At 37.9% G+C, this 72,089-nt stretch overlaps 1 protein-coding gene and 2 pseudogenes across 2 annotated transcripts; 1 reads left to right on the top strand and 2 right to left on the bottom strand.

Annotated features, from left to right (window-relative positions):
• Positions 1 to 10,013: 10,013 nt before the first annotated feature.
• Positions 10,014 to 10,790, bottom strand: LOC101280886 (gamma-aminobutyric acid receptor-associated protein-like; annotated as a pseudogene). Its single transcript, XR_183464.2, has one exon. The product of XR_183464.2 is annotated as a gamma-aminobutyric acid receptor-associated protein-like (transcript).
• A 29,593-nt stretch (positions 10,791 to 40,383) lies between these two features.
• On the bottom strand, positions 40,384 to 42,287 carry LOC101283204 (sentrin-specific protease 5-like; annotated as a pseudogene).
• Positions 42,288 to 47,281: 4,994 nt separating this feature from the next.
• MRPS30 (mitochondrial ribosomal protein S30) lies at positions 47,282 to 54,653 on the top strand. Its single transcript, XM_004265944.3, has 5 exons — positions 47,282 to 47,893; positions 49,274 to 49,419; positions 50,146 to 50,251; positions 51,452 to 51,628; positions 53,606 to 54,653. The coding sequence occupies exons 1-5, from the start codon at positions 47,302 to 47,304 to the stop codon at positions 53,893 to 53,895; spliced, it is 1,311 nt and encodes a 436-aa protein (XP_004265992.1). The 5' UTR covers positions 47,282 to 47,301; the 3' UTR covers positions 53,896 to 54,653.
• The last annotated feature ends 17,436 nt before the right edge of the window (positions 54,654 to 72,089 follow it).

Here is a 72,089-nt window from a genome sequence, read left to right as displayed (position 1 = left end):
AAGAGGTTTCTAGTGTAAAATGGCATATGGTTTGCAGCCCATGATCCAGCTGGTCTCAACTGTGCCCAAAAATATCCGTGAAGGCAGAGGAAAATCACAAGTCAGAACACTGTAAATCAGAATTGATAATAAGACCATTACCAGTATCTATAAAGAATGTTCATTAACAGAGCTAAGAAAATTGTATTAAAAATTGTAATAGGTATTCCAACCTCATTTGCCCAATTAAAAGTAGATAAAATTTTCCCTCTTTGCTATTTTTCCTGATTCAGAAATAAATCTTCATCGACCTGGAAACTAGGGAACTATCTATTATATGCGTACCACATTTTGAGATTCTTCTTCCCTCTCCATAACCCAATGACTATTACTACCATGACTCTCTCTCTTTGTATGTCTATTTGGAGACTATAAAAAATAGAAAGAAAGGGCTTCCCTGGTGGCGCAGTGGTTGAGAGTCCGCCTGCCGATGCAGGGGACACGGGTTCGTGCCCCGGTCCGGGAAGATCCCACATGCCGCGGGGCGGCTGGGCCCGTGAGCCATGGCCGCTGAGCCAGCGTGTCTCGGAGCCTGTGCTCCGCAACGGGAGAGGCCACATAGTGAGAGTCCCGCGTACCGCAAAATAAATAAATAAATAAATAGAAAACAACTAGTCAGGAGTGTGTGTGTGTATGTGTTTGTGTTGGGGAGAGGTTGTCTAGTGAGGTTGTACAACATCCTAGAAGGTATAATCTTTACAAACAAAGTTATTATATAAAAAATATTAATGAGAAAGAACTCAGTGAATACTGTTAAGTTTTGAAAGCATCATTTATTCAGAGTGCTGCAAAATTCGGCATTGAAGTACAGGCAATCCTATCTCAGATCAGCAACACCTCACTGGCACTTAGTCGATAGATATTGGGCTAAGAATTATGTGCATCAGCCTGCTTTCTGCTTGTAGTCCTGGGAAAGAATTCTGCCAGTGTGTAAGTGTATAGAGAAGCAATGGCAGTCCAATCAGTGGAATTTGGGACATCCAAGAGAAGATGGTGAAAAGTATATATTTTTTCAGCCTAGCATTCACTGGGGTTACTATGTCACATCAATGAGACACAGTCCCATATAAATGTTGGTAACTATTGGCAACATTCTAACTCCCTAACACTGAGGTTGAAATATTCCACACCTGGAATCCTGCACCGCTCTCACTAGGCTACTGAGAGTGACCTGAGTATGTAAATAAGTCAGGAGTTTCACATTATTATTTTAAAATGTCTGATTGCCACAATAGGTAATTGCTAATTCATTCTTTTCATCTTTACTTGAAGTAATGGCGAATGTCAGGGTGAGATTTTGGAAGCAGAGTGGACATGCATAAGCATAAGCATAAGGTCTGCTTGCCTTGTCCATGAATAATACCATTGATCTCACTGTGTGGTTTTTAAGCGGGTTGTGAAAGCAATTTTAACATAGGAATTTCAAAACTGAGCTGTTAACAGCAGCCTCAACGAATTAAGGGTTAACTTTGGTGATTCATATGCATGACAACACACATCTGAATGTATATGCTTTAGTATGTTTGCTAAAACTCCAGACACACTTAAAATTCTTCTTAATATTTCATAGCCATTCCTTGAAAAAAGCTTTTGCAACACAGACACTGCTCTGCATCAGCTCACATTTTTTCTGGTCCCTCGAGACTTTCTGCCCAGATACCTTCTTGCTGCTCAGCTCTATTGATTTGGGTCTGAGCACCGAGCCTTGGTTGCCCAGTCTCCTTGTTGACCTTGCCCTACAGTATCTGCCACACTTTGTCTCTTAGTGGAACTTTTTGGATGAGACTTTGGACCCATATATTAGCCTATTTTCCTATTTTATCAACTGTACTCCCCCCTACGCCCACCTGCTCTGTGACTGCTCAAGCCCTGGCATGATCGTTTTCACCCTCAATTCAAATGAGGATGTTGCCCGAATTTACAAATTTAGTTGGGATGTTATGTAGGCAAAGCCACAAAGACAAAACAAATTGATAAAAATCATACCCTTTGCAGTTTGAATTTTGTGTCCATTGCTTGATGTCCACAGGGAGAAATCTGATGTCAGTGGGAACCGAGGCCAGAAAGTGAAGACAGCACTGAGCCTTCTTTTGGGACAGAGAAAAAATGTAAACAGATGTAATTAAAACATTGCAAAATCTGTTAGATGTGTGAGCAGACGCTGGGTTATAAGAGTAATTATTATCAGGTTCTCCTATTGCCTGAAATATTCAAAGCTAATTTATTTGGGAGTACTTAAGATGGTTTTAAGAAAACTTTCTACTGCTGTATATTCTGGGAAATGTTGTGCATTTCTTCACTGCATATTGAGAAGATTTTCAACGGCCGTGTTGCTGCCTACGTCTGAGTTTAAGTTCTCACACTTTAAATCTTCACAACTGGAGAAGTTTAGGTTTAGAAAACCTGTTTATTAACTGCTTTCCCACCAACTTCATTGCACATTGTCTATCACTCTCTTTGTGGCTTTTATCTTTCCCCAACGATGTACGCGGCTCAGGTAAAGAGTAGATATGAAAACATATAAGTGGGCTCTGGAACTTTCTTGATTTTTCAAATTATCTTAAAAGAAAATTACTAGGCCTAAGTTCACACTGAGTTTCAGAGCTTGTGTACGGTTAATTTACTGTTCTATCTGTCTTGCTGCTGACCTGATGTTTTTGTTTGTTTAATGTGAGTGGTCTTTCTAATCCCATTAAGTGGAAACAAAGTTTACAAATGTAAATCCATTTTACTTTGATTTAGTACTTTTGCAAGACCAGGCTTCACAAATCAAGGCATGAACTTTGACAGCAGGAGTAGTTTCAAAAGGTGTTTTTGCCCCACCTTTGAGAGAAGAGGACTAAGACCTTTTCTAAGGGATTCCTTTTTTTCTCTTCTAAAGATAAACACTGGGAGTGTGGGAGGTTGAGAGGATCAGGGACTTGGCAGACACTTTTTGTCCAGAACTAACTGGTGAACCTAAAAGCCTGAGGTCCTGCAGGTGGAATACAATCTGTGGGATTACTCCTGTTGTTGTTCTATTGTTAAATCAATCCCCATTCTTTGAAGGGAAAAATTAGCTGAGAATCTCTGTGAGGCCCTGAGGATGAAATTTTGGACTATGAGTCAGAAGACCTGGGCAAGCCATAATCACTTTGACCCTCACTTCTCACAGGCACCAGATAATAGCAATGATGGCTACCATTTACTGAACAATTAGAATGTGTTAGCTCCTTTTCATTTCTATTTCTAGTTTCCACAGTAGCCCACACGAGTTTCTGGAAGAATTAATTTAGTGAAACGTACATGAAAATTCCTGCCACACTATCTAATGTTCTTGTGAAAAATCAAATGGAAAACTTTATATAGAAACCATCTGAAAATTGAAGTTATTATTCCCACTGGAAAGGACTCTTGGCTACCCCTCTTGATATCAATTTCATAGCTATTTTTTCATAATTCAGTTACTGTCAGAGGAAAAAGAAATTGTATAAAGATTGTAAGTCTTGATAAGCAATAAGTCAAACTAAGAACCTATAGATATCTATATTTTCCCCTGAGTAACAACTTGGAAAAAGTCAGTGTAATACTTTGATGGATATTATTAACAAGAAATTATGGAATTAAGATACTTAAAGTCTAGTGAGAAAAATTTTACATTTGTTTCTGAGACTCAATAAATACATCACTATTTATAAAAATGAAAACAAAAATGACCTAATTGACATGATCATTAAAGAGTAACACTCAATGAGTGGGTGATAAATTGTTTTCTAAAGGTATGTTTATGCTCTTGTTCAAGAAAAGTTTATGCACCAGAATTATAGTGCTTCTTTTTATATATACCTTGAAAGTAATGATAATTTGGCTCATTGTTTAAACAATGAAAAAAATTATCATACACACACATACACATGAGAAAAAGAAAGAAGAAAGAGAAAGCAGAGATAAACTTTTGTCCTCAAACCTGGACATGCAGGAAATATTTTAATTAAAATTTTCTACAACTTCATTTCTGACCCTGAGACCCCATTTTATATCTACCTATATGTATCTAAAAAATTCAATTGTCATCATTCTTGGGTGTCTCCCCTATTTCGACAGGTTTTTTTCCAGAGTGAAGGCCTTGGGGGACATTTATTGGCATTCTGTCATCTATTCCCTTGTTTGCAAAACCACTTCAGATCTGTTACTTCTATACCAGGCTTAAGAGAGGAAATGTTTTCTGACTTGCCCATGCACTCATTTTCCTTTCATATCTGAAATCTTTTTGCTTTCCTGGTGAGGCCAGAAAACACCATCCTTCTTTCTTTCCTCCTCCACAAGTTCAGGGGATCTCTATTCTTGAGGGACGTTTTCCTATCCTTTATGGACACTTTCATCCATATATTTCTCCAAAACACATTGTCTTAATCTGCAGATCTTCCTTTATATGCTTTAAATTCACTTAGGACATAGATTTTCAGAAAACAGAAGCCAGAAATATCCACAGTTTATTTCTGCTTTCTGTTCCTGCTACCATCCCTTTTGTTGTTCAAAACTTGACACTCTCCTTAAATTGAGCAAGGGAGAGAGAGAAAATGATAATGTTGTATAGTATGTATAATTTTAATATAGTATGTATAATTTAGTATCTCTGTGGTAGGATGACATAATAGTCCCCAAATATATCCCAATCCTGTTCCCCAGAATCTGTGAATGTTACCTTATACAGGAAAAAGCATTTTGCAGATGTGATTAAGTTAAGGATCTTGAGTTTGGGGACTGTTTGTTACGCAGCAGTGTGTAACCAAGATAGAAGTTAATATCTAAAAAGGTAGATACTGATGTAAGAATAACCTAAATAATGGGCAGTGGCTTTGGGAGTGGTTAGTAAGGACACTGTTGGTGGGGGCTTGAAGTGCAGGGAGAAGAGTGCTATTGCAAGCTGGAGGGATTTGTGTTATATATTTGGTGGAGCAATTGGTGAGACTGTCACTAGCTATAAGCTGGAAGATGTGAAAAGGACCTAATAAATCTGTGGTCTGGATAAGGTGATTTTCAGGCAGAATGTTAAAAGTATAATGTACATTTTTAAGCTGTCTTTGATAAAGTATTTCAAAAGAGAGATGTACTAAGTAAGGAAGGAAATGTTCAACTTTTGAGCAGAATTTAGAAGAATTATTTACACAACAGGATTTACTGGGTTGGAAAATAAAACTGTTTTTCACTCTCAGGATTTCCAGTTGGCAAAAGGTTTTCAAAGTTGGGAAAGGCCTCAGTGCAAATATCAAGTACAGAGTGCTGACAGTAAAATGTGACTTCAGGGTAATAATCAAGTCAAGTCAAGCTATAAGATCCCTTTTTGAGGCTTGAGGAATATTTACGATGGTGCTTCATAGTCCTCTTAGCTATACAAAAGACATATAAGAATCTTAAGGTTATGCCTCTTATAGTCTCTATGTCAAACAAAAGCACTCTTAGGACTTAAGGAAAAAAGAATAGATACATGAATATGTATAACTGAATCACTTTGCTGTACACCTGAAACTAACCCAGCATTGTTAATCAACTATACTCCAATATAAAATAAACATTAAAAAAAAAGACTTAAGGGAATCATTCTATAGCACTCAGGGTAGACAGAGTCTTTTTCTAAGAGATTTATTATGGCTTTTGTCTAATGGACTGGATTATAATTTGATAATCTGGAAACCCATGAAGCTTTTAAAGGAATTATATCAGTTTGGACTGAAAGAGACAGAGACATTCAAAGAAAAAAAAAATCTCTGAGCTCTTTTTCTTTTCTATAGGTCAGAAATATTGGCTGAGAAAACTATTCACATGCTAACGCTGGCCTTTCTTATGGAAAATGAAGGATGTCTCAAAAGGCAGAGCCAGTACCCCAGAGGGTGGAACAAATAGCTGCAGAAAACCACTCCCAGAGAGCAGAACTTGGTCCTAATGAACATAATTCCTTTGTTTCCAGAACAATGAAAAGGGCTGGATTTCAGAATTTCTATGGATCAGTGACTGCTATGTGCCTCTCATCACCTCAGCCCTCATTTTTGAGTAAGATATTCTACTGTGGTTCATTTGTCCCTGTCTTACTCTCAATATAGAATATGGGTGATAGATAGATTTAGTTCACAGATCTTCATTAAGGGAGAGCTGCACCCGAAAACTCTCATACATTACTGGAACCTGATTTCAGTTATGAGATTCTGGACACTAAGCCTTGAGCATAATGCCATTAAGGAATGAGGTTTAAGAGGTATTACAGGAGAGGGAAGTTAAGTATATTTTACAAGTGGGAAAGACATGAACATCACTGGAAACCAGAGGGTGAACTGTGATAGACTATTACCTTTTTTTAATTGAGACATAACTGACATATAGAATTATATTAGTTTCAGGTGTACAACATAATGATTTGATATTTGTATATATTGTGAAATGATCACCACAATAAGTGTGGTTAACATCCATCACCACACATAGTTATAATTTTTTTCTTGTGATGAACACTTTTAAGATTTACTCTCTTAGCAAGTTTCAAATATACAATACAGTATTATTAACTATAGTCACCATGCTGTACATTATACCCCCCCCAGGACTTATTTATTTTATAACTGGAAGTATGTACCTTTTGACCATCTTTACCCATTTCCCCCACCCTCCAATCCTGCCTTTGGCAACCACTAACCTGTTCTCTGTATCTATGAGTTAGTTCCGTTTTTTTGTTCATTGGTTTGTTTTAGATTTCACATATAAGTGTGATGTTATTTGTAGTCCTCTGCCTGACTTATTTAACTTAGCATAATGCCTTCAAGATCCACCCATGTTGTCACAAATGGCAGGATTTCCTTACTTTGTATGGCTGGATAATATTGCACTATATATATATATATATATATATATATATATATATATATATATATATATATATAGTATATATCACATCTTCTTTTACCCTATTCATTTTTCAGTGGAACTTAGTTGTTTTCCTGTCTTGGCTATTGTGAACACTGCTGCAGTGAGCATGGGGGTGCATATATTTTTTTGAGTTGGTGTTTTTGTTTCCTTCAAATTAATATCCAGAGTGGAGTTGCTGGATCATATAGTAGTTCTTTTAAAATTTTTTTTGAGAAACATCCATAGTGTTTTCCATAAGGTCTGTACCAGTTTACATTCCCACCAACAGTGCACAAGGGTTTTCTCTTCCCCACATTCCCTGGTATACATTCTTAAGTGTTCCTTATCAAGAACTGTGAAAAATATGAGACAAATTAGCCTGCCACCATATCACGGATGCTGGTAGAGGCAGACGAGTCCTGGATTAGAGCTAAAAGATAGGTTATTACTCTCAACAATAGTTTGTGGCCAGAGGATTATCATTTTTGTGCTAGTTGCACACATCTGAATTCTCACAAGATAACAGAGATCCATATTACACTTGCACATACAGCAGATTGTGTTACAAGAGAATGACTCCAAGCTAATGGAACCCAAATCTTTTATCATGGGCAGTAAACCTGCTTGCTGTTGCTCTGGAGGAAGACAGTAATTTCATTATACTGGCCTTTTGCTCAGAAGAAGACATATCTGTCTTCCAAGGCTATTCATTATACAGCTGTCTGTGAAAAGGTAGTTCAATACAAAGGCAGCTAGTTAGTGCCTCTGCTCAAAAGAAGTGCAGAAATGCAAGAGACCCATGGGGAATTGTCTTTCAGAAAATACTTCCAGTTATTAGCAGAGATTTCTGTTTGTTTCACAACTGGATATATTCCTTTTCATTGTAAAGATTTAATGTCAGTTCAGTTCAAGGATTGTGTCCTTCCCTGATGCACTGCAGGCTCAAATCTGGCCTCCTCCACTCTTGGAGTAAGGGGGCAGGTTCTGGCTCAAAGAAATCTCATCTTTTTCCCTTCTATGCACTCACTCCCCACTTTTGGGGGCAAGGTGGATAAATAGGGGACTTAGGTATCAGTGAGAGAGGGATGCGTCTGGCTTCACTCTGGTATTGATTGGTCTCATTTTCTCCTAGTATTTTCTGTTGACATGATGTTTGAAGACATATGGGCATATTTTCCTCAGCTTGCTCCAGACTCCGTTCCCTCTTCAAAGGATAGCCCCGACTCCCTTTGACAAGTCAAAGGTATAAAATCACCAATCTTTCTCTGGTATGAACATCTGTTCACTTGACGTCTATGACCTCTTGAGCAGCAATGCAGCTCATGCCCACCACTAACCTTCATGCACCTTTACATGTAGCATCAAGAACACTTGCTATCCTCTCTCGAACCCTTAAAGAACTGCAGAGAACTGGGTCAGGAGTAAGGTTGCCCCATCTTCTTCCAGGCATATTTCACCATGGCCCCTTGAAGACCATAATGATATCAAGCTTTTCAACTCTCCTCAAATCCATCAACTCAAATTCAACATCGATCAAGTTGTTTCTTTCACTAATACCTTTATTCTTTGTCTTCAGTGTGAAAAAGGATCATCTATGACATTTGTTAAAATTCAGATTTCCAGCTCCCAAGCATAGAGATTTTGTTTCAAGAGTTTGAATGTTTAACAAGCTTTTCACATGATTCTGATCATGATTTTGATACATTGGTCCCTCTGTTTCCCATCTCTTATCAGAATAAGTAGTATTCTTCAAAACAGTGCAAATACTGTGGAAACAGTGTAATATATTGGAAAAAGCATTGGCTTTGCAGTCAGCTAGATGTGCATTCAGATCCTGGTTCTGTTAGTTATTAAAACTTTCTTCTTTTTGAAAGGAAATAGATCTTTGGTGACATCTAAGAGAAATTAATTGGTGCATGTGCCATAAAATAGATAAGCAGGAATGTCTAGTTTTCTGTAAAGGGTGAGATAGTATTTTCAGCTTTTCAGTAGATATTTCAGTAGGCAATATGATCTCTGTCACAGCTACTCAACTCTGCTGCTGTAGCATAAAAACAGCCATAGAGGGGCTTCCCTGGTGGCGCAGTGGTTGAGAGTCCGCCTGCCGATGCAGGGGACACGGGTTCGTGCCCCGGTCCGGTGAGGTCCCGCGTGCCACGGAACGTCTGGGCCCATGAGCCGTGGCCACTGGGCCTGCGTGTCCGGAGCCTGTGCTCTGCAACGGGAGAGGCCACCACAGTGAGAGGCCCGCGTACCACAAAAAAAACCCAAAAAAACCAGCCATAGACAAGAAGTGAGCAAATGAGAGGGGCTGTGTTCCAATGAAACTTTATTGACAAAGTCAGAGGCCGGCCAGTGTTGGTTGTGGTTTATTGTCCCCTCTATAGAACATGAAAGTGATAAAATCAAACTTGTGAATGTGTAAATTATGAACCATAATTTGGTGATCAATTTTATAATTGTAAATCAGTTTTCCAGAAAGAAAGAAAATTTAAAAAGTACTTGATTCTGGGGTCACATTATGGAGGAATTAACCACCACTGGGCCAGATTTTGCATCTCTAATTGTTATTAATTGGAAGACCTTCTTTATGATGGAGTGTCACCTGTCTTTAAGGGGAGATTTGTAGTAGAGTGGATTATTTGTCCATTCTTTAGTTTAGTCACATAATTAATTTATAAATCCATACTCTTTGGCATGTAACTTTCTTTGCTTGCCTATAGTTGGTAGAGCAGACTTACTCAGTTTTTTTTTTTTTTTTAATGTCAATCTTTGGTCAGTGGGGTATTAGCAACTGTGACACAAAGAGAAATTTGTAAAGCTGTAGCATAATTGGCCCTGTACTTTAGAACACACACACACGATGAGGACACACTTAGGCTAGCCTTCTGGTTCCATGAGGAGGCTATCAAACATGTGAGGCAGAACCGCCCTACTGAACCTAGCTGCCTTCATAAGCATGAGTGAGTCCAGTTATGACCAGTAGAACCATCGAAACAAGCCCAGCTTAGACAACCTTCAACAACATGCAGCTAAGTGAGAATAAGTGGTTCAGTGTTTCAAGCCAGTTTCATTTCAATAATTTGAATTTTTTTTTTTTGGTGCTTTCCTCTTTATTGATGTGCCTTCTACCTTCCTCCCACAGTTTCAGTCCCTTCCATTTACCCCCCAAAAAGAAGGTAGTGAAACGGGATTGTTGGGGTTCTGAGCCCCTTGGGCAGTTAGAAAGGGAACAGAAAGCAAAACAATCACTGGATGTGACAGAGATTGACAATCAAGAAGTCTAAAGCAGAATGGGAAAGGTGGTAGAGAAAGGGGAAGAAAGGAGAAAGGAAAGGTACTAGAGGACAATCCCCCAGTAATCCTCTTGTTAAGAGGGGTTGGAGGAGAGTCTCAAACATTATGAAGTGCAGGTCCTGAGGAAGAGAGTCGGTGTTTGAGCCTCAAGGAGGAGTAGGTCAAGGAAGGGGGCCCCCTCTCTCTTTGTAGAATGGGACCACCTCACCTTAGGGGCAGCAACTTCACAGGCCGTAGACACTTTCATCACTGTAGGCAATGTACAGAAAGAAGTCTTCTTCATGGTGTTCCTGGTAGGGCTGACCCATAGTGGCACTGGTGGGTGGAATGACATTGTTGACAAAGAAAAACAAGGCATCCTCAGCTCAGAGATGAATTTGCTTCCCGATCAAGAAGTAGAACTGACCAACTGTATGATCAGAAGGCACCAGGTATATCTTTTTGTCCAGGTCTCCTATCCGAACTTTGGGAGCCTTTTCTACTATCACCGGGACCCAGTCCGGGTATTTCTTTCAGATTTTCTAGCCCTCAGAGCCACGCTTCTCTAACGGATACTCCTCTTTATACATGAAGTTCATCCTCCCAGTTCCTGGGCTGGACCGGGCTGGGCTGAGAGAACCCGGGGTGGGGGCTGGGAAGAGAGGGCAGGTGGTGGCGACCTCAATAATTCGAATTTTTTTGTTTGTTTTTCGAAGTGGTCTTTCTCCAGATAGGATTTAATTTTCTTTAGGTAGACGAGTATAAACACATCACCTTGTTCCATGAGAGACTGGGTTTTGGGGCTGTTAAGGCTGATCTATTTCAGGTTTGTTCTTTAATTTTAATTAATTAATTTATTTATTTAAAAAATTTTTTTCACACATACACACTGTATTTTATTTTTACAAGAGATAAACTGACACCAAGCATTGTAAATGGATGACCACAACAATAATTTGAATTTTTCACAAATTTTTATATGATTCTGATATGTTATATATTGGGTCCTCTATTTTTCCTCATTGAGTTTTGGGATGGTTTTTAACACAACATTATTTTGATCAGAATTAACTGATAAAGGGGTAATGTCATATGTATTTCACAGACATAGACAGACAGTCAGACAGACACAGACACTCCAATACAGGTCTACTGGCTTAGAATTTGCCTGAAAATTTTCTTTTATTTCTTTGATATTGTTTTTCCAGTCTCCATTGCTGGTTTCAGAAAATGATGCTAGAGCCATAGGCAAGAACCAAATGAAATGGTATGTGCCAATTTATAATTTAGTAGCCGTAAGAAGCCACTAAAGGATTCTAAGCAAAGGTATCTCATGTTTATATTGTGCTTTAAATTTTTAATATTATCAATCAGATATACGGAAGTGCAATTTTATTTTCCATAAAATAATTATTTTTGATTTTAGCCCCAAATCTGCTAATAGAGAGAAAAATAAAAATAACTTACAAACTCAACCCTGCCAAGCAACCTAGTTTCTTCCACTTTAGAACTTAGTCTCTTCCAGGTTAGCTAGGTAAATCAAAGGCTCTCCACCTACTCTATTTTATCTACTCCCACGTCACCCTTCTTTTTCACCTCTCTTTGGTGGCTATCTGAGCATTTAAAAAAAACTTGTAAGAGTGGGATAAGAGGGGCCTCTGTTCCATGAGCTGCCCTCTCGATTCTTTCTGGTCTCCCTTATTGATGTACCCATTCCCTTCTGTCTGTAGCATCGGCTACTATGGCCCATTGTCATCCCACAGTTTCCAGTCAAAAGGGGACTAAATACTTTCCCAGTACGAACTACGTGTGTCTTCAGATCTCCAGACCACTTATTAGCACTTTAAAATGCAAACAGGAGCTTGTGAACCTATTCCATTTACATTCACACCATGGGGAACTGGAGTCAAAGGTTATCTTGGGTCCATTCTCTCTGATTAAATACACCGCGTGCTGGAGGTGCTCTTTGAGGTGGTGTCTTTCCAAAGTTCAAACATAAAGGGAAATACAAACTTCTGCTTTCAGCTAGGTTTGAAAATTATTAAGAATGCAGAATCTAGGATAATGCTTCTCAAATTTCAATATGCATATGAATCACCAAGCAATCTCTTTAAGATGCAGATTCTTATATAGTAGGTCTGGACTGGAGCCGTCCAAATCTGTATATGAACAAGCTTCCAGGTAATTCCAGCGTTGCCAGTCCATGAACTGCACTGTGAGAAATGGAATCACATTAAGTTCCAGAGCATTTGGAAACTGATTGGAAGGCAGAGTTAATGTCAAGGAAAATCTTTGAGATAGCTTACCATCCTTTAAACTGGCCTTGCCAACTGTTTAGAGTGTTATAACTTTCTTCCCCAGCAATTCCAAAACACTGCAAATTTATGTTTGGTATAACCTTCATCACCATGTATTGAAATTATTTTCTGTCCCCCTCAACTCTCTGAAACAACTCTCTGTGCCTAATTCTTTTGGCACTGCTTTTGCCCGATCCAGTGGAACACCGAATATTCTCAAGAAATGTATGATGAATGGCCTGTGTTCTCAGTTTAGGTGTGCAAAATATGCCAATATCTTTACCAAACCTCTGAGTGTTATAAGTAAAAAAAAATCTACATCAGCTTGTTCCTTTCATTTGTAATGTAGAGGAACAGCCTAGCCAATTGAACTTTCTGGTTGCTGGATTTTAAAACAATATAAAAGAAACATATACATAATATGCAAGACTGAAAAGACTATTGTTATTTCACCATCCTCCTCTCCACTCTCATCCTATACCCCTTGCCTCAGAATATTCATTGGCTAAGTGCTGAAGAGCAAAAACTAAAATATTATCATCTATGATTGAATTTTGTTACAGCACATATTTATGAGAATGTAATTCATCTCAAAAGTCTACATAATTACTGTTTCTCTTAAATAATTTTAAAAAGTATAATATAATGGAAAAATTTGGAATCTACACTGGTCCTAGAAATACAGCCTTTTTCTAAATATAAAATTAATTATTACATTCTAAGCTTTCTGTGCAGCATTCAAACAACCAGTTGGTGAGGTACAAGTCAAATGAGAGAAGAGGAACTGGTCCAACTATCAAAAATGCATTTCTAAGGTAAAATTTGCAACGGAACATGTTTAGATCAGGGTTTTAATCTATCAATCATTATTATCATTAAACTATTATTTTCCAACTTTATATAAGCTCCCTTTGGCTCCCTGAATGCTACAGTTGATTTTAAGCTCTAATCCAAAGTGAAATGTAGCATTCTTTTTGCTTTATGTAGAAACATCAGTGACTTTCAAATTATCCAAGAAAAGACAAATTACCAATAATCAAACTTGTTTGAATAATTTTTAAGTGATTCCAGGCAATATATATTTACTAATGTATAGAACATGGGAAGTTTTAGCTTCAAATTATGAACTTGCAAAAAGTTTGTAAAGGACTGAATATAAAGGGAGAGTTATAGAAAATATTTGGTCACCTTAATTATAGGTTTAAATGCCACAAATGCTATAATAATACTTTTTACTTTTTTTAGTTTATAAGCAACCAAACCACTTTATAAACATTAAGCCAAATATCTCTTTAAAGTAAGACTTCTTTTTTTCTCCCTGAGTATCATTTATAGACTGATAAAAATGAAGTGAAAAATAAATGTTTTCCTGTAGACAGGAAAAGTACCCTCCATGCTAGAGCAGTTCTGAAAATGGTAACCACAATTCCTCCCAATTTTTTGCTTTTTCCTCCCTATAACTGTTAATTATAATAAAGCATATTGAAAAGTTTTTCTTGAATGATAGCTCTGGTCTGCTATTATGTTTTTATTAATATTTTTACTTTATTTCATTTATTATTATGAGGATGAAACAATTTGGGGATTTCTTTTTCCACTACTCAATGTTTTTTTCAGCAACAGATTGTTTTCTCTTATTTGACAATATTCTGAAAACCACCTACTCATTCATGTTTGATGTGGTCAGACCTCTGTGGTGAACTAAAGACCATCATTACTGTTTGTTTAGTGTTTACATTTTGTTTAGCAGGGGTTTCATATTAGTGGCTACTCTGGGAGATGTATCTCAGATAATTATGGCAGAAAAGCAGCAAAGGAAAGGCTGAATGAAGCAACCCTAGGCTGGAATTCTCAATCTTGCCTTCAAGTGAACAAATATGTTTTCATTACATTCCCCTCTTTTTCCACAGTATCTCTTAAATAAAGAACTTTTTCTTTTTACAGTAGACCAAAAACATGTATACATTTAGTCTTTATAGATTTTACTTTTATTGATTTTGCATGTTGTGAAAATAGTTTCACTGAATACTTAATTATTCTTAGATTCTACTTGTTTGCAGCTTCCCTTCGTTTACTTATTTTAAAAAATATTTTATGTAGACAAAGGTGCTGTGGCTATGTCCTCAGATCCTCAGACAGTTCTCCCATTAAAGTTATCTATTCTGTTTGTGACATGATAGCTTAGCAGGACTCAGTAGGCCATTAGGAAAATAAGCAAATTCTTATCTGGAAGTCATTAGCTAGAATCACTCATTCTTTTGCCTGGAAGTTGGTTCTTTTCACATCCTGAAAAAATATTTTGATAGAGAATTAAGTGCTGGTGAAAGGTGAGTATATGGCAGAGGGACTGGAATGGGTAGGAGACTAAAACCACGTTTGTCTGTGTGATCACTGAGGGGCATTAACAAAGACAAGGTCAGTGACCAGCTGCTGGCATTGTCATAGTTCACTGCTTAAGTTCTGACATAGAAATAACAGATTCATAGCCAATCCATTCTACTGCACTGAAGGGTCTTCTAATCCATGTGAGTAATAGATAGCTTTAGGTAACAGAGTTTTAATCCACAGTTCTTGATGATGATCCGTGGAGATTATATAGAACAGCAAATTAAAACTCTTAGCCATTCGGAATCCAGTGGGTCATCTAAACCCAAGACATTAGCTAAAGGTTACATTCCCAGCTCCAATTTCAATTTCAAGGAAATATCCTGATCCAAAATCATGAATAGATTCCCTCAGCCAGATTCCCCCGCTGAAGTCCACAGTGAATAAATGAGCCGAGTTTGAGAAAATCTTCTTAGCAGGAGTTAAAATATGCTTTTCTTTGGAAAATCATGTCATTTTTGTAACGTAGAAGCATTTGCCCATGAGAAAATTAATCTCCTTTATAATTAAATTGTGATATAAATACCCATTCATACCCATATATCCAAGTGTGTGGTTCTTTTGTTTAGCTATCATACATAGAGTAAACATGAAGTAAAGCTAGATCTGTCTCTCAATTCTAAGTCAGCACATCACTCCTGGTATTTGCTGACCAAGTTTAGAAACTGAGTAACATCATAATATAAATTGTTTAGTGATTCATTGGGTTGCAAAGGCATTGTATTTTAGAGCTATATTATTTCATTTATGTCAAGGAGGACTGATTAAGAGTCTGGGGCCATTTAGTCGATGGGTCCAGTGCTCTGTGGTGGTTTCCTGGAACATGAATGATCTATGAGCACACCGTTGAGTGGTGAACTTCCACCAGCCCCCCACAGAGATTCTGTCCCAGTGCCCAGACTGTGCTGAGCTCCAGGGGGAAGATACATAGAGTCGGAGCCAGCCATTTCGCTGGCTGATCGTTCCCCCACATCTCCAAGATATGAAAAGACGAGTGAAACGGGACAGTTTTAGAGGACCTTTCACTCCCCTTCCTGACAATGTCCTGGAACATGCATCATCACTGACCTTAACTATCCTCTTAGGGAAAAGGCCAGACAGTAGGGGTTTACGATAATTTGTGTTCAGTCTCGTGGATCAGAAAAATCAATAATATTGTGTCCTTCAGATAAAATCAATTTCATTGAAATTAAATTACAGAAAACTCAATAAGATTGTGCTGGTTACTTATAAATGCACTCTAAATATTACTGCTAATGCACACAGCATTAAAGGGAAAAATTAAAAGGGAAAAATTATTCTCACAGATCAGAAAACAAGATTATAAATCTGAGTTTGAGATTCCCTAGGTTAAGAACATATCTTTGAGTGCACATTATCTATGCAAAAAATGTTCTGGCTTTACATATGATAAAACGAAGTTTTCTTATTGTTTTTTAAAGAGTAAGATCAAAAGAAAAGCAGAGAAAAACATGTAGATATTGTAGATGTCTAAAGCAGGACTCTAGGCTGAATGTCTGTATAAATAACCTGGCAATATACTTGTGAATATAGAACTTATTTAGTAAGCTGCCGAAAGAATCCATAAATTTTCTAAAATTGCTTAGTTTAAATTTGGCAGTGTCATAGAGTTTTTGAGTGAATGTGGCTCAATCTGCTTTCCTGATAACTCAAAATATACACAGTTCATAATAGTATGTCTATGTAGTAATGATGACATAGTTTAGTATCATCATTTTGACAAGCATCAGAGGGGACAAATCACTAAATTATCAATGAAGAGAAAATTCTCACTGTGCTATAGCCAAATCGTGTTCGGGCAAAATATTGTAAGACCTGAGCCCAGATGATGAGTTTTGTGGAAAGACTGATAACTATGGATATTGGACTTGGGAGAAAAGTGAGCATATCTTTAGTTTATAACACAGTATTAAGGAATTTCTCATCTGACTTCTTGCCGAACTGAACTGGCTACTTAAATGCACCCATGGGATGGAATGAGGTAATGGTAAAAGCCTTTGAAATCCCCCAAACTGTCCTCATTTAAAGAAACAGAGACCCTGATTTCAACCTAACCATTTCTAAAATACTGAGGGAATAGGTGTGGTATGTTATATGGAGGTTTTTATTTTCCTGCAGCAAGTGTCAGGTTTTCGAGATTCCTAAGTTAGGAAAAAAAGTCCAGAATTTAGTGTCAAGACATAGTGAGGGGTAGAAACAAAAGGTGACTTAGCCACCCGCTCCCTCATAATCCTATGCAGACTAAAATTTGGTGGTCAAACAAACCAGAGCTGAACTCTATTATGGCCACACTAAAGACACAAGGAAAATCAGTGGGTTAGATTGCTGATGAAGATTTTGTTAGAAATCAATTCTCTGTGGGATAGTTCTATTCCATCACATGAAGCCAATTCTCTAAATCTTGACAGCTTTTTCATAAGCACTGACTGTGGATCACAGAGGGGCCAGGTATTCTTGTATCACTGTAAATCCATCAACGTGTTTCTTTAAATATATGTCAATTCTATGTACACAGAAAGTACACACTTATTTGAGAACTGTTTGTTATTAATCATAATAGCTATATTTCACTGAGTGTGCCCTATGGACCAGGTGCTATGCTGAGAGGCTATATACCTCATCTCAATTAACCCTTACACTAACACCAGGAGTAGATATCAAGCCAAATATGTGAGATGCCTGGAGTGTCATAGCTAGTAAGTGGGAGACACAAGATTTGAAATCATTCCATCTGTTTCTTATTTTTACATTCTAAGCCATTTCATTATTTTGTTATTCCATTGTTTTCTGTTTCTAAATAGCCGTTCAAGACTAGGTGATATATTCCAAGAGTCTGTGAATTCGTAGGTTCATTTAGCTTGTAAGTTTTTAATCTAGATGATAATTCAAACATTTAGGATTTCAAGTCCAGTATAGCTGGTCTGCCTTGGCTGCATTATAACGAGAAATCCATTCCAGTAAATATGACTTTGTGTTTTTCTGTGCTATTGATAATCATATGAACAGATTCTATAGGAATAAGAACTCATTGGATATATTTATATTTATATATGGTCATGTCTCAAACATACACATCTTGGCCTGTGTTATTAAAAGAAAAATGAAGTAGAAAAGGCAAACTCTTTTTTCTGCTTAATCAGCCATAGCCTAAATGTCAGAAAGATTAAGTTTCAGGATAAGCCTGGAGAGGTAGATAGGAGACACACGTGCACACACACACACACGTACACACACACACACACACACACACACACACACACACACACACACACACACCCCTGACCCACCAGAACAGTAGGAACTTAGGTGGCAGTATTTCATTAGTAGAGGATTTACAAAGGGTTGATTAATAAAGTGAATAATGTCATTAAGCTACCAAAATAATTTTGGAAACCAATGGTCCCGATGTATTCTTGACTCCTCCAACTATATCTGATGGATTAACTTTTAGTTCTGGGCATGATATTTTAGGAGGATTATTGTAAGTCTGTAATATCAGGGAGAGAGTAGCAAGATGATGGGGACCTAAAGGTAGTACTGATATTAAAATGGTCAAAAAGTCTGGGTGAGCTTAGAAGAATGAAAGAAAAGGTTGGGGAGTTCAATGACAGTGGTCACCCAGTATTTGAAAGGCTGTTACGTAGGAGCAGGAAAAAACTTAGCTTTACATGGTTTCCAAGGACAGAAGTAGGACCAATGGGTAAAAGCTATAGAGAAGTAGATACTTGGTTCAACTAGGAAGAACTTTCTAGTCATTATTACTATACAACAATGGAAGAGGCTGCCATAATACAAATTCACAGAGAATGGGGAAAAAGCGAAAGGTACTGTCAGAGGCAGTAGAAAAATGAGGGGGAAAGAAAAGGACTCTAAAGAAAGCAGAGAGTAAAACAGCAAAACCATAACAAAGTCAGAGTTACGGAGTCTGCTTTGGAAATCAAAACTGTTTTGTCCAGGAAGGTTTAATTGAAGATATGCTGGAAAGTAGTGGATTAAAAATAGATTTCTTCCTACTTTACCTGCAGAGTAATGTTGTAAATCATGTAGTAATAAAGTAAGAGATACAAATTTTTTCAGCCGCTCCGTGGCACGTGGGAACTTCCCAGACCGGGGCACGAACCCATGTCCCCTGCATTGGCAGGCAGACTCTCAACCACTGCACCACCAGGGAAGCCCAAGAGATACAAATTTAATACAACCATTTCTAAGCTAGTTTTTGAGGATAGAACCAATTCTAGTCACATAAAGCATCTTGCATTATGTTCTTTTTTCATCTTCTATTAAATCTTTTCTGGAGGAAATGTTTGTTAATTCAAATAAAGCTATTGTTATTGGTTAAAAGAATAATATAAAGTCAGAGTGTTTTTTTTGGTGGATTTGTTTTCTATTTAAGAATAGAGCATTCAACTTCATTAGCAAACCATATTGTTTTAAATTAAATTTCCAAATAAATATACTTGGGTGTGAATTCAAGGGAAAATATTTTGCAAAACTCAAGGAAAAAAAATTAACATCCAAACTCAAAACATTCTAGTGGTTTTGTAAAACTGAAACATTTTTTTCAAGGTTTTTAAAATAATGAATTCTAACCACATATGCCCAGCAAAATCTGTTCTTCAAGGCGTCCTTCCTGCCCATACAAAAGTTAACAGTGACATCTTGTGGTTAGTTTTTACTCTTAAAAAAGCCTGTGTGTGTGTATGCAAAGTACAGAAATAATGCCCTTTTGTTTTACTGCAAAAATATCTAGTTTCTCCTTCCACTTCCAAATATTTTTGTGGTGCTTATCCCCTATGCAGATCTTTAATTGTTAAATTAGTTGTTTAAAATCACAAAAGCATAAGTCATGTTGATAGCATGTATTCTTGATATGATTTGATGAGAATGGCATTTTACCTCTGTGGTCTTCCCTCTCAAAATCCATAACCCCAGGGCTTCCCTGGTGGCGCAGTGGTTGAGAGTCCGCCTGCCGATGCAGGGGACACGGGTTCGTGCCCCGGTCCGGGAAGATCCCACATGCCGCGGAGCGGCTGGGCCCGTGAGCCATGGCCACTGAACCTGCGCGTCCGGAGCCTGAGCTCCGCAACGGGGGAGGCCGCGTCAGTGAGAGGCCCGCGTACCGCAAAAAAAAAAAAAAAAAAAAAAAAAATCCATAACCCCAATCTAGCCATGAGGAAAATATCAAACAAACCCAACCTGAGAGGAAGTTTCCAAAAACTGACCAGTATTCCTCAAAACTGTCCAGGTCTTCAGAAACAAGGAAAATCTGGGAAGCTACTACAGACCATGACAACTAAATGTAATGTGATATCTTGGATGGGATCTTGGAATAGAAAGAGGACATTATGGAAACACTAGAGAAATCCAAATAAAGACTGGACCCTAATTAATAGAAATGCACCATTGCTGGTTTCTTAGTTGTGATATATGTGCCATGGTCATGTAAAATGTTAAAAATTAGGAGAAACTTGTTGAGGGGTATATGGAAATAGAATTCTATAACATCCTTGCAACTGGTCTGTAAATCTCAAACTATTCCCAAACTTTTAAAAGTTTATTTAAATTTAAAAATACTTTCACGCTATGAAAGGTCACCGGATTTACTGGGTGGGATATATTTACCTTTCCAAAAATAAGAAACAAAAAATAAAGATTTTGCAATTTCTAAATGTTCCAGGTCTTATGTAGTGAACTTATATTGCTATGCAAATGCAATGAATAAAAACCTGATTTCTTTACAGGAAGCCTTAGGGCTTAACCCCAGATACAGCATTCCTGAATTCCTCTCCATGGATCTTTCCCACACAAATAAGACAATTTCATTATGAAATTATAAATACAATGGAAGTAATTCCTGCTCCCTTTGATGTCGTCTCCTATGTCTCATCCCCCTCCACCTCCTGTCCCTTCCTTCCCCCCTCTCCCTCCTCACCTACAAACTTTTGCACTTGCTGTTCTGACTGACTGGAACTCCCTTTCCTCAGGTATCTTCATGGTTCACTCCTTGATTCCCTTCAGTTTTCTGTTCAAACGTCCCTTGTCAATGAAGTCCTTCCTGATCAGCTTACATAAGTCACCCTCCACCATCACTCTCTGTCCTCTTGCCCTGCTTTATTATCCTCCAGAATGCTTATCCAGCATGTGAATATTACATATTTGTTTATTTTCTATCTCTCTGGGACAGCATGTAAGCTTCAGGAGACTAAGAACTTTACTTGTTTTGTTTACAGATGAATCCCCAGTGCCCAGGGCAGCCCAGTGTCCAGTACATGATATGCACTCAACAGTGTTTTTTTTTTTTTTTTTTTTTTTTTTTTTGCGGTACGCGGGCCTCTCACTGTTGCGGCCTCTCCCACTGCGGAGCACAGGCTCCGGACGCGCAGGCTCAGCGGCCATAGCTCACGGGCCCAGCAGCTCCGCGGCATGTGGGATCTTCCCGGACTGGGGCACGAACCCGCGTCCCGTGCATCGACAGGCGGACTCTCAACCACTGCGCCACCAGGGAAGCCCCACTCAACAGTATTTGTTCAATGAAGCTAAAATCTCCTCTAAAACTGGTGTCTACTGTTCCAGTTCTTCTCACTAGAGGAGAAAACTGATATCTCTTGCCCATTTCAGCCTACATTTATGATGCCCTCAGCTCCCATTTCTGTCTTCCTCTGCTCAGGCTCCACACGATATGCACTGTTTACTCTCTATCTGTAGCCAGCTCCCATATCTATTCTCTGCCATGCTTTGTGCACTGGGAAGCTGAGCCCCGAGGACTGCCTCCCTTGGACTCCCTGACTGGCTGGTTTCTATCTGGGTTTTGATAAAGGGCATGAGAAGTGAGAAGTTCAGGTATTTCTTCTGTGTCCCCCCTGTCTTGTACCCAGATATCCCATGACAACAGGTACCATCAGGTGGTCCCTCCTTCAGGGGACAGGTCTCTCTGGGCTCAGGTAATGCGCTTTCCTCCTTTGCCTCTTCACAACTTGAGGTAGGCATGTCTGTTTGCTGTTGCTGGTCTCTGAGTTTCATCATCCCTAGTGTGCTCTCTTAACCCTGCCCACACCTCTGTAAGTAGGCTGTTAATTAAAATTTCTTCATTTGTACCATGTGGGGTGCATTCTTTTTACTGCCATGACCCAGAGTGATAGCCTGGAGCAGTGGTTCTCAAAAATTAGCATGCATCAGAATGACCTAGAAGATTTGCTAAAATATGGTTTGCTGGGCACCACCCCCAGAGGGGTGAGGCCCCCCAATTTACATTTCTCACTAGTTCCCAGGCAATGCTGTTACTGCTAGTCTGAGGATCACACAATGTTATCACTGCCCTACAGAGTATTCTTTTATGATCCTAAGTGATATACATTGGGGGTGTTATAGTGAAAACTTCCCACAAACGTGAAATAGAAATTGTGAGTGCTGGAGGATGAGGGGTGAGCGCAGGGTCAGGAAAAAGAGTGTTTTAATTTCATTAGGATGTGTGAACTACTTCGTCTTCCTGCGCCCTACCACGAATATCAGAGTGGGTATTCTGGATAATCATAATAACAGCTAAAGTTTATTGAACATTCACAATGCTCCTGTCACTCTTCCAAGCACGTTGAAGTAGTATCATCTCATTTAAACATAACAATGGCCTTATCAGGTAGATATGTTATTGTTTCTATTTTAAAGATGAATGAAGGGGACAGAGAAAGGTTAAGTGACTTGCCCAAGATGGCAAAGCTAAAATATTGTAGAACCATGACTTTTACCGAGGCAATCTGACTCCAGTGGATATACATATCCACTAATCTGAAAAAGAGGTGCTCCTGGGATCAGAGCACTTGGGTCATTGTCACCTTTCTAACCCACATTGTTGGATGAATAATCACCAGAGGTTTTATTCCTAATATTCTCTAATAACATAAAGGTCACAGTCATAAAAATTCTACCTCTCTCTTCACACAACAACACTGTAGTCATGATGATATTTCCTAGTGAACTCAATAGCCAAATAATTCAAGCACTTGAATGAAATATAATGGTCCTTGTAGATCTCTAAGTGCTATAAATTCTAAAAATCTTTGTCATCCATTTTTTTGAACTAGAGATTGAAGTCTCTTCTCTTTCGTGATGATTAAAGTTCAAATTCATTGTACAAAAGACAATTGGGGGGGCTTCCCTGGTGGCGCGGTGGTTGAGAATCTGCCTGCCAATGCAGGGGACATGGGTTCGAGCCCTGGTCTGGGAAGATCCCACATGCCACATGCCATGGAGCAACTAGGCCCATGAGCCACGACTACTGAGCCTGTGCATCTGGAGCCTGTGCTCTGCAATGGGAGAGGCCACGATAGTGAGAGGCCTGCGCACCATGATGAAGAGTGGCCCCTGCTTGCCGCAGCTAGAGAAAGCCCTCGCACAGAAACGAAGACCCAACACAGCCAAAAAATAAATAAATTAATTAATTTTAAAAAAGGCAATTAGGGGATATTAATATTTGCCAAATAATGTACAAAAACCAAATATGAGAAAGTTGAGGGTTGCCTCTGTGTATACACACGTGTGTGTGCTCATGTGTGCACATGTAAACATAGACTTTCCTCTTATCCAACCTAAACCCCATGGTGCATTATTCTAATAACTCAGCCTATAAACCTTAATGTTCCATCTTCGCTTAAATTTTTGCATAGGCTTCTGTGCAACTCCCAGCTGTCTTTTCTACTCCATTGCTGTAGTAGAAAAAAAATTAGAATCATCTAGGTTGCTGCCAGCAAATTTAAGTTTCTACACTTAATTAGTCCCTCAACAATATTGTAACAGTCAGAGTTCAGCCTAGATATTTAGACCAGAATGAGTTTTAATGAAGGAAATTAGAGGCAGGAAGGTTTCTTTCAGAAAATCCAGAAATGCAACTAGTACAGGAATGTCCCCACCATTGGTCTCAGCAGCTGTTGTACAGAAGGAAATGATTTCATTTGTCACAGGGAAAAACATGAATATTAACCCTTATCTCACACCATACACAAAAATCAATTCCAGATGAGTTAAAGACTAAAATGTGAAAAAATAAGTAATAAAATGTTTGGATGATAATATAATATATCTGTAACATCAGGGTTGAGAAATGCTTCTTAAACCAGATTTAAAAATGAGCAAAACATAAATATGACCACACTGAAGTCAAGAAATGATGTTTATCAAATGATATAAAAAAGAAAGTGAAGAGTCAAGCTACAAACTGGAAAACATAATTTCAAGTCCTTTTAAAAAAGATGGGACTTCCCTGGTGGTGCAGTGGTTAAGAATACGCCTGCCAATGCAGGGGACACGGGTTCGAGCCCTGGTCCGGGAAGATCTCACATACCAGAGAGCAACTAAGCCCGATGCCACAACTACTGAAGTCCATGCACCTAGAGCCTGTGCTCTGCAACAAGAGAAGCCACTACAATGAGAAGCCCGCACACCGCAACTAGAGAAAGCCTGTGTGCAGCAACAAAGGCGCAAGGCAGCCAAAAATAAATAAAAACATTTATTAAAAAAAAAAAAAAAGATGAACTCCTGAAGAGGCATTTCATAGCAGAGGAAATACAAATGATCAGCAAACATATTTAAACATGGTCAAATTCATTAGTAGTCAGGGAAATGCAAATTAGAACCACAAAAATTCTATTTTACACACACCAAATGAGCAAAAATTTGTCTGACAGTATCAAGTGTTGCTGATGATAAATCAGTGGAAACAATTGCCTTGGAAAAATATTTGATGCCCTACCATAGTTGAAGATGACCCCACCATTCCACTTTTAGCATATACTACAGAGAAGGTATGTTCGAGGAGGATTATTTGAAATAGCCAAAAATGAAAAACAATGCAAATGTTAAAAAACTGGAGGATTACCCTACTGAAATCTATCCATAAAAAGTAATACAATGCAACACAAAAGTAAGCAAACCACAACTATAAAATTCAATATGGAGAAATCTTAGAATCTTAAAGTTGAATAATTAAGCCCATCACAGAAGAAAATACATAGCATGACTTCATTTACTTCATTAAAGTTCAAAAACATGCAAAACTAAACAATATGTAGTCAGGACTGCCTTGAATGCTCACACAGGTTGTTCACTGCACAAATCCATGGCTGCCACTTAGAGAATAAATATTTAAGAATGTCCACTTATGGTAAGAATATCCATTACTAAGAACAATTATGTTCTCAGTAATGTAACTAGTAGCTTCCTTGTTATCAAATCAATACGAATTATCTGTTCCTATTTAAGTTCTCTTCAAGATTCAACACTATCTGGGATCCTCTATCATGATTTCTACAAAACTACACTCTTCTGGCCTTCTTTCTATCTCTGAGGATGTTTCTCTTTTACCTTGGCAAAGATCCTCTCATCTGCCAACCTCTGAAATATTGGTGTCCACCAAAGTCCAAACTACTCTCTTCTCATTCTCAGTAATGTGTCAAGGCAATCTCACTTATGCTCATGGTTTCAACCTACCACACATTTATTGACCTCCACATCTGTATTTCCAGACTACACCTTGGTCCTGAGCTCCACTGTCATATGTCTAATAATTGGTAGAAGGATATCCAAAAATGGACTCATCATCTTCCCCCACTAAAACATACTTCCCTCCACATTTGAATAAGGATGCCAACATCAGTATCATTTCCCTGAGGGTTATTCTAGGAGATTTTTCACGTTCCTTTATTTCCTATATAAGTTCAGTTGATTATACATCCAAAATTTCTCTCCTATATATCACCCTCTCCATCACCACTTCAGTTCAGACTCTCATTATTTTTCTCTTGACAGTTGCAGTAGCTTTATTAATGTTTTGTATACCTCCATCCGGATCCCTCATATTTATTATTTGCTGCCATCAGAGTTATCTTTCCTATATGTAATAATTTCTCTGCTTATAGTTCTGCCATGATTGCCCATCCCCTAAAGGATCACAAGCAAAATTATTATCGCATACAAGACTCTACATAAAGATACAGTCATTACAACATAAAGGATAAACTCAGGTCCAAAATCTTCATCCTACATCAAGACTTCATATTCCTGTTACTGTGGGAACAAGCCAGCCCTAGTTGCCGGGCTCAGGGAATCATGGAGGTGTAGCTATAAATGAAGAAGCCACTTTGTCAAAGATATCACTTTCTCTCTAGTTCTGAATGACACTTCTTGGGCACAAGTCTAAGATTCTGTTTATTCTCCCACCGATGTAGAGCAGACTAGCTGAACACGATGTTGTGCCTTTTATCCTGTTTCTCTTTCTGCCACCTGTCTTCCTGGGAAGGCTCTGCAACTGTGTTTTTTTGTCAACTCAATGTGTAGGCTATGGAACCTGCACTTAAGAGGTGAGCTTCTTCCAAGTTAGCTGTTGTCTGTTCTGATTCCACACTGGCTTCTTTCAGGTTATTCTCTGTTGACTTTTGACATTTCTTCAAGGGTCTGATAGTTTCTTCCAATTCCTAGCACTGAATTTCCTAGTTTATCCTCTCCAAACTTGAACTTGGGTGAGCAGACTATTAGACTTTGGCATGGAAGATCAGTACAATCTAACCCAGAATTCTACTTTGGGTTAGAATTTTACTATATGATCAAATTTATTCAACAAGGAATTGGCTATCTGATATAATAAGAAATGGTACATCGGGCTTCCCTGGTGGCGCAGTGGTTGAGAGTCCGCCTGCCGATACAGGGGACACAGGTTCGTGCCCCGGTCCGGGAAGATCCCACATGCCGCAGAGTGGCTGGGCCCGTGAGCCATGGCCACTGAGCCTGCCCGTCCGGAGCCTGTGCTCCGCAACGGGAGAGACCACAACAGCGGGAGGCCCGCGTACCACACAAAAAACAAAACAAAACAAAAAGAAATGGTACATCTATTCAGATTCTGATTACCTGTTACATTTTTTCCTAACTTTTAATTTCTAAGTTTTGTTCTGATTTGTAAAAGAAAGAAACAATCTGTGTCCACTAAAGATAAATTAGAAATTATAGGGAGGAAAAATGCCAATGATTCCATCACCAATTTTCAACATTTGTTAACATTTTATTGCACTTTTTTCCTGGGCTTTTCTGTGTGTCTTTGTGTACATATATTTCTTAATGGATCATGAAGTTTATGCAGTTTTTTTTAGTCTTGGTTTTTTAATTTGTATTTATTTCAAAAGCATTTCATACTGAGAAACAGGAAAATATATAACCCAATAATCAGTTTGGTAGGACACTAAGTCACATTAAAATCTGATCCTATATATAAAAAGTATATTCAATTTCATTGGTATCTCCTTAAGAAGTCTTTGTTGGGGAGGAAGGACCAGACCTATGTACAGATAGAGAATAGGATGAGGGGAAACTCACCAATCTAATATTTAAGGAAGCATCAGATGTATGGCCTCTTAGGGGCTTCACTTCTAGACTGGGAATAGATTGTGAGTAGATCAGTGCTTCTGCTGATCCTGTCTTCATTTAAAATTTTGACATTTTGTTCACTATGAACTTTTTGGTATTAACTTTGATTTTTTAAAGATGTTTTACTAAAAATATCATTTATATAATATTTGATGTTTTTGCACCACTCAAAGTCTGCACTGGAGGTGAGTGAGACACTTGCCTTACTCCTGACTCAATGTGCCTGACTCAATGTGCCTTACTCCTGCCCCAACTACTCTTTTTTCCCCTTCTCTGCTCAGAAGTGTAGCATATTCATGTGGCCACCAAAAAAATCAGAAGTTTCTACTGTATTCTCCAACCAGACCTTTCCTCCATGGACTGTTCTTTCATGCTTCCAAAATCTTTCATCTTTCTTACCTCACCAACCCCAAAATAAGTCTAAAATACATTCTATTCCTCAGTGTTCTTCTCTTACCTGGTTGTAGATAATAGATAATCTATATGGTGCGTGAATGTTGAAGGATAATTATATTATTATTCTTAGGGTATATGTATGTGTTTAAAAAGAATCTGCCCAGAGATAAAATCTCTTCTCATTAATTTACTACAGAAATATATATTTTTCTGCACTAGGAAGGTAGCTGTAAACAAGACAGACGAAACTCCTGCCCATGGAATTTACATTATGCCAGATATATAAAGATATGATCAAGAATGGTGACATCTCATACACCTTGGCAAATAGTAAGGAAGGAATGATAACAAAAATGCTGATAACAGAAACAGGACCTAAAAAAATCTTGAAAAGATAGAGTTGTCTGATTTGAATAAGCTGACACTGAAGGGGGTAGATGTAAAATGTTGAATTTGAGATTCAATGGTTATAACTACAGAGCAGGAGATGTAGCTTAGTCATAGTTCATGTGAGACATTAGGGTTAACTTGACAGAAACTATGAATTGACAGAAATGTCTGTCAGGTCTCCCTTGGCCACACCATGAATTCAGGTAGTAAGTAATGTGAAGGGAGATGTTTCGGGCTTGTGTTGGGAGTCCCCAAGGCCACCCTTAAGTTTGATGATTTTCAAGAAGAACTCACAGAACGCACAGGCTTTTATGCTCATGGTTATGGCTCATTATAGTAAAAGGATAAAGATTAATATCAATAAAGGAAAAAGGTGCATAGAGTAGAGGCCAGGAGAAAACAACTGCAAGCTTCTAGTTGTCCTCTCTCACTGGTGTCATACAGACAATTTGTAATTCTCCCAGCAGCAACATATGATGTGTTGCCAACCAAAAAAGCTTACCTGAACCTTGATGTCTAGGATTTTTACTGAGGGTCAGTCACATAGGCACAGAGTACTTGCTTGACTGACCTTATTTACACTTTAGCCTCTTCAGAGGCCAAATCGATACTGTGTGGTCCAAGACTCCAGTTATACAAAAACACACTCATCTAGCAGGATATTCCAAGGGCTTAGAGGTTAAATCCCAGGACCCACCCCTACCCCTTCCTCTAGCCAGTCTTTTCTTTGGAACGTTCAGAGTTTGAACACTCCAAGCCTGGTCATTTAATGCCTTACTACACAGTTAACTCAACAATATGAAAATATCATCAGGGAATCAGGACCATCTTTCCATTCTGTCATCTTTAGCATTTCTGTGATGTTTCCATTCATGGTTATAAATGGCTGAAGCAATTTCAAGCATCACATGGAGATACTGGGTTGGCCAAAAAGTTCGTTGGGGTTTTTCCATAAGATGTTACAGGAAAACCCAAACGAACTTTTTGGCCAACCCAATACAACCCAATACTGCTGGGGAAGAAGATGGTGTCTCCTTTTATTGAAGAGAAAAACCTTCCTAGAAGCCTCATGGGAAATTCCCCTTCAGGCTTCATTGACCAGGATTGGGTCATATGCCCTTTTCTGAGCCATCATTGAAAATTGGCTAGAATTACCACAATTGGCTCAAGCTAATCATGACCCACCCCCATGGACTGAGGGAAGTGTTGGCTTTGCAGAGCATATTGGATGATAAATGCCTGAACACGATTAAGGGTCTACCACTCAGGAAGAAGAAGAAGAGAGGAATGGTCACTGAATTCCAAAAACATGCCACAGGGCTTCCCTGGTGGCGCAGTGGTTGAGAGTCCGCCTGCCGATGCAGGGGACACGGGTTCGTGCCCCTGTCCGGGAAGATCCCACATGCCGCGGAGCGGCTGGGCCCGTGAGCCATGGCCGCTGAGCCTGCGCGTCCGGAGCCTGTGTTCCGCAACGAGAGATGCCACAACAGTAAGAGGCCCGCGTACAGCAAAAAAAAAAAAAAAAAAACAACAAAGAAAAAACATGCCACAACCAGAAAACTGAATAGATGAGAAGATATAGGAATATCCACCTCAATTCAGTATAATGAAAAACACTGTTTTACACACTATTTTGTATGTGTGTAAAGTAACACCTATTATATTGTATTCTAATTATTTCTTTATGAATTTGTCTTCACAACTGCTATGCTTTTGAGCTCCTCAAGCACAGGGTCTAGTCGTATTCATTTGTATCTATGCCCAATACTTAACATACAGTTAACCTTCAAAAAAATATTTGAAGAGGACACATAAATAAATAAGCAGGATAGCTCCCAAAACAGGGATACTCTGGCAGTTGGTGAATTTTCCATCATCCATTTGATAACAGTTGTTTAAGAGAGGAGCCTAGTATAAAATGCTTGCTAATACAAAATAAACTTTCCATACTCTTCCAATCCTGGATATTAAAAAATGAGATTGCTATATCATGAGAACTGATTAGTTTCTAGTGGTAATAATGAGCTTCTTCCTCTTCCTTTACCTCCCCCACATAATAATATTAACAAAAGCATAATGCTTAAAGTGCATCTTATTATTTTATTACATTATAGTGACCCTATGAGAAATAAAAACAGGTGATAATAGTCCCTATTTTAAGATAAGGAAGTTGAGGCTTAGAGGGTTTCACCAAAGTCACACAACTTATTAAAGTGGTGGAGTCAGGAATACAACCTAGATAACTTCACTCCAGAGTTCACGTTCTTAACCACAACACTTCACAATACTGATCACTCTTTCCTGCCCATGTTCTTTGTCTCCTTTCCGCAAACCAGCAGGGAATCCTTCCTGAAATCTTGCAAATCTCATCTCTACTTTTAATGAATTATTATTTGAGATGCAAAGAATCATTCAAAAATCTCCTCCACCCCATTGCAAGATTAACTCTCACTTTCTGTTATTTTGTAAGATGTACAGCATCACGTAGAACAAACTCAGAGCACCTCTACTTCCAGCCAAGATGTACTTATCAATTTGTTCCCAGACCTGTTCAAACCAGTTTTATTTATAACTATGTAATTTAACTAAAATTGCTTAAAATGATAAAGATTAGTATGAAAAGAGAGAAAATTAAACTATAAAATTATGAAAACTAAGCTTTAAAAAATCTGATTGAAGTGTGAGTTGCCCAAAGAATATTATTGTTAAATTAGATGAGTCTAAGAGAGGTAAAATATGGAGAAAGGGGGAAAGGAAGACATGAAAGTTTAGAAAGATTCTATATTCAAGTTACTTTTCAAATATATGCTGCGGCCCTACATTAAATAATGCAAACATGGACATCACGAATGATACATTATGGAAGTGGTTTATACAAAAAGCTATCTGGGAATCCCAATTAGGAAATTCATATTTATAGAGAAAGTCTTGATAGTACATCAGAAACTGGCAACATTTCCTATAATTTTGATTTATGATTTAAAGATAATTTAAAGTTTTTATGTAACTACCTTTAAAACAAATATCCATTAACTATTCCAATGTTTGGTGGTAAAGGGACTTTTATTCCAGATATGTCTGCACATCTATTCTAGAGACAGTTACATTTCAATAGGAATTTCCAGAGACAAAAAAGCAAGGAATTTCTCATGGGAGAATTTCAATCCTAGGGAAAAAGTGATAGGACAATTTTAGGGTCTGGAGCTTTGTGTTACACTGAAGCACTAACAGAAAAGTGGTCATCCCTTGCAAGAGGCCAGCCTTGGCTATCTCATAGAGTCCCAAGGAATGCCTGTTTTCTTACAGAGTGCAGGGTTGTGATCAGTGCAGTTGGTCTTATCAACAAGAGGTTGTGGGTTGGGACCAGATTTTTGGACAAATGGTTTACTTTATCAAAATTACATCTTTCCCTTGTTTTGTTAGATTTACTTAATCCAAAATAATACAAGCTAGTACTATTTCAAAATGCCAAATTATTATTAAAATGTATACAACTGTAATATTCATAAAGAAATATGCTCTTAAGTAATTAATGAGTTAATTAATGTTGGCTGAGTATTTACTTCCTAAATTTTTCTACCTCTTTCCCATATCAATCTTCTTTTTCTTTCCCTAACTGCATAATGATGTGCATGAACAGTAATGGGGGAAAAAATGGATAGAATTTAGTCTGATTCTCTAGCTTGCAAAGATTTAATTATCTAAATTTCTAATCATTATCTAACTCGATAGCAGAATATCTGACGACCTGTGCTTCTTGTTCATAGTAATAGGTAGTTAAATGTGTACTCAAAGACAACATGGCCTACAGTGCATTTATGGTTCTTTAAAATGTTTAGCTGAATTAACATGATGAAATTGTACTAGAAAAGTAAAAATGTATGTGGGAGGAAAGACAAGTTCCTGGGGTATCTGTTCAGTTAGGAAATTACTTGATTATTGAGAAATTACACTTAGAGAAAAGGAATCTACTCAAATTGAGAAAGACAGCCCTTGGGTGTTATCCCTTAAGTTTCCCTTTGTATAGGGTACTATACTAAAGAATACGATTTATAGGAGAAAAGAAAATTGGTAGATATGCAAGTGTCATTAATACAGGTTTCCATTAAAATAGAGAAGAGTTGGGCTTCCCTGGTGGTGCAGTGGTTGAGAGTCCGCCTGCCGATGCAGGGGACACGGGTTTGTGCCCTGGTCCAGGAAGATCCCACATGCCGCAGAGCGGCTAGGCCCGTGAGCCATGGCCGCTGAACCTGCGCATCGGAGCCTATGCTCCACAATGGGAGAGGCCACAACAGTGAGAGGCCAGTGTACCGCAAAAAAAAATAATAAAATAAAATAAAATAAAATAAAATAGAGAAGAGTTATAAATCTGTATGCTCTCCCATAGAAAATATTCAATGTGACATCAGTGACACTATCCTGAATTGTATGTTGATAACAGAGGACATGGCCTAGGATATAAAAGGGGAAAAATTGTAGAATGGAGCTAGGAAAGTGGATATGATTCTTAAACAAGTTCTAGCATCATATGCTACTTAAGAGGCAATGTGCTCAAGGTAGCCAGAGATAAAAGGACACCTGGCAGGAGACTTTTATCAATACACCTAAGAGATATAACAAAGCAAAACCTGAGCCCAATATTTACTGAACATCTCTACATCATTGACATTGGAACATACAAAATTTAGTAGAATGATGTATGGTCATACTAGAGTCATACTGTGTCTCTGTATTCATTTTAGAGTATTATGAATTGGAGTATTATGACTATGGGTACACTGAGACATCAATGTATACATAGTCACATGTAAGTGACCTCCCCTCCTCAATTCAAATCCACATCTAAATTAATTTAGGACATGCATCAACTATACACCTCTAATTGTACAATAATGGAAATGTTTCTACTGAACTTTTTCATGCATAATCCAGTTGGGCTATTCTTTGTAACTTCTGTAACACTTTCTCTTATTTCAAGGACCACTAATCCAGACGAATTAGATTAAAATCTAAATTTTCACATAAGGTGGGAGGATTTTCTTCAGCAAAACAGAAAACTAGAAGTCATAAAAAAGAAGATACACATTTTTGAATAGATAAAAATTTTGTGTAGCAAGACTCCAAATTAACAAGGTTAATAACACATGGTGAATATTTTATAGGCAAAGAACTTCAAAGAAAAAGACCAAAAAGGGGCAAAGCCTATTCATAAAAAAGAAATGCAAGTGGTGGACAAATATATGAAAAGATGCTCAACCTCAGTTGTGGTCTGTGTTATAGTAATTAAACAAGGAGGCAGGTAGACTGAGGTGTCTCTAGTGCCTTGGTAACCTAGATAAGCAAACCGAAATCTAAGTCAGAGTCAAGGCACTCGAATCCAAGAAAACATAACTGAAGAACAACTAATCATTAAGAGCCAACCAGACTTCCCCAAATAAGGCAACTGCTAAAGCTGTAGCCAATCAGATAATTTCTTTGCTTTGCTTCTGATCTTCTCTGGAAAAGTCTTTCCCTTGGCTTCTGTCAGCAGAGGACTCCTAAACACTTTCAGTTTGGTGCTGCCCAATTTGAACGAATGTTTGCTGAAATAAACTCTTGTAAATTTTAATGTGCCTTGGTTTACCTTTTAACATCTGATAAATAAAAGTTAAAGCAATTATATACTCTATTAAGCTTGGTCCAAATTACTTTTTAAAAAGGCATTGTTGGTGAGAATGAGAGAAAATGTGCACTTCACTGTGGTAGGAGCGTAAATTGTTGTTAATATGTCTAAAAATCAAAAGGGCATATAACGTGTGTCCACTCTTCAGAGTCTAGCCTAGGAAAATAAAAGCACTAGTACTTAAACATATTTATTATATAATTGCTTATAATGTAAAAAAGAAAGGAGATTTTAAAATATTGAATTAACCTGAATGCCCGTCTACAAGACTGTCTAAATAAATTATGGTAGATGCATACTAAGGAATATAAATCAGCTATCGAAAAAAGTGTTAAATTTTTATCTGTTGACCTAGAGGACTCTTCCTATGTATTAGATTAATTCTGTTTTTATTTAAAACTTATCCTACCCAAAATGAAAAAATAAGTGTCTTGTAAGTATTTGTCTCTCACATAAGCATCTATAGAAAATATTTATAGTTTTATGAGCACTGTGAGAGACAATTATTGGGTCTGCTGCTCTGAAGCCACGAGTGGGGGATAAATCTATCTAGGGCAGAGCAATGAAACCGTATTGTTGGTTCTTTTCCTCACATAACAATAAGTCTGGAGACAAGCATCTGGACTAATGCATGGCTTCGAGAAGATAAGAAGGTCCCAGCCACACCTATCTTTCTGTTTCCTCACTCTTCAAAATGGGCTTTTGTCCCCACTGGTTTTTGGCTTCTTGCATCTGTGGTCCAGGAAGAAAAAAAAAGGAGGGGGAGATCCTCTCCTTGTGAAGCTTGCCTTTTATTTAGGAAAGATTGTCCTCTCCAAGGACATTCTTTTTTTTTTTTTTTTTGCGGTACGCTGGCCTCTCACTGTTGTGGCCTCTCCCGTTGTGGAGCACAGGCTCCGGACGCGCAGGCTCAGCGGCCATGGCTCACGGGCCCAGCCGCTCCGCGGCATGTGAGATCTTCCCAGACCAGGACACAAACCCGTGTCCCCTGCATCGGCAGGCAGACTCTCAACCACTGCGCCACCAGGGAAGCCCCAAGGACATTCTTAATATGGCAAAAATGGGTGATTTGATTAATCAAATGTTTTTATTCTTATAAATGACCATACATGCTAGTGGGTGACCAATACTCATATTAGAGTGTAGAAAAATAACTCAATTAAAAATTATGAGAATATTTGATGCCTTGATGATACATCTAAAATGATTTAGAAGAAGGTAGACTTCTCTCTCTCTCTATTTCTGTATATAGACACGCACACACACTATCTCTGTCTCATTTTCAGCTGAAGCCCTAAAACACTAGGTGCCAAGTAGTTCCATGTTTCCACGTAAGTGCCAGGCTAAGTATGCAGCAATTGCAAAGGAATTTATAAAACACGGTTTTGTACTTCTTGACCCTCCCCCAATCCAAAGGTGAGGAGAGACCCAGAACATACTGAGAGTCTCTCCCACCCCAACGTCACCCTTGACAGGGCAGGAGGAGCGACTTTCCTTTATCTCAAGCCTACCTAGAAAGACCATCAGACCCCCTGGAGGAGCTTAGTACTGGTTTCTTGGAGTTTGGGGGCACAGTGGTGTCTGAGTCACAACTTAAAACATGGAGTTGCCAGGAGCAGCCTAGTGAGCAGGAGCGAAGCTAATGTAAGGAAGCAGAGGAAGCCCACCCAGGCTTCTGCCAGCCAAGCTAAGACAGCTTGAGTTAAGCCTGGAGAGAGAGGATAGAACTTTAAATGAAGTTGACAGCATTGTTTCTGTTTCTTATTGCATTGAACTGAACATGGAGTTACAGGGTTAAGAAATTTTTGTGACTAGAAGGAACTGGAAGATTTATCTGAGATCAACTAGAAAAATAATAGATCTTGACCTACATTTTCTCCAAGATGCAGGAAGGAAATAGCTCTTCAGAGCGGATTTGAATAAGCAGTCAGTGACAAGAACAAATAACATCTGACCCTCTGAATGTGTATGTATATGTCGAAATTCTTATGCAGGAATAGAGTCTTTAAAAGGATATACCAAATGATATGCAAATGAAGCAACTGACAAAGGATTAATCTCTAAAATTTATAAGCAGCTCATGCAGCTCAATAACAAAAAACAAACAACCCCATCCAAAAATGGGCAGAAGACCTAAATAGACATTTCTCCAAAGATATACAGACTGCCAACAAACACATGAAAGAATACTCAACATCATTAATCATTAGACAAATGCAAATCAAAACTACAATGAGATATCATCTCACACCAGTCAGAATGGCCATCATCAAAAAATCTAGACAACAATAAATGTTGGAGAGGGTGTGGAGAAAAGGGAACCCTACTGCACTGTTGGTGGGAATGTAAATTGATACAGCCACTGTGGAGAACAGTATGGAGGTTCCTTAGAAAACTACAAATAGTACTACCATATGACCCAGCAATCCCACTACTGGGCATATACCCTGAGAAAACCATAATTCAAAAAGAGTCATGTACCAAAATGTTCATTGCAGCTCTATTTACAATAGCCCGGAGATGGAAACAACCTAAGTGTCCATCATCAGATGAATGGATAAAGAAGATGTGGCACATATATACAATGGAATATTACTTAGCCATAAAAAGAAATGAAATTGAGCTATTTGTAATGAGGTGGATAGACCTAGAGTCTGTCATACAGATTGAAGTAAGTCAGAAAGAGAAAGACAAATACCGTATGCTAACACATATATATGGAATTTAAGAAAAAAAATGTCATGAAGAACCTAGGGGTAAGACAGGAATAAAGACACAGACCTCCTAGAGAATGGACTTGAGGATATGGGGAGGGGAAGGGGAAGCTGTGACAAAGCGAGAGAGAGGCATGGACATATATACACTACCAAACGTAAGGTAGATAGCTAGTGGGAAGCAGCCACATAGCACAGGGAGATCAGCTCGGTGCTTTGTGACCGCCTGGAAGGGTGGGATAGGGAGGGTGGGAGGGAGGGAGATGCAACAGGGAAGAGATATGGGAACATATGTATATGTATAACTGATTCACTTTGTTATAAAGCAGAAACTAACACACCATTGTAAAGCAATTATACTCCAATAAAGATGTTAAAAAAAAAAAAAAAAAAAGGATATACCAGAGACTGGTAACAGTAATTGCCTCTAGAGAAGGAAAAGGAGGAACTAAGAGTGAAAGGAGGAGAGTTTTTCACTGCCCATCCTTTGGTCTCTGAATTATTGACCTTAGACATTTATTATTTAAGAAAAATTTGATTTTAAAAGTGTCACTGGAATTTGCAGTGGCTCTGATTTATCTTTGTAAGCATCAATTACAAATTGCATAAACATGCTGAAATCAACTATACTCTAATAAAAATTTTTAAAAAAGAATTTAAAAAACGATGCTGAGAAGTAGCAAGTTCTGATCAATAGAAATACCAATAAAAGGAGCTAACCAAGAAATTCAAGAATCCTGAATTAGCAGTTTCCTTGAAATCTGAAATGCTATCTACTTTTTAATCAAACTTATCTTAGGGAGTGAAAATCATAGAAGAGTTTTCGTTTTATAATTTTTTGTATGTGGTTGAAATTTCCAATCACGAATATGATCAACATATACACTTTTTCAAAACACGTATTATACCTTTGTGTACTGCTTGACCACAAACAGCAACAATGATAAATACAAACTTACACTTTTCAAGTTCTTCGAAGTCTACTTTGCAGATTATTTATCCACTCAATTGTTTACAGCAAATCATTATAACATGCAAGCTCAGTACTGTGTTATAATCATGAAATATTAGTCAATAAGAAAAACACCCCACTTTATTCCTACAAACTTTGACGGTGCACCAAAGTGAACATTTTTTGTGGGTTTTTTCTATAGGCGTATTCACCTTAATTTCTGTGGGAAAATTTTTGGAACATTTTGCTATTGATACGGACTGTAGAAGTTGATCCTAATTACTATTTTTCATTTAATGAATTTCTTTGCCATGACCATATTTTATTGTTGCTGTTGTTATGTAGGTTTTAGGACACTGATGCCTCAGAATTGTTTGCCCACAGTGGAGGACCATATCCTGATCATGGAAGTTAAAGTCCTCTTATTTCTTGGAAGCAGAATTAGATACATGATTATTTGCTGACATGGCAGTCAACTTTCTCCATTCTCCCCACGCTCTATGTCATTTTGAGTTGACTTAGGTTGTTGATTCATTATTCCTGAGAAGGCCACTGTGACCTCCTATTCTGTAGTTTAGCAAACTTAAAGCTCTGCTATGCTGTCCTGTGACTCCTGTATCTCTGATAAGATTTTTGAGGCCAAGAGAAAATATTTTAGTTTCCCTCACATTGCTTATTTGTGAGATAGGAAAAGCCATGGACTAGTCAAAATAATGCACAAGATTCTGAAATATTTTGTGCTAAGTAGATATGGCTGAATTTCATATTAGCCCAATTTCCTACTATTTCTGAATTGTGCATACAATCTTAGAAAGTTGACTTCCTACCTTTTAAGAATTCCTGGATCTCATCGTTCTAGTTTACAAAACCACTCTTTACAAGCATGGGCTTCATGGTCAGAGATCATGGTTTAATGCTGGTTCTGACCCTTAATGAGCTTGAGCAAATCCCTTACCTCAGGAAAATCAGTGTTCTGATTTAAAGTATGTTGCTGAGGGAATTAAAAACATTGGCACCTATAGAATATTTGGTACCTGGCAAATGTTGTTTTGCATCATTTTACATATGCCACCTTATTAAATCCCCATAGCAAACTTGTAAAGTGTGTTTTATTAATCTAGTCTCCTAAATAAGGAAAGTGAAAGTGGCAGAGCTGGGCCTGGATCTCAAATGAGATCTTTCAAATCAGCAAAGAGTGAGAGAGTGGCATGTACATGTATACACTACCACATGTAAAACCGATAGCTAGTGGGAAGCAGCCGCATAGCACAGGGAGATCAGCTCGGTGCTTTGCGACCACCTAGACGGGTGGGATAGGGAGGGTGGGAAGGAGGGAGATGCAAGAGGGAAGAGATATGGGGATATATGTATATGTATAGCTGATTCACTTTGTTATAAAGCAGAAACTAACACACCATTGTAAAGCAATTATACTCCAATAAAGATGTTCAAACAAACAAACAAACAAAAAACACATAAGTAAACTCATGAAATTCTTTATGATACCAAAAAAAAAAAATCAGCAAAGAGAATGGTTTGGGGAAGACAAAGAACATACTTCCATAGATGCATATAAATTGTTATATATTGGACCTGTAGGAAAAGAACATTTATCTTCATTTTTTTTCTTGTATCTAACTCTAAATGTAGACTAACTACATTAAAGTTTCTCAACCCTATTAGACCCACTGCTCCCTTTTTATAACAATAAATTGTAACCCTCCCTTTATTATCCTGAAATAATATTTATAGATAACCTACTATACCCAGGAATTTATATCTAATCTATCTAGCTAGCTAGCTAGCTAGTTAGCTAGCTAGCTATCATCTATCTATCTATCTACCTATCTAACTGATATCCCTACTATAATACAAGGAGAAATAAAGGATAGCAATTTAATAAAATAATTTGTATTTTAATACAAAATGCTCAGGCATAATCACACTAGAAATCACATATAAAGAACATCCCTATATATAGAACCACCAGGAATGTGACAGCTATAGATACATACCTACCGAATCCTATTTAACCTAAAGACAGAACAATAGTTTCTAAGTCCAAATACTCTACTTCATTTGTTTTCATATATATAAATTATATATAAGTTATAGACATTATATCAATATATATAAATTATATATATAATTTTAAGATATAGATCTGAGTGCAATTAAAAGAAATAGTACAAAGAAATCTGCCTCCTTTACCCCGTTTCCTCTCATGGTAATGTCTTGCAACACTACAGTAAAATAATGCTACCAGGATATTGACATTGATATAGTCGAGATATAGAACATTTCCAGCACCACTAGGATCCTTCATGTTGCTCTTTTATAGCTACGTCCACTTCCTTTTCATTCTACTGATGCCTTAATCTCTGCCAACCACAAATCTGTTATCCATTTTATCTTCTCAAGAACGTTGCATAAATGGATCATACAGTATGTAACCTTTTGGGATTGGCTTTTTTCTTTTTTAAAAAATGTATTTATTTTATTTTTGGCTGTGTTGGGTCTTCGTTGCTGTGTGCAGGCTTTCTTTAGTTGCAGCGAGCAGGGCTACTCTTTGTTATGGTGCGCGTGCTTCTCATTGCCGTGGCTTGTCTTTGTTGTGGAGCATGGGCTCTAGGCGCACGGGCTTCAGTAGTTGTGGCATGAGGGCTCAGTAGTTGTGGCTCGTGGGCTCTAGAGCTCAGTAGTTGTGGCTCAGTAGTTGTGGCACACGGGCTTAGTTGCTTGGCGTCAAGTGAGATCTTCCCCGAATAGGGATCGAACCCGCGTCCCCTGAATTGGCAGGCGGATTCTTAACCACTGTGCCACCAGAGAAGTCCCTACAGGGCTATTTTAAGCTAGATTCTTAGAAACTATTTCTCAAGTCTTCTTTCCTTTCTGATATTCAGATAATGTCCTGCTCCAGAAGAATCTCCTTCTAGTCTACATGACCTTGTAACAAACCACTTCTACTTTTCAGTTTCTGTATCCATAAACCTTTTTAGTCCATCTTTTTACTCCATTATATCTTTTGGTTACCAGCTGTCTATGAAAAAAGCTGTTGAAGAAGTGAACTTTGTCTGGGACTGCATCCATTATCAGCTCACTGTACATATTAATGACCTGGTCATTCAGCAAATTTTGACCATCCAGGGTTGCCAGATCCTCCATATCCAGCATGTGCTTATTGTAGAAGATGCGGAAGTTGCATTTTTGATGTCTGGCCTGATAGTTTCTTATTTCCCTATTGATAAATGGTTTTCTATTGGAAAAGTCTTCGTTAAAGACATCTTTTAATCTTCCAAGGTCATCTTTTTCGCTGAGTGGGACCAAACTGACATACTTCTTCATAACCTCATCCAGGAATCCAGAAAGGCAGATTGACAGCTGTTCACCATCCACTGGAGAGGCTTTTTGACTGTTCTTCCCACCTCCCACTTGATTTTCTAGTTTGAGTCCACTGCACATCAGAGGAGCCTCCAGTGGACTTTTACAGTAAGGGTGGTCCAGCAACTTAGAACTAAGAATGTTCTGCTTGGAAGATCCATCCTCATCCCACTGGCGTGAGCTCTCATTCTGAACAGTGTCTTCGGACACAGGCCCATCTACACTACTCACAGATTGATCTGCCCCTGACACTGACAGTTTTACTGTGTCATCATTGACAGTACTTGTCCGATTTTCCTGACCCAGAGCCATAACTTCTCTCTCAGTTTCCAAGATAAACATGTTACTAGAATGATGTTCTGGTAAGGGGATGTCATGAATCAGTTCTGTACACTCCCACTTAGGAGAGGAAGAGGCTGACTCGCCCCAGGTGCATTGTGGCACTGCCATTCTGTTGGTCAGGGAATGCTTCATCTAAACTAAGCTCCTCGCCCAAGAGAGAGCTTCCTTTAGTGTGGCCATGAGGCACATGAGAGTTCTTTCCCTTCACCACAGCATTGCTGTCCGTATCTGGAAGGTATGGTTAATGCCGACAAGAAGGGTCTTCAGGTTCTGGGGAAGGGAATGGGCTGCAACTGCCACCCGCACTGTTCTCCATAAGGGTCTCCTGATGGTCCCCAGTGACCTGCACCCAGCTTTGCTGGGCTTTTTTTAGCTTGCAAGCTTTGCTTTTTGTTCTGAAGTGCTGGGATCTGAGAACCCTGTACCAAGATCTAATCATGGATCATTTCTCATACATCATATGAGGAGATACTTTTATTCTTCCCTGTTAAGTTGAAACTTTTTTGGAATCAGGGGTCCCTCATTCCTGTGGTGCTCCAGCCCTTGGTAGCACCCATAACAAAAGCTCTTTCTCTTATGGTTGCTCAAGGTGACCACAATTGTGCCACTCTCACCTGGACTCTGGCTCTCCACATTGAACTTCATAGGAAGATGAGAAGCCTGTGGCTCCATCCTAGGTCTGTGACCACTGGCCTGACTTAAACCACTATTTGCTGGTACGTCAGCAGCTGCCTTCAAGAGACTTTTCTCTCCAGAATATTCATGATCAGATCAGAGTTCTTTGCTGATGATAGCAACTTCTCTGCTTGGACTTTCAGGAAGGTACTTGAGGAGGAAATGAAGTGTTTAGTGTCCTTTCTTTTCACTTTAGAGGACAAAGTACTAAGATTCTGAACAGCCATATTGGAATTTGTCTTAGCAAAAAGGGGTTCATCCTGGATCCATATTTTCTGGATTTGAAGGGCCTTCTTTCTGCATTGGAAATGCCTCAAATGCCTGTTCCAAGTAACTGGCCTTCCCAACTTGGCTTTCAGAATGCACAACTGTTGATGAAAGTAGAACTTCTTAAAGCCTCCAAACCCAGTATTCCATTTCTAAGAAAAGGCTAAGTGGATTCCTTTCCTCCATAGAATTTTCGTCTGTTTTTTCATTTTTCTGATGCATAATGAGATCTGAAAGCAGCTATGCCCCTCTCTGCTGGAACCTGTCACGCCATGGGTCCAGAGGCTGCAGCAGCTTGGACTGCAGCTCCACCTTCGCCAGCTTTCGGGGAAAGCCCGTCAGCCAGCAGGCATCTGGCCTGCTTACAGCGACCATGGCCGCCGAGCTTCCTCTGGAAGGGTTGGCTTTTTCCACTCAATCTAATTTTCTGGAGGTTCATCCAGGTATTACATGTATCAGTAGGTCTTTCCTTTTTATTGCTGAGAGTATTCCATGGTATCGATGTATCATAGACTGATTAACCATTCACCCATTGAAGGACACCTGGGTTTTGTTTTGGTTTTTTGTTTGTTTTAATTTGGGGCTCTAACGAATAAGGTTATATTATGTATAGGATTTTGCTTGAAAATAAATCTTCCTTTCTCTGGGATAGAAGCCCTAAGAGTGTGGGTCATGTGATAGCTGTATGGTTAATTTTTTGAAGAAAATGACAAATTGTTTTCTGGAGTAGCTGTGCCATTTTACATTCACCCAGCAAAGTACTGGATGATCTAATTTCTCCTAATTCTCATCAGTATTTGTTGTTATTTTATTTTAGCTATTCTGATAAGAGTATAATAAAATCTCATTTTGATTTTAATTTGCATTTCCGTTATGGTTAATGATCTTGAACATCGTTTCATGTGCTTATTTGCCATCTGTATATTCTCTTTGATAGTCATTTTTTAAAAACCTATCTTCGAATTGGATTGTTTTGTTTACTGTTGAGTTTTGAGAGTTCCTTTTTATGTGTTCTAGATACTGGTTGTTTGTCAGATATATGGTTTGCAGTTATTTTCTCTCACTCTGTAGCTTTTTCATCCTTTTAACAGTATGTTTTGCAGAGCAAAAGGTTTATTTTGATGATGCCCAGTTTATCAATTTTCCCCTTTATGGATCATGCTTTTGGTGTCAACACTAAAAACTCTTTGCCTAGCTCTGGAAACTGAGGATTTTTTCCTCTTTTTTTTTCTAATAATTTTATGTTTACATTTAAGTCTGTGGTCCACTTTGAGTTAATTTTTCCAAAAGATGTAAGAAATAGGTCAAAGTTCTTTTTGTTTTTATTTTTGGCTTATGGATGTTCAATTGTTCTAGCACTGTTTGTTGAAGAGTCTGTCTTTCCTCCACTGATTACTATAGCTAAATATTAAGTCTTGAAATCAAATAGACTGGTCCTTCCCATTCATTCTTTTCTTTTCAAAATTGTTTTAGTTGTTCTTCATTTGTTGATGAGAAAGAGCTCTGTGACTTTGCAAAAAAAACCCAGAGGGAGGATAGTATTCCCTTTGGAGGGTAATTGTGAGATTATGGGCACTGACACATATAAAGTACTTAATATAGTACCTGGCATATGATGCAGACACTTAGCTTTCTTCCTGTTGATTCTAAACCAACCATCAAAAATCTACACACACACACACACACAGACTCTCTCCCCCAGTAATACTGTATATTATGTTCTCTGTTTTATGTAAATGTGTTATATATGCAACCAGGTAAGAAATATGCCTTCAGTAAGAAATACATGTGAAGGAAACAACTCAAAAGGACTAGCTGTTACTCTCATCCACATCTGTAAATAGGAACTATCCAGTCTCCATTTCCTTCCCATACCTTCAGTTTGAGATATAAGCTCTGATAAGGACATCAACTGGGAGGTTATGGTCTCATCCAAACAGCAACAGAACTCATGCCCAGCCAGGAGACAGTGAGATAGGTTCCCAACAGGAAAATAAAAAGTGAGTATAAATATTGTCTAACTCATCAGAACCTGTTTCTGAATTGGATATTGACTATTGCTGGCAAAAGGGTAATGCCCTATTCCACTTTAGCCCACTGGCCTCCCTGCTGTTCCTCCCACTTTCCAGATACATTGTGACCTTTGCCCTGGTTGGAATGTTTTTCCCCCAGATATGCACATGGCTCTATCTTTCATCTCCTTCAGATGTTATTCAAGTGTCACTTTCTCACAGAAGTCTTCTCTGCTCAGTCTATTGAAATCACTCTACACAACCCCTAAACCCAAAAAAGTCTTCTTCCCAGCTTTATTTTTCTTCTTGGCTCCTATCACCATCTAGCATAGAACACGTATATTTGACAAATTTGGTTAGATTTCACGTACTAACTTGTAAGCTCTATGAAGGCCTTTATTTCACTGTTGTATACTATGTACCTAGAAAGGTGTTTCTATGTAGTAGTCACTTGATAAATATTTGTGGAATGAATCAAGTAGAGAGGTTTCAAAAGACCATTGGAGAATGTCATGGCTTTTAACTATAATACTTTAAATCTAAGATCAGTGGCAACCTTAATAGGGAAGATCTTAATATCCATTTCTTCTAGGAGAATGTCAACTAAATAAACATATATAATAGATAAATACATGTTTCACAGATTCTCCTATTTCCTTTCCCAAATCTTAACCCACTCTCCTGCTGCCCTCTCCCCTTCCAAAAAAAGACGACAGATTAAAGGAAAAGTGCATTTCTTGCCCATTGGCCTTCTCCTCTCATTCCACTGCTCAGGACCAAAATCTTGGATACTTTCTCATACCTACGTTCAATTCAGGATCTATGATTACTCTCACGATCTTCACTGCTATTGTCTCTTGAAGCCACAATGAGCTTTTGCCTGAAATACAGCAAATTGTCTTCTAATTGGTTTCTCTACTTCGAAATTTGATTCTCCACAATCTATTTCCAAATCAGCCAGAGTGTTATGGACTGAACTGCGTCTCTCTAAAATTAATATGTTTAAGATCTAACCTCCAATGTAGACACAACCTTTGAGACAGTCAGAGACAGAGCCTTTATAGAGGTAGTTAACATTATGTAAATACGGTCATAAGGTTAGGGCACTAATCTGATAGGCCTCTCTCCTTATAATAAGCAACAGGGGAGAACTCAGTCTCCACCATGTGAGGGCACAGCAAGTAGGGAGCCGACTTCAGGCCAGGAAGAGAGCTCTCACCAGAACCAAACCACGCTGGCACCCTCATCTTGGACTTCCAGCCTTTAGAAGTAAGAGAAAATAAATTTCTGTTGTTAAAGCCACCCAGTCTATGGTACTAGTAAGCCTAAACTGCCTAATACATAGAGTAATTCTTTTAAAAGCTAAGTTACACCATGCCATCCCTCTGTGTGGAACCCTCCATTGGCTTCTTACTCCTCTGAATATTAGTTAAGAGCCCTAAAAATCCTAGAAATTGCCTTTAGGAACCTATAAATTCTGGATTTTCTTTCCTTCTTAATCTCATTTCCTACTACTCTCCCCATCCATCACTTCCTTCAACCACACTGGCCTCCTCTCTTGTGCTTGAACCCACCAGGCGTGTTTCCATTTCAGGACCTCTGCACCAGCCGTTCCTTCTGCCAGAATCCTCTTTTCTCAGTACTGTCATGATTCACTCCTCACTTCCTTTGAGCCTTTGCTCAAAAGTTAATGACTTAATGAAAAAAATAATGCATTTGGGGCATCTATTTCTAAATGTCAGTTTAATATACTTGCAACTTTATAGTTAGATTGTATCATCCATTATAGCTTAAAGAAATACTTAAGTTATAGCTTCCTTTTATTAACAAAATGTTTGGTTTTCAATACCCTCAAGAACTATTGCAATAAATCCAAATAATATTCCAGTTCCTGATTATAATAGGAATGAGAGTCAATAAATTAGATCACCTGAAATGAGCTTATATTTTTAGTGATTTAGATGGTTTTTATTTTGCTTTTGTTTTTTTTGCAGTATGTGGGCCTCTCACTGTGTGGCCTCTCCCGTTGCGAAGCACAGGCTCCGGACGCGCAGGCTCAGCGGCCATGGCTCACGGGCCCAGCCGCTCCGCGGCATGTGGGATCTTCCCAGACCGGGGCACGAACCCGTATCCCCTGCATCGGCAGGCGGACTCTCAACCACTGCGCCACCAGGGAAGCCCTAGATGAGTTTTTTCAGCAGGTATTTGGTAAGTACCCACTATGCAAGGTTGACTGGCCACTGCGGATCAAAAATAAAATAGTCCCTACTTCGAGCAGCTTACAGATTAGTAGCAACCAATTCATGTTAAAATAATAATTGGTTTTAACACAAAGCAAAATTTAAATACAATTCTTTGGTAGTTTTTAATTTATTTCCCTTTTTAAATTAGATCCAAGTAAAAGTATATTCCTCTTTTTGTAAATTATTCTCATTAAACAAATTATATATCAACTAGCATAGAGATATATGTGTAATTATTTTCCCCAAAATTAGCACTAGTCATCTATAAGTGATGCTTGCATCATTTAAAAAATAAGCATGGGGCTCCCCTGGTGGCGCAGTGGTTGAGAGTACGCCTACCGATGCAGGTGACGCGGGTTCGTGCCCCGGCCCGGGAAGATCCCACATGCCGCGGAGCGGCTGGGCCCGTGAGCCACGGCCGCTGAGCCTGCGCGTCCGGAGCCTTGCTCCGCAACGGGAGAGGCCACAACGGTGAGACGCCCGCGTACCGCCAAAAAAAAAAAAAGCATGTATCACAAAACATGTTAGAACAGTATTTTCAATAACAGGACTCGACCCCAAGAACTAAAATAGAAAAGTGATGTGATATCCATAAATGAAACCAGTAAATTTAGCCAAGGGCCAGAGGTTTCGGTGCAGAGTACTCCTAAAGGGTTTCTGGCAAAAAGTTTGCCCTGGTTCTAACAGGCAGCATCTCCTATTTAAGAGTTTCACTCCTCCCCGACACATCCGTGGAAAACCTATTGGCGCGCGAGCTCTTCCTTTCAGCAACAAGCTCTTCGGTTCAAGATAAACTAAGTTGCAGAAGCTACCTGATTGGCTAAGAAATAATGACGTAAGATTTCTCAAGCCCACTGAGAATCGTCCTCCCCTAGCCTGCCTCAGATTCCGCTTTCCGATTGGTTATTACGGCAAGAAGGCGGGGCCAACTGCTGAAGTTGACCTCTGGGTCGGGAACCCCAGCAAACATGGCGGCGGCCAGGTGCTGGAGGCTTGTGCTCCGTGGTTCAGGGCTGTCACTGCACACCGCGGCCGAGGCCGCCGTCAAGGCTCCCGAAGTGACCGGCCCAGATGTCGCGGCAGCCCCAGTCGCGCGCTACCCGCCGGTCGTAGCCTCTCTGACTGCCGACAGTAAGGCGGCACGGCAGCGGCGAGTGGAGCGATGGCAGGCCACGGTGCACGCGGCCAAGTCGGTAGACGAGAAGCTGCGAATCCTCACCAAGATGCAGTTCATGAAGTACGTAGTTTACCCGCAGACCTTCGCCCTGAACGCCGACCGCTGGTACCAGAGCTTTACCAAGACGGTGTTCCTATCGGGCCTGCCGCCGCCGCCGCCTGCCAAGCCCGATACCGAGCCCGCGCCGGCTCTGGACGTAGTGGCCCTGCGCGACGCCGCCTGTGATTGCCTACTGCAGGAGCACTTCTTTCTGCGGCGCAAGAAGCGTGTGCCTCTTTACCTGGAACGTGAGGCCATCACCTCGCCTTTCTTGGACCAGCTGGTTGCCTCCCTCACGGGCCTGCTCAGCGCTCGCAATCCGGCCCTGGCTAACGCCGCCCTCGGTGAGCCTCGGGCCCGCCACTTCGGGCGGGGGTGGTAGGGGACCTCTCTGCGCCAAATTTGCCCCATCTTCCTTCTTTCTGCTTGGTCAGTTTTTTTCTCAGTCCTTTCGCTCCTGGCTGGCGACAGCGTCCGGAGACTGGGTTCTCGTGCATGTGCTGCCACCTACTCACTGTGCAACCCTAGGCTAAGTAGCCTGAGCCCTCCAAGACTGCTTTGTGAAGGTCCAGACAAGTGTTGGTTAAGAAAAGGGGCTCCTGGAGAGCGGGACAGGCCTGGGGTTGCCTTTTAGCTCTTCCATCAAAAAGTTACTGACCTTATGTTAGTTTATAAACCGATTTTGACCTAGTTTTTCTCATTTTCAAGATGAGAATACGATAATAGTACTACTTGGTCATAGATAGAACTGTTAAGATTAAAGGCGATATTGATTAAAATACCTAACGTGTATTCGGTACTCTCTATGTACCTGGCCCTGTTCTAAATTTTATATGTGCCAAATTTAATCCTCACAGTAACTTTACAGTAGGCAGCATTGTTTTATAAATGAAAAAACAAACAGATCCAAGGTACAGAAACGTAAAATGTATCTAGTTAAAGAGGCTACAGCTGGTAGATTTGGAGGACGGGCTTCAAACCCAGCCATTCTGGGTTCTCAGTAAACAATCAGCAACTTCTGTTTTACTGTTAACATGCAGGCATGAAAAATAATTAATGGATAGACAGTTTTAAAAATCAGTGTTTCTGACGTGTTCATCATTTTATATCAGCCACCCAGTAGGTATCTTAATAAATATCTATTGAATTAACGTTACTGTGACTGTAGGTGTGTGCTCAACTGAGTCTTGTAGTGTTCTTGTTTCTTTCATCCCAGTTGGGAATGAAGTGGTCTTGAGAGAAGTGTCACAGACTTTGCTCATGATTGATGGCCTGGGAAAGTTGACAATCTCGTCAAAACCCAGGTTCCTCTTCTGTATAATGGAGATAACAACTATACATACCTTTGAGAGTTATTGTGAAGATTGAATTAGTAATTCATAAGACAGCTCTGACTCTTAATAAACTTTTTATTTCTGGTGAATGATGCTGCTGTTAGTTTTATTTTATGTTTGTCCTTAACTGAGAAACCTCTTTGGTTACAATGCTTAGTGTAGTGTGGCACAAGTAGACAATAAAGGTTTGAGCGTTATTTTAAAGTTGTGATTGTTTAAGTTAAATTATTACATAATCCAGACGCTATATCTTACATCAAAGAGTAATTTTTGATGTATTTTCAGCTAGCACAGTCATTCTTGAGTTCTGTATTGCAGAGTTTGGTGTGCTTACAATAACTAAATTCATCTAAATTATCATATAAAAAATTTTTGAATATCTTTTGATAGACTGTAAACGCCCAGTTCACTTCTACTGGTTGCGTGGTGAAGAAATTATTTCTCATGGTCATCGGAAAGGTCGAGTTGATGCTTTGAGATACCAAATAAATGATAAACCACACAACCAGATTCGAATATCCAAACAACTACCTGAGGTAAAGATTTATTGCATATGTTTCTGTTGACAGTTGAGGAGGAAGTGTTATAGCAGGCTAGGTAATGGGCTACGTAGGATAAAAAGTTTTGGATAGAACCCTTTTCTTTCAAGTGTATTTGGAATATATCTCAGCTATAATTCTTTTTCAGCTTTTTAACTTGCTATAGTATATATATTTTGCAGAGGTCAAATAATCGTTTTAAGTGGGGTTAAGTCCTCAGTTTTTAGGACCATACAAATCTTTTTTTTTAATGAAAATACTGATAATAGTTTATGATTGTAATTTACGGTAAAGTACCCTACCTAATTATAAATCAAGGCATTTTTACAGCTATAAGCTGGTCATCTTATGTGTATACACTTCTTTTGGAGAAAACAAGTGTGTTTTGAGTATCATCTGTATGTCCATGTCAGTGGTTGGCACATTTCTTCTGCAGAGGTCCAGATAGTAAATATTTTAGGCCTTGAGCGTCATAAGTCTCTTGCATTCTCAGTTCTTAACATGTAACAGCAGCCGTGTACCATAGGTAAATGAATTTGCATGACTGTGTTCCAATAAAACTTTAGAAAAACAGGTGGCTGGCTGGATTTGGCCCATCACTAGATGGTAGTGTTAAATCATTTTGTAAAATCATCTCATTTTTAAGATTTTTAAATCTATTAAGAATGTGACTAAAATATATGCTAGTGTTGCTGTGAATTCACTTATGACTTTTTCTTTAAGTTTGTGCCGCTGGATTATTCTGTACCTGTAGAAATCCCAGTTATGAATTGTAAGCCAGACAAACTTCCATTATTCAAACGGCAATATGAAAATACCATATTTATTGGTAAGTTTCCTCTTTTAATACATGAGTTCAAAGTGTCCTGTGCAAATTTGCATAATTAATTCTTTTATTTATTTATTTATTTTTTTGCGGTACGCGGGCCTCTCACTGTTGTGGCCTCTCCCGCTGCGGAGCACAGGCTCCGGACGCGCAGGCTCAGCGGCCACGGCTCACGAGCCTAGCCGCTCCGCAGCATGTGGGATCTTCTGGGACTGGGGCACGAACCCGTGTCCCCTGCATCGGCAGGCGGACTCTCAACCACTGCGCCACCAGGGAAGCCCCATAATTAATTCTTGATGACCAAGAGGTTCAGATAGTCTATAAGCAATGTAATTCATCTCAGGTTGCAGTTCGCATGAAAATTGGAAAGAAAATATTCTTTCAGCTTGCCATTTAAAATTTTACTTGTTTCTACTGAATTAACAGTATTTAACAAATAGTTATGTTTATTAGGCTTTGTTGATTTATTATTTATATAGAAAAGTAATTTGTGTTTTTTCAAAAGTAAACAGGTAAGAACTGGATTTGAGGTAGTGATTGGCTTTTTTTTTTAACAAAAGCCTCCCATTTGTGCCACACACTGATAACCATCAGGAATATAAAAATTAATAAGGCCTGATCTCTGTGCTCATGCAGCTTATACTTTGGCTGTTTTTTCTTTGTTTATTAATTCCTAGCTGATTGAGGAAGATTTTTAAGAAAGCAGCTTCTGCTGGTCCTCCAGAACTGTTTTATAAGTCCCTTCTCAGTCACTGTGGTCTTAGAGAGTGAATTATGGGGAACTTTTGGTTGAAAAGACTTTACCACTAAAACCAAGAATTTCAGCATTATAAAGGAAGTTTTTAAAGTCATGAAGCGTTTGTATCCTTTGGTGATTATGACCAGCAGAATAACAAAGCTCCTAGTGATGACCGAGGAGTTTGAGAAAACTGAAATAATAGGGAATTTTAAATAAATTTTACATATATTCTTTTGACTTATCCTATATCATAGTGAGCCGATGATAGCTAGCAGATTGTACTTTCAGATGAAATTTATTGTAATCAATAAAATAAATAAGCCAAGCTTTCCGTTTGTGTATTTTGAATGCTGATCACATAATGAGTAGAGGAGACAGATAGCCTTGAACCAAATCCTGAGGACATGTGCTGCAGATATTCTACTTGTGTATTTCATCTGAAATGTTTTTATTTTGCTCTTCAGGCACAAAGACAGCAGATCCACACTGTTATGGACATACCCAGTTTCATCTGCTACCTGACAAATTAAAAAGGGAAAGGCTCTTGAAACAAAACTGTGCTGATCAGATAGAAGTTGTTTTTAGAGCTAATGCTATTGCAAGCCTTTTTGCTTGGACCGGAGCACAGGCTATGTATCAAGGTAAAACTAGTTTTATGGCATTATAGTTATTGGAAGACATTTTAAGAATTTAATAGATCAGATTGTTTTCCTTGGGTTAAAATGTAGGCTGAATCTTCACATTTTGAAAGCTTTTGCATTGGCACAAAATGCAGTTGTTTTAAAGTCCATAATTAAATATTTTACATTTGTAGTTGGTAAGTGGCACTTTGGTAGTTACTCTGATCTTTTACTTTGACCATTTTTGTGTGAATGTATTTTTTTCTGATGATGTTCTCAAGCATTTCAAAGACCACCTAACTGAGTCAGCTCTGTAGATGACAGCAGCTTTCTGAAACTAGAAAATGAAATGTTTTCATGGATTAAATTTTAGATTAAATCACAGTTATGATATATAACTTCTTTGAAGGCCATATCTAGGGTGTGAGTTAGGAGACTGTTCATTCAGTTAATGGCTTATGGTTTTTACATACCAGGTGCTGTTGGCCTTGGAGATACAGTGTTGAGTGAGAGAGACAGATCCTGCTCTCCTGGAGCTTATGTTATAGTAAGGAGAGTAAGAGATAATAAACATGTAGTATTTTTAGCTAGTGGTGTTACTCTGGAGAGACTATACTAGAATGATTCATAGGTTGCAGGTATAAATGAGGCGTGGGGCAGAATCTATTTAAACAGAGTTAATTCAGGGGAGGTCTCTAAAAAAATGACATCTGAACAGAGACCTGAATGGTGAGGAGCTGCCTTTGCACAAACCTGGGAGAAGGACACTTCTAGGCAAAAGGAATGGCAAGTAACTCTGAGCTAGGAACGGACTTGAAGTGTTGAAGGAACAGCATGAAGGCTGATGAAGAAAGGGAGGGGGAGAATGGAAAGCGATAGGAGGTGAGAGAGAGGAAGCTGGAGGCATGCCATGGAGGACTTTTAGAGCCAGCCCATTGTGAAGCATTTGGATTTTGTTACAATACAATATATACCTAGATTACTCCTATATAAGCATCTGTGAGGAATTTTAATACAGATTTAATTGCTGCCAGGCTCACCTTTTTCCTTTATATATATATATATATTTTTTAACCTTACACTCACAATTGTTGACTTACGTTTTTGTAATAGAAATAAATGGATAAAGTAGGAATAGGAGTAGACAGAATCAGAAAAAGTAGAAGGAAACTTTCTTGAAGATACTAGAATGGTATTGTTCATTCATAAAAGATAAAGTAATTCTTTTCACAGTATAATTCTATATTTTAACAATACTATTTATTGGCTATCTTCATTAAAGCTGATATAAAATATGTGTGGCAAAATTTATAAGTTACTCCTTGGCCCTGGCAGTTGGATTTAAAAGTATTAAAGCCAGTTAGCCTGGAACAAGAAGCAGCCAGAAAACTTGAGTAGTAAAGGTATTAAGATATCTTGGAACCTTATGATGACGTAAAATACACTAGGCAAAATGAAAGCAACTCATAAAATCAATTTTGAATTATAAATTAAGACAGAGAGTTCATCTAATTACATGGTTGAAGTTTTTAGAAAGTCAAGTTTTTTTCTGAAGGGCGTTTTTTTTTGGTAGATTTGGTGAAGTAAATGGCCGTAATGGTTATTGGGTGTTAGATGCTGCTGATATAAGGAAAATTTGAACATATTTGAGGTTGTGAGTAATCATGTGGTTAGTACCAGATGTAGGAGAGATCTGCATAGATAGAGCTTGCTGCTCTTCTTAGATGAAGTGAGTTAAGGTTGAAAGCTGATGAAGTCCAAAGTTGTTGAAAAGGTGTATCCTGAACTTTGGGGATAGTAGAGGGAAGGAAATAGTTCTTGATGCAGAAATGGAATATAGGATTAGAATGGAGAAGATAGGGAAAACTTCGATATCTTTAGGAATTTGGTAGGTAAAATATATAGGTTTTAGGAGGTATTTTATATCCTCTAATGTGTGTGTTTTGTTTTGGTAAAATATATTCTGTATGTAAGTTTCAGCATAACTTTCTTCTACAGGATTCTGGAGTGAAGCAGATGTTACTCGACCTTTTGTCTCCCAGGGTGTGATCACAGATGGAAAATACTTCTCCTTTTTCTGCTACCAGTTAAACACTTTGGCGCTGACTGCACAAGCTGATCAAAATAACCCTCGTAAAAACATATGTTGGGGGACACAAAGTAAGCCTCTTTATGAAACAATCGAAGATAATAATGTGAAAGGTTTTAATGATGATGTTTTACTTCAGATAGTTCACTTCCTACTGAATGGACCGAAAGAAGACAAATCACAGCTGTTGGTAAACTAAGAAAAAACATTTGATTTGAGACTTTGGGAATACTTAAATTTCACTGAAGGAACAATAAAAGGAATTTTAATAATGAGACTTCTGTCAAATATTAAATGTACTGATTTTCAGGCAAATATTTCTTATGTTAACCTCTGATTAGACCTTTCATTTGGCTCAAAATACATCACTAAAGGATTTAATTTTAGATATAGTATGTCGATTAAAAATAATTTTACTTATATGTGACTAACTGATGAGACTAATTGAGCAATCATCAATACCTGGTATTAACTGTGTGTGTAAGCTCGTACTACTTGCTGTATACCACTCACTGCATGACAGGCCAGTAATTTGAGAGACAAGGTGTTGGCGTAAGGAAAAATGACGTTATTTGGAAAGCCAGTGAGCCAAGATGGCGGACTAACATCCTGAAGAATTATTTTAATTCAGGGTAGAATTCTAGCTTCTTTTATGCTAGGGAAGGGGGAAGCAGGGTGCCTGATAAGCTTGTGGACAGTCTCCTGACTGGTTGGTAATGAGATAACCAGGTGGTATTTTGGGAGTCAACATTAATCAGCCTTCTGGTTCCAACCTGGCTGGGGTGTCTGCGCTTGTGGTCAGCATGTAGTTAACTTTTTCTACCTGGTGAGAAGTTTACTATCTATAAAACAACTGAAGTGTATGGCTCAGAATATTATCTATAGCCCTCAAGGAGGAACTAAAGGTCTTTGACGTTGTTTTATGGCTAAACTATTATTTTGTCTTGCTTGACTATTTTCCTTTGTTTCTGCATTTGTCTCATTTCTCTGACTAAATTTGCTGTTTGGAACTCAGGGAAGGCCTTGGAGGCTGAAGCTTTTCTACAAACAAGAGGCAGGGGATATGGGGGTTCTGTATCCTGGAAGGCCCTGCAGGTCCTGCTCAGTTTTCTATGGGTTTAAAAGTAATATAAAGACAATTCAGTGCTTGAGAATATTTAGATGTTTTGTTATATTTTTTCTTTTTATTTTTTTATAATAATATCGTATAGAGTTTCAAAACCCTACACAAACCCCTTCAAAATATGAACAGTATTTTGCACATATAGGAAACTGGCACAGAGGAGTTAAAATGACTTTAATAAGTTTTCACAGATGATTAATGATATAACTGATGAATTCTATGCAACTTAGTTTCCTTAGAGCTTAGAAGTAACATTAATATAGTTCTGCTAGTTTCATTTGTTCTATCCCAAAGATTGGGAAACTAGGTTTGATATGTTTCAAAATCAATTGTCGGTAAAATTGTTAATCTTGTTGAGAATTAAGTTTCATTCAAACTATTTTTAGTGAGAAAAAATAATTACCTTTGTTATTGTTGTTGTTGTTTGGCCGTGCTCTGCGGCATGAGGGATTTTAGTTCCCTGACCAGGGATCGAACCTGTACTCAGTGGAAGCACCGGACCACCAGGCAATTCCCCTAATTACCTTTATATAACCATGCTAACACTTACGATTTTATATAACCTCCTGTTGTAGATATCTAAAATAATCCATTATTTACTGTAGTTAATGACAAATGCTGTTTTTTCTTTCTTCCTTCTTCCTTCCCTCCCTTCCTCCCGCTCTTTCAAAACAGAGGTCACAGTTATATGGAATAGATGCCTCAGCTAGAAGGGATTAGTTACTACAAATGATTGCTAAACTGAAGGAATATTATTTGAAAGTTGTAATTCAGTTCAGGCAAGTGCCTCCTTTACAAGGCATTGTGCTAAGTGTTCCATCTTTACTTTCATTTTTTGCAGAATGCCATGTAATTTCACTCCACCATTCTTTTATTTAAGCTGTTTCCAAAGCTTGGAATACTGTTTTCTACCCCTGGTCCTGTTTATTCCAGCCTGTCTGTTGCATTCTCATTCATCCTTCATAGAAAAATGCAGGTATAGAGGGAACAACCATATCAAGCTCCAAATAAAATATCTCTTAATCTTCACTCTCTAACTAGTTGAACCTTGTGCAATTTGAGTTACCATCCTTGACTTCTGCCTCCATAAAACAAAATAATTTCACAAACTTGTCTAAGGATGAAATGAGCTAGTGTATGTGAAAGTGCTTTTAAAATATTATGTAATTAAAATATCGAGGGTTCAGTTGAAATACTTTTCTTTTCCTAAACAGATTGTAATTGATTGTCCCATCCTTTGAATACTTCTTCCTCTATGGTAGCAGCTGTTTCATTGTTTCACAGCAATTTTTCTCATTACCAATGGTGGACAACACACACATCAGACATACACACCTGTATGTACATGTCAGGACTTCATAGAGCACTTACTATATTCTAGAGCATGGTCTAGATATTTTACCGATATTAGCTCACTTAATCATCACAACCATTTTGTGAGCTAGGGACTGTTATTCTCATTTTGCTGGTAAGTTAACAGGCACAGAGAGCCCAACAGCTTATTGCAGGTCACACAGCTAGAAAGTGGCAGGATTAGAATTTGAGCCCAGGTGGTCTGACTCCAGAGCCTATGGTAGATATTCCCCAGTAATACACTATAGATGTAGTCAGTGCTACAGCAGTGTATCAGTGGTATAAATTTAGATAAAGGAAATGTTAATACTGACTGATATGAATCATAGGAATGTGCCTTGGAGCAAGTAGCATTTGAATTGGTTCTTGATAGATGGCATTTTCCAAAAACAGGAGAGTAAGTGGATAGATCTGTGAATGAAGGTGAAAAGTTCAAGATTTACCTGGGAAGTAGGCGGTAACTTGCTTTACCCAAGTAGGGTGTAGTCTAAAAGCATTTCAAGAAAAAATTTATTTACTAAGAAACAAAATCTAATTGGTGTCCCATCTACATATAACACTGAACATCAGGAAACAGTATAGCAATGCTTAGACTTCTGGGGGAAACATTACATCAGAAGAAATCTGAATTAGTCAAGATAAAGATAGGTTAGGACAATTGAAAAAAATATTAGAACACCCAAGTCTCTTACCAATTCATCAAAAATGTATTTCAGTTGATTAGCACATGATTTAATAGAGGAACCAATGAATGGAGGAATCAAAATGAATAAATGTAATGAGTACACAAAGTTGTATCAGGCAAAAGTAGGCATAAAGCAGGGTTAGTACCTATAATTTCAAACAATTCAAGGCAAGAAAAGAAATCTAGTGTTAAAAGGTCATTTTATGTTGTAAACTGTAATCAGTGTACAAAATGTTAATCTTAGTCTTGAGAAGTTGGAGTAACTAAAAATGAGGAATAATGAGTAAAGGTGACTTAATAAAATTTGGTATCTTACAAACAGAATATATCTTTTAAAATGTGATAGAACATGTATACAAGATCATTTATTAGACCACAGAAAGTGTCAGGAAATTATTAAAAGTGGGAATCATATAGGTCGTGAACTCTATCCACACCGCAGTATACCCAGAAATTGTTAGTATAGTTTTAAACCAGGAACACCTGATCATTTGAAAGTGAAAGTATATTCCTCAATGGTTATTGCCTGGACAGAATTTTCAATATAAAAATCAAACACTCCCAGAGCTATATCACAATCTAAAAGTGAGAGCTATTTATCTTACTTGCCTTTTCATTTTTGTCAGATGTATTTTTATATGATCTGGACAGTTCTTCCTTTCCTATGCTTTGAGCAGGAGAGCATTGTATTAGTGTAAGTAAAACTTTAGACTAAAATACAAATCCTGCCTATAAAAGCTAGTGGAATATAGCCAAAATTATTCTGAATACATTTACTCCTAAGGATGCATGAAGGTGCTGTAGGAGAGAATCACTGAATAAACATAATCTCTTCCTTTTGCAGTTGTCAACTAACTTTGCTTTAATACTTTTTGTTTTTGTATTAAAACACATGGAGTAGAATGGGAAAAGCCACATGTATTTTAAAAGATAAAACATGAAGTTCAGAGAAATTTTCACTAATCTCAGAACTCGGGAAGAGCATCATATCTTGCTTTTTACAGTCTTACATTTGATTTGATGCCTGTTTACTAATATACTTAGTGGCAAATTTATAATGTTACGTGTTTATGTAAAGCAAGAAAATAAAATCTGTGTTTGCTAGAAGAGTTTAAAAAAACTAAAGAAAATCAGAAGAAGAAAATATAAATGTAGAAGACTGAATTGGAAGAGAAAGCAGACTTGACAAGTAGATGCACTAACTGGTTCTTTATCCTAGCCCCTCCCATATCAGTTAAAGAGTTAATATTCTAGTAAATCTAACCAAGAGGAAAAAAGAAAACATTTAGAATTAGAAAAGGGGAAGTAATATACTTGGTGGAGGCTCTAGATAGATAGGAAAATGCTATGTATAACAAATTTGGACATTTTCTGCTGAGAAATATAAACAAAATGATAAAGATAGAAAGCTTAAATGGACCATGGAAGAAACTGAAAATATTTCTAAGATACCTTCCGACAAGGATCCAGAGCAGTACAGTTTATCGGTGACTTCTTTAAAATTTCCATGAAACAAAACTAAAGTTTGGAGTGCTACCCAATTCATCTTATTAACTCATCCTAATTTTTAAAAAAATCTCTAAAAACATACAGGTTAAATGCACATTTGTATATAAATGCAGAAATTCCAAATGAAATGCCACATACCAACTTCAACAGTAATTAAAAAATCCACCCTAATAGGGTAGAGTTAATCATGGAAATTCAGTACCAGATTGATGTTAGGAAATATGCTAGTAGCTAACATCAGTAGTTCAAAGGAAAAAAATAAGGCTTTTGATAAAATTCTTACTCTTGGTTAAAAAAGCAAAGAAAAATGGGTATTAATAGAAGTATATTTTAATAAGAGTTTTATGTTAGGCTACCCCCAATTTATGTTTAATGGTGAACAATAACTGATGTTCCCACTGAACTCAGGTAAGACTGCCAGCTTTGACCTTTATGTGTGGTTTGCTGATTCATTCCAGGTGCCTAGAATCGTACAAGCAAGCACTCCAAAGTTTGTTGAATAGATGTGAATTAATGAACTTAAGGTAGTCAGTCTTTCTAGTTCGAAATCAGGTATATCTCCTCATTTATGTGCACTTTTCATATCTCAGCAAAGTTACAGTTTTCTTTATGAAGATTTCCATGCCTAGATTTTTCTGTAATTGTGAGTTAATTTTTTCATTTCAGTTATTTTTTATAGCTTCAAAAAAGGGCTTTGTAATAGCAGTTGTTGACTGCTATATATTTATTTTGTAAAAGGCCGTTTAATTAGCTCATTAAATCAGGAATTTTTTAGTTGAGTCTCATGAGGTATATAGCTCCAGTCTGTCTTGGGTTCCTCTGAAACTGCTTATCAGCACAGCTAATCATCAACTTCCATGTAGTAAAATCATTGGACAGTCTCTGACTACTTCACTCAGTACATTTGTCACATTTGGCGTGGATGACCACCCCTTCATTCTTGGAAGTCGTGTCTTTTATTGCCTTCAATGAAACATACTCCATTTTCCTCCTATCTCTTTGACCATTCTTTCACATCCCCCTTTGCTGTTCTTCATCTAATCTTTCTTTAAATATTGGTATACCTCAGGGTTCTGCTCTAGGCTCCATCTTTTTTTATCCACCATCTTTCCTTAGATGACCTTACCAAGTTTCATGGATTTAAATATATTTATAAGCACATTCAAATTTGCAATTCTGTTTCAATTTTGTGTTTCATGTCTGAACTGTTAACATCACCATTGTAAATGAATAGGTCTGAGTGATTAAAATTAGGGTGATTTTTCATTAATTTTTCAGTTTCATAAATTTCTCAGAAATACATATTATTTTTATAATAAAAAATTCACTTTAATTAAAGAACCTAGTTCTCTTTCCTGAACGGACTCCAACATGGAACCACTGTCTTATGTCAAATTGTACTCCATCATAAACAACTTTATTGTGAAATTGTATTTGGAAAAGCATTTCTTGAGTACATTTGTTATTTAAGAAAAGTTTGTTCAGTAAAATTCATGTAAGTTTCATCATACATATATTTAACTTATTCTAAATAGTTGATCCCTATAAACTGAAAACTTATTAGATGCAAAGAGCTTAGATTTTTTTCTTGAGATAATAGACCAGTCAATTGCTATGCATATTGCATTTTATATTAAATTCTAGCACATTTTGGATAATGCTTAAATTAAATGTGAGGTACGGTTAATTCACATAAAATGTAAGGCACAATAATTTTTTAATTACTCATTTACTATTATAGAAATCGGAAAAAATCGTTGCTTTGGACGGAGGCAGGAAAAAATAAGAAAAAGAAAATAAAAGGGAAGAAATTGCTACAGAGAATATTGAGAATAGAAATCAAAGACCCACGGGTGAACAACATTGACATTGGCCAATATTTGATTGGACAAGGTTGAATTTCTCATGAAAGGCCTTAGTATTCCAAAGTTTGGTAAAAAAAAATTTGTAAGACAAACAACAATAACAGTACAAAATAAAAAGCAGGGACTAATAAGACTCCACAAAGGGTGAGAATTATAGGTAATGATATTGCAAATGTACAGACGTGATCACTGTCTTGGTGTGTAATAAGCACACTGTAGACTAAAATTCAGCAATAGTTACTATCCAAATAAGCTTATCTCTTCATTAAATGTAGCTTATAAGACTATGTAACTTTAAGAGTATTCTCATAATTAGCCTGCTTTAAATAATGTTCTGGATGTCATCCTTAGAACAAAATTACGCTCCATTTCTCAATCACATTTCTTTGTTTCTTTCCCTCTATGTAAAAATATGGAATTCTGTCTCAGGTCTTGATTACATTTTGTGTTCTTTGTCATCCTATAGAATTCTGCATTTCACTTTGGAAATTTTTGTAATTAACTTTTGACGCTTGAAATTGGCTTTTGAAACTTTTATAGTAGTTTGGACGTAAGTTTGGGGTTTAATGTGTAGGTTGTATTTTTGGCTTTTTGCATCTTTAAAAGAAAGTTATGGTTATGAGATGATTTGTTTTTAAAATTATGTAAAGGAACTGCCATTGGATTTAAAACGCAAGTAATGTTCTCTAGAAATGAATTGAATTGATGGGAAGTCCGAGTTGATACATGCAAATGGGATATCACTTTTTTTTACCTTTTTAGTTTTGGGACAAAATAAATGAAGTTTTAAATCGGTGACATATAGCAAAAACTTATATCTTAACCAGTTTAGAAAAGCTGAATACAGAAGAAAGTAACCATCTTTTATTTTTGTTTATTCTGTTTAATTTTTTATTTATTTTTAGCTATGTTGGGTCTTTGTTGCTGCGCATGGGCTTTCTCTAGTTGCGGCGAGCGGGCTTTCTCTAGTTGAGGCGAGCGGGCTTTCTCTAGTTGCGGCGAGCAGGGGCTACTCTTCTTTGCAGTGCAAAGACTTCTCATTGCGGTGGCTTCTCTTGTTGTGGAGCATGCGTTTTAGGTGCGTGGGCTTCAGTAGTTGTGGCATGTGGACTTAAGTAGTTGTGGCTCGCGGGCTCAGTTGCTCCATGGCATGTGGGATCTTCCCGGACCAGGGCTTGAACCCGTGTCCCCTGCATTGGCAGGCAGATTCTTAACCACTGTGCCACCAGGGAAGCCCCCGTCTTTTATTTTTGAATAGATAACTGTGTAAATGATTATAAACTTGGTGCTTTAATTCAAACAAACACCCTCAGAATGTTTTTATAAAAGTTGTGTATTGATACAAAGATATTCACACCTTTAGCATTTTTTAGATGTGATACATATATATATATAAAATGGGAATTGTCATACTCATTTTTGCTATGGCCTTATGGCCTTATTCATCTTGTAGAGGTATATACTGCAGAAATATGTAACCAAATAGCGTTATAAATGAGCTACCTGTACTTTTTATCATTTTAATTCTAGGTTTGAATTACTAGAACCTGTCATGATCTTAGGAAAATGAAAGCTTACATGATGTTTAGCCACTTGGAAAGTATTTCTCTGGGTCTTCAGTTCATGTAAAACTTGACTTTTATTTGTAAACTAACAGTACTTTTGTTATAAGCACTTTATTAGGATCTTCTGAAGCATTCCAATAAGTTTCCTCTCTTAATCAGTAATTAATCATTAATCATTAATAAAGAAGGTGGGCAGGATTTAAAGCCAGAACGTACATCAGGGATAATTTAGTTTAGCAGCTGAGTTCTGTTTATGTCATTCATCTTTACCACAGACAGTGCAGGTTTTTTGTCTTAATTGGCAACATTAAAAGGGAGAGAGGTTTTAAAACATCCAGGTTTCAAGTTCTTTTGAAAAATAGTAAAATCTGATGACTCTAGGTTTACATTCTTTTGTGTTAACAATAAACAGGCTCTGGAACTTGTCTGCTCTGGGTCCCTTTAGAGGGGACATACTCTCTCCAGTTTGTCCCAGTCCCCCCACCACCCACTCCTCATTTTTACTCTCTTGACCAACATCATCTGTCATGCTTCACTAATTTCTGTTAAATGTTTTGTCTCTAAGGCATTGAGTTTATGACCCCTGAGGTCCAGATTACCGTTAAGAACTTGTATTACTAGTGGTAAAATTCAACCTTTATAATTACTTTTCAGGCTTTAGGATCTCAGTTTTCTATCAACATACATTAATGATAAATTGAATTCAAATGAGTAGTTCAGTTTCATTTGAGATAATTAAGTGAAACCTGGTCTTTGAGTGAAAGAAGATATATTAGTTACCTGGCAAAATACATGAACTTCTGTTCCCTACCTCTTTTGCTGAATGAAAGGCAAAGTGAAACCTGATTTGTTTTGTTTTGACAGTTTATTAATCATGAGGTTGGGAGAAATTTTGTCTATTTTCACAGAACCAAAGTTGGCAACCAGAGAATATTTGGACACTATATGGAGTATTTTGTTTCCCTTTATAGTCTATGTTGGGTTGTCTACAGTATCACCCTCCCCAGTTGTGGAAGAATGGTTAGGATGCTCTTACAGAGTTGAGCCCTTATCAGACTAGAGAAGATGCCCAAATGGTGGTCAAAAACAGACTGGTTAGAAGACTGTGAAGTAACCTATTAAAAAACAAAAACAGAAACAAAAGAAACCTTTGACTTCTGTGTCCCAAAATGGTGGACTAGATTATTTGGTTCAATCTTCCTGCTATAATATCTGACTAAATATAACAAATATCCACTTGAAGGCAATTAGAGAGGTAACAAGGTAGTGAGTAATTGCCAGACTGATATCAGGAAGAAAATGGAAATCCAGAAAGGTGAACCTAGTCTTGGGTCTGCTTTTGCTCTGGAGGGGGAATTTGTTAACCAAGAAGAGGAGGCTGAAAGGTTGAGTAGAATTTTAATAGTCTTGTGAGATTAGAAGGACAAGTTATAGCACAGCATCTCCAAGTTTGGGACTTGGGAAGAATTCCTTGGTTTGAGACCCTGAAGGATCACATTCAAGGTATAAAGGTGAACTAGAAGCAAACCATTCACATAGAATATAGCTTAGAATTGAGTCAACTAGATAGCTTAGAAAAATCTGAAGTTTTGAAAGTAGATTAACATGATCTGAGATTTTTAGTGCCCTGGGAATCTGAAAGATGCAAGTTTGGAGAAAGAGAACAGGTTCCTAGGTCTCAAATTATTTCTACAAAACTTTTTCAAATACAATATATCCATATAATAATTGGGCACAAGAGGAGAAAGACAGTCAGAATGAAAATCAGCAGAAACAATAGACAGTAGAAACAGACCCAAAGGGGCATCAAATATTTGGATTGTGAAATAGACTTTAAAATTAATGTTTACTATGTTCAAGGAGATAGAATAAAAGATTGAAAATTTCAGTATAGAACTGGAAACTATAAAAAATGTCATCGCAGATTTGTAAAAGAGCCAAATATTCAAGAACTAGAAAAACAAAACAGTAAACAAAATTAAGAACACAAAACATTGTATTAGTTATCTATTCTGCATAACATATAACTGCAGACTTAGCTTCTTAAAACAACATACATTTATTATCACAGTTTCTGTGGGTCTGGAGTTCAGCCATGGCTTAATTGGGTTCTCTGATTCAGAGTCTCACAAGGCTGCAATCAAAGTATCGGTCAGGGGAAGGGTGTCATCTGAAGGCTCAGCTAGGGAAAGATCTGCTTCAAATCTGTGTGGTTGCAAGCAGGTTGTTGGACTGAAGTCCTCAGATCCTTACTGGCCATTGGGTAGGGACATCCTTCAGTTCCTTGCCATATGGGCCTCTCCACTAGAGCAGCTTACAATAGAAAGAGCATATAGAGAGAGTCTGCTAACAAGACTGTTGGTCAGAAGGCCAAGTCACTGTGTCCAGTCCATAACCAAGGGGAGGGGACTGCACAAGGTCATGAATAGGAGGTGTGAATCATTGGGGACCAATGATTCTTAGAGTCTGCCCACCAAAGATTATAAATACCACTGAAGAGAGAATTCCTGAATTGGAAAGTCAGAATAAAATATCCATAATAAATGTTGTCTTCATAAACTTTTTTACTCCGCCATTACCAATCAAGAAGGGTTGACATTTACCCATGCCCCGAAGAATGGAAGTAGTGTGGAAAAGGGATAAATAAGGATATATGTTAATTGAATACATAGGAGCTTAGAAATAAGGAGACTATTAGGGAAGGAAATGAAGGATCAAACTAGGTATTTAGGAATCCCATTTTTTCTTGTTCTGGATGCCAGTGGGTACCCCATCTGTAGTACTCTTTGTAATGAGCTATACATAATTTGTGGCTTAGTTGATATTTTTGATGTTGATTAATAACATGCCAGTGGATAATCAGTAGAAACGTGTGTCTATAAACTACTAGCCATAGCACATATTTTATCTTGCTCATTTTATTTCTGCACAGGATTTTTCAAGGTGCAAACATCATATTTCTGAGAAGTATACAATTTTCTTAAATAAATAGGTGTTTATTTTTTAATTGGCCATTACCTCATGGGAGGTGGTATTTGTAAATATATTTCAAATTAGCATGCATTTCAGTAAATAAATTCTTTACATGTCCAAAAAAGCCCAACATGACAACTGTAGGTTAAGAACCAGTTTTAGTTTATCTCATAGGTGTTCTATCTTTGTTCAAGCTTAGTTATAATGGAAAAACTCTTTAATGTTGACAGAATTTCTTTAGAATAAACGATTAATATGTCTGAAAGACCAATTTCACCTGGCAAAATTGGAGAGGAAATAGTAATTTGGAAAACCAAGTTACTGTAACCTTTGATAAGCAAAGTCATCTATAATGTAAGTCATTATAGTATTTCTCCTTTTTAAGAATTCATAAATTTAATGGTCCTATCAGTTGCATGTTAGTTTGAAAATGATCTCGAGCTAGATTCATACTGAATAAAATCCAGAAACTTTCATCATAATTTGACTAGATGCACAGGAAGCTAGGAAGAAAAGGGAAAACATGGAGAATAAACTTCTTCATTCCAGGTACTATATTAACATGAAATCAGTCAACCTTCAACACCCATATTCATTTGAAACTCGATGACATTGTTTAGTTACTTATCATGCACTACCCAAGGGACATATAGATAAATATTTTAACATCCCTATGTAGAAGCATCCAGTAAGGTTTATGACTTTGTTTATATCAAATCATATCCTATGTATTAATTTTATCCACTTAGGTAGAGAATGGATAGGCTTTTGATTTAGTTTAGAAAATCAGATTTTCATATTGTTTTTTAGCTTCATTTTAATCTGTAGAATATAAGATTATTTTTGTTGTCGATGTGAAATATGTAATTATTATAGAAAATTTGAAAAACACAGAGAAGTGGGAAAAATAATCTCATACTGTTAACATTTTGGACTGTTGCCTTATATCTATGCATTTTTGTCAACAAAATGTTTTATGTTTTTATTTCATAATCATCAAATTACTGTAAGTTTCTATATTCTATGAATAGTCTTTTGGGGGTATTTTAAAAGGTGATTGAATAGTAACAGTATTCTGTTACTGAAGGAGAAATACTTAAACGTGAAATTTCCACAATATTAAGTTCACATTCATTTACAGAGGAAAAGAATCATAATTTTTTCAATTGTAAAAAACTTGAAAATTCTTTAAGATTAGCTAATGTGGGTGTAAATATATTTAATGTTGGACTGGTTCACAAGTATGCAGATGATTATATCCTTTCAGTATATTTGCAAGATTTCCATATCTCACTACCTTAGTGTGATTCATAATTGGAAAAATAAAGGATCTGTGTATTTGGAAAGCCCTAAAGGAAGAAAAAATATCTATACAATTATCCTCTGGTAAAGTGTAATTTGTTGAAACCTTCAGAACTAGGATTTTAAATGTCATTTAAAAGAACAATGCCAGAGAATTCTAGGTCTCAGGTTACCTGAAAATGTAAACAAGTTTTAAAATCGGTTTGACAGTTGGATCTGAAAATCTAGATTGAAGTCTTGCTTCTATCATTAACTAGCTAAGTGACTTAGGACCACTCAGTTTTTCTTGAATTCACTTCCTTCATATAATAAATTGAGGGGATTGAACAAGAAGATCTTCAAAATCCCTCCTAACTCTAATGTGCGATGAATCATTCCTTCTAAGCCTGTCATAGCAGATGTGATTTGCCATTAACATTATTTTTTTAAATTTCTTTTTTAAACCTCCTGTTTCCAAATGACAAAATGGTAATGTTCTTGAGAGCTGGAGAGTTGTGTGGGGTTCAGCTTGCCCTTTCACTAAATTTCTTCAGTTGTGATATTTTTCTTTCATACATTTTCCCCCATGGCACTATCCCCTGAGGGATAGACTCATAAACTTTTAGAATAAAAGGAAATTTAATGGTCATCAAGTTCAACGCACGATTCAGTGCTCAAATGTCCTCTAAAACATTTGCACCAAATACTCGCCTCTGTGCCTGAAGGTTGAAGATTTATTACCTCCCAAGGCTGCCATTTTCCCAGTTTGTACTGTACTGATTACTAGACAAAGTTTATTTTGAGTTGAAATCTCTTTTCTGATAGCTTCTTCCCATTTATAATTGCCTATTTCAAGGTTATTTGGATATCTTCTCCATTTCCTTTCATCAAGTACATTTTTTACATCTTACTATGTTCTCTTTTTAAAAAAATATTTATTTTATTTATTTGGTTGCACCAGGTCCTAGTTGTGGCATGTGAAGTCTTAGTTGCAGCATGCATGTGGGATCCAGGTCCCCAACCAGGGATTGAACCCAGCCGGGCCCCCTGCATTGGGAGTGCAGAGTCTCAACCACTGCACCACCAGGGAAGTCCCTGTCTCACTATGTTCTTTTAATTGGAAACAACCTAACTGTTCAACAATAAGGGATTGGTGAAATAAATTTTTCCCAATCTATATAAAAGGAGTACTGCATTAGTTTTCTAGAGTTGCCATAACAAATAACCACATATTTGGTGGCTTAAAATGACAGAAATTTATTCTTTCACACTTGGAGGCCAGAAGTCCAAGATCAAGGTTTGGCAGAGTCATGCTCCTTCTGAAAGCTTTAGGGGAGAATCTTTCCTTGTCTCTTCAAGCTTCTGGCGGCTCCTGGCATTCCTTGGTTTATGGCAGCGTAACTCCAATTTCTGCTTTGTCTTCACATGGTCTTCTTCGCAGTGTGTGTGTGTGTTCTCTCCTTTTCTCACAAGGATGCCAGTGATTGGATTTAAGGTGAACACTAAATCCAGGATGATGTCATCTCAAGATCCCTAACTAATTACATCTTCAAAGACCGTTATTTCCAAGTAAGTTCACATTCTCAGCTTCCAGGTGGACGTGAGTTTGGGGGGGATACTATTCAACCCATGACAAATACTATAAAACTGCTTAAAATGATGAAATGGGTAAGTACTCAGTTGGTCATACACTATCTTGTAGGACCAGGCACAAGTTCTCATTGATCGTTTGGGAACATCCTATTTTAATAAGTCTATCATCATTAAGCTTTTTAACAAATTATCAACATGTGTAGTGTTATATGTTGAATTGTGCCTCCCCCCCCCCCAAATTATACTGAAGTCCTAACTCCTAGTACGTCAGTGTGTGAGCTTATTTGGAAAGAGTCACTACAGATATAATCTGTTAAGAGGAGGTCAGACTGGGGTAGGGTGGGCTCTTTATCTGATATGACGGGTGTCCTTACAAGAAGAAGACACAGGAGAGAAAAACCACGTGACAACAAAGGCAGATTGAAGTGTTGCAGCCGCAAGCCAAAAAATGCCAAAGATTGCCAGTAAACCACCAGAAACTAGGAAGAAGCAATGAAGGATTCCCTCCTACAGGTTCAGAGGAACATCTGCCCTCCCTGCCAACACCCTGATTTTGGACCCCTAGCCTCCAGAACTGTGAGATAATAAACCTCTGTTGTTTTAAATCACCTAGTTTGTGGTAATTTGTTTTGGCGGCCCTAGTAAACCAACACGGGTACAGTTGACCCTTGAACAAGATGGGGGGCTTAGGGGTGCCAGCCTTCTGCACAGTCCAAAATCTGAATATAACTCTACAGTTGGCCCTTTGTATACATGGTTCTGCATCTGTGGATTCAACCAACTGTGGATCCAGTAGTACTGTAGTATGTATTTAGTGAAAAAAATCGGCATATACGTGGATCTAGACAATTCAAACCTGCATTGTTCCAGGGTCCACTGTAGTTTAAAAAAACAAAAGAAACTCTGAGCTCTGGGAACAGGATTTCTGAACTCTAAACGCCTCCACCAATAATAAGGTGGGGTTTTTTTTTTTTTTTTAACATCTTTATTGGAGTATAATTGCTTTACAATGGTGTGTTAGTTTCTGCTGTATAACAAAGTGAATCAGCTATATGTATACATATATCCCCATAACCCCTCCCTCTGCGTTCCCCTCTTACCCTCCCTATCCCACCCCTCTAGGTGGCCACAGAGCACCGAGCTGATCTCCCTGTGCCATGCGGCTGCTTCCCACTAGCTATCTGTTTTATGTTTGGTAGTGTATATATGTCCATGCCCCTCTCTCACTTTGTCACAGCTTACCCTTCCCCCTCCCCATATACTCAGGTTCATTCTCTAGTAGGTCTGTGTCTTTATTCCTGTCTTACCCCTAGGTTCTTCATGACCTTTTTTTTTTCTTAGATTCCATATATATGTGTTAGTATACGGTATTTGTTTTTCTCTTTCTGACTTACTTCACTCTGTATGACAGACTCTAGGTCCATCCACCTCACTACAAATAACTCAGTTTCGTTCCTTTTTGTGGCTGAGTAATATTCCATTGTTTATATGTGCCACATCTTCTTTATCCATTCATCTGATGATGAACACTTAGGTTGCTTCCATGTCCTGGCTATTGTAAATAGAGCTGCAATGAACATTTTGGTACATGACTCTTTTTGAATTATGGTTTTCTCAGGGTATATGCCCAGTAGTGGGATTACTGGGTCATATGGTAGTTCTATTTGTAGTTTTTTAAGGAACCTCCATACTGTTTTCCATAGTGACTGTATCAATTTACATTCCCACCAGCAGTGCAAGAGTGTTCCCTTTTCTCCACACCCTCTCCAGCATTTATTGTTTCTAAATTTTTTGATGAGGGCCATTCTGACCGGTGTGAGATGATATCTCATTGTCGTTTTGATTTGCATTTTTCTAATCATTAATGATGTTGAGCATTCTTTCATGTGTTTGTTGGCAATCTGTAATAGTAAGTTTTTTGAAGCCTTGATTACTGCTTTCATCATATGCACTGTTTTCTTGACACTTGCGATAACTTTCAGCCTAGAAATGCTATGGCTTTAAACTGAAGTTTGCCTAAAGCTAGAGTAGAATGTCTTGGAATTCCATGATCAAGATAGCAACTTTGTGGAGGACTGAGATTTTCCTAGATAGAGCCCAGTATCAACTAGAATTTTCCCTGATCTGAAATTTCAGTAACTTAATCAAGAAAACTAAACCTTACACTAAGAACAATCAGTGGGTTATACTCTAATAGAATTAGTCTTAACTCTGTGCCGGGAAAGGGCTCTGAATTTCAGTACAGGTGAGATTTAGAGACAAATCTCTCTCTGTCTCTCTCTCAATCTCTTCCACCATCTTTTCATTTTGTTAAAATTGCTGTTCCTACATAGTTGATAGTATGTTGATAGATAGTTTTCTAAAATGTCCAGGAAACCAAGGTAGAGAAATTTCAAAACGTGCTTTTCCATAGCTATCTTGGAGAGAAAAAGGGAACCAGGCAGAGCAATAATTAGAGATAATGGCTTAAAATGAAATAAAAGTAGTAGAGATTTCTAGTTCAAGCAACATGGTAGACTAGGGCAGCAACTACTTTCTCCCTCTATTACAGATTCTTTATAAAGAAATGTACCATAAGAAGGTACACTAAAGTATGACTGAGTTGAAAGGAAGGAAGGAAGAGAGGAAGGGAAGGAGGGAGGGAGGGAGGGAGGAAGGAAGGATGGATCCGTAAGTGGGAACCTATTAGTACACTTAAAGCCAGAACAGTGAGCTCTGAGTGGTGCTTCTGCAGCCTGGGTGATATCATGCCTGGATATGGGCTGTGGAGTTTGAGCATATTCATGTTTGCTTGGGGAAAGGAGGCATGGACATAGCTAAAGACTGTTGAGCTTAGAGATTGGAAAACAGCCCCAATCCTTCTATGAAAGGGACTAGAAGAAAGGCAATCCACAGAAAATGAAGCTAAAATATCCTTAGCCTCAGTATCAATGTGGGGAATGCAAATGAAAATAATGAGTTACTATATTATTCTCATTGTATTGGAAAAAGAATGTCTAAATACCACATATAATCTTGGTGTGGGGAAATGGGAGCTCTTGTACACTGCAGGCAGGCATTTAAATTGGTGGAACCACTTTGGATGCTGCTTTGTAGTACTTTGTGCAGTGGAAGATGAACATGCCCTGAGACATACCAATTGCACTTCTAGATCAATACCCTGAATGTACTCTCACTCAGGTGCACAAGAAGATGTTGTAAGAGATTATTCCTTGTGGCACTGTTTGTAAAAGGGGAAAAATGGAGAACTTCTGAATGTCTAGCAATAAAGGAATAGATACATCAGTTGTTATATGTTCATATGAACATACTAGTGTTTAAATGAATGAACATGAACAAATCTGGAAAACATAGTTGGGGAGAAAAAGCAAGTTGTTGAAAGATATGGTCAGTATCATCCCATCTTATGTAAGTTAAAAATCCAGAGAATATTACATTGGTAATGCTATACAGGTGTAGTAAAATATAAAAATATAAACTGGAAGCTCTGTACATACTTTTGGATATTACAGTATGATGAGGGAGGAAATGGAATAGCATTGGAGTGAGGTGGTGGTTATGTTTGGTGGTTCCGTTGGGTTATTTTAGTTGCTTGCAACATTTTATTTTAGAAAAGAAGGAGGATCAGATATAAGTATGGTAAAATAATAGTATTTGTTAAGTTTGAATGATGGGTATATTGGTTTTCATTCAATATTTTCTAAGTTTTCTGAATGCTTGAAATATACGTATGTTAAAAAATTTATGTAAATGTATTGTTTTGTGCCGGTCTCAGTCTATTGATAATCAGTGTTGTGGCTGGACCAGCCCTTACGGTTCTTATTATGACTGCAAGATGCCCTCAGCAATAACCATCACCAAACTTGGAAAAAAAAAGTTTTATTACTTAAAGGTCCTGGAAATTACATGGCACACCTGGGGCCACACAGCAAGGTTGCCGGTAGAGAGAGAGAGAGCACAAGGCTGGGGTTCTGTGTTTTGGGGGATTGAGGGTGGGGGCCTAGGATTTCACGGGCTCACTCTTTATTGGTGAATTTAAATATAAGTGGAAATTTTAAGCACAGAAAGAGAAAAAAAAGCAGCCCAAGTGGTCAGTTACAGAAATCAACAAAGATCTCTAAAACAAAGGAGACTAAAGCAGGGTGGCATTGGTGTCCTGGCTCTATTTCTGTGGCTGGCAATGTGTTTATTTGAGATAGCTTTCTTTGAGGGGATGACTCTTTGTAGTGGATGACAGCAATCAAAGCTTAAGTCAGGCACTTGCATTACAAAAGAGAAAAAAAACACCCATTCAGGGCTTACACTACATTTATAAAAATAAAAATAAATATAACATGTCGTATATAACAAAAGCTCTGTGTGTATATGTGTGTGTGTGTGTGTGTGTGTGTGTGTGTGTGTGAAAAACGTAGGCAAAGGAAAGGCAGGACAAACTTCTGAGTAGTA

Source organism: Orcinus orca, chromosome 3 (genome assembly GCF_937001465.1).
Source record: "Orcinus orca chromosome 3, mOrcOrc1.1, whole genome shotgun sequence".
Lineage (NCBI taxonomy): Eukaryota > Metazoa > Chordata > Mammalia > Artiodactyla > Delphinidae > Orcinus > Orcinus orca.
This window is presented reverse-complemented; position numbering and strand designations above follow the sequence as displayed.

Bases quoted from the DNA above. Each gene is read 5' to 3' on its own strand.
- MRPS30 (XM_004265944.3), top strand. From the start codon at position 47,302: ATGGCGGCGGCCAGGTGCTGGAGGCTTGTGCTCCGTGGTTCAGGGCTG. The intron at 49,420-50,145 runs GTAAAGATTTAT...TTTTTCTTTAAG, and splicing joins TATCCAAACAACTACCTGAG to TTTGTGCCGCTGGATTATTC. The intron at 51,629-53,605 runs GTAAAACTAGTT...TTTCTTCTACAG, and splicing joins AGCACAGGCTATGTATCAAG to GATTCTGGAGTGAAGCAGAT.